Consider the following 71,535-nt stretch of genomic DNA (forward strand, 5'->3'; position numbering starts at 1 on the left):
TCCTAGACTGCCAGTCTGACCCTCCATGTTAAGGACCCTCCATAACCATGCTCTCCTTCCTTGGTGTAGTGGCCATGAGAATGGGCTTGGGAATCAGACTGTCTGGGTTCAAATCCCAGGTCTATCGCTAACCAGCTATGGGAACTTAGGCAGCTTATTTAACCTTTCTGGGCCACCACTAACTCATCAATATTTGGGGATAATAGTGGGACGCACCTCAAAGCTTTGTTATAAGAATTAAATGTATTAAATGGCTCAGCATAGGGCTTGCCACCCAGTAAGCACTCTTGTCTTGGCTCCTTTGGAAAATCACCTTCCATTGCCTTTTCAAGATGGGGCTTCTGATCTATCTTTTACAGGCCGTCTTTTCTCTCTGTCCAGCACCTTCCTCCACAGTGACACTGTCCCTTGTCATATTGGTTTTCTCCTGACTTCCTGGTCACATAGTAGCTTATGTAAGCTCATGGGACAAGCTAGCCACCATTCATCCTTCTTGGAAACCCTCAGTTCTTCACCTGCCTGGGCTTGAGATCCTTCTCTATGAATCTGTGTCCCTCTCATCTTTTATAAGCTCGAAATTCATGACTTTCATAAAACATGGCATAGTGTTTCAGAGAAGCATAACCTCTGGGCTGAGACAAACGAGCTTAACTTATTATCAGCTGTGTGACCTTGGGCAGGTTACCTAACCTTCCTTAGTCTCAGTTTCCTGATATGTTAGATGACATAGGTACCCCTCCCTCACAGGGTGAAGGAGAGAATAATGTAAAATAACACACCCCCACTCCGAGGCCTGGGGCAGTGCTGGGGGCCTTCTCTCCTCTCCACCCTGCTCTGATAGCACCTTCTCTTTGTCCTCCAGCCCTCAACAATCTTTCCAGCCAAAATTAGCTTACTCTGTGCATGTTCCTGGGGATTTATCATGTGGTGGTTACTCTTTCGTTCATTCAAAATTTATTGGGCATTTACTATTTGTCCTACACTGTGTAGGCTCTAGAGATGACTATGACCTAACTCCTGTCCTGGAGAACTCACGGAAAATTGAGAGGCTCAATATATGTGCAGCTAATCTTGTGGGAAGTATTACATGGGGGCCTGTATACAAGGTACTCTAGATCACAGCCTATGGAGTGACTAACACTGATTTCAGCAGTCAAGGGCTTAAACCCAATTCGGCAAGCATTGACTAAGCCCATGCTGTGTGCCAGGCACAGTACTAGTCACCAGGGATTCAGGATGAAGAAGACAATGTCTCTATCCTCAGGGAATATAGGGTCCAGTGGGAAAGTCGGACAAGAAGATGTAAGGATTATATCATATGAAAAGTACCTGTGTGCCCAGGGTGCTATTATGTAAGAGGGGGACAACTAAGTTATGTAGCAAGGAAGACTTCCTGGATGAGGTGACATCAAGATTTGAAGGACAAGTAGGAATCTGCTAAACAAAGGAAAGATAGGAAGGTCTGCCCAGAGGGAGGGAAACAGCCTATACAAAGTCCAGGAGGAGTGAGGCCAGGTAAAGGGTTCAGAAACTTCGAAAGTGTTCTGTAATTCTGGATGCATATGCATGAGGCTCTGAGCTTCTGGCAAGCTCTTCTTTCTCTTTCTCTCTCCAACATCCTATCTCTGGTCAAATCCTTAAACCCCAGCTCCAGCTCCACTGTTTCCCAGAGGCTTCAGCCCCTCTGGTGCCCTAGTTTGGAGTCATGCAATCCAAACTCCTAGGAAGCTGCCAAAGGAATAAGGGGGAGACCCATGGTGGGTGCTTAGGCTGAGCTGGAAAGGGAAAAACTTCCCACCCCCTGCTCCCTATGAAAGGACACTGACCAATGGCCAGGGTTAGCCTTGGGTTGTGGTCAGTCCATGGTAACAGCTGCTAGATAGCAGGAAAAAACCTGCTTCCTCAGTCGAAGCCTCCCCACCCCCAAGCCCTCGGCCTCCCTGCTCTATGTTTGGTCCCCTAGGGCTCCGCTCCTGCCAAATCATTTCCTGCTAATTTGGTCAAGGTGAAGGTCCCCTCACCTTCCTGGAGTTTTACCATGCAGCCAGCAGGCTGCAGAGACTCCCAGCATACCCCACACCTGCTGTTGGGGCACAGTCACCGCATACACACGCTCACATATGTGCACACACTCCTCTCCCACATGCAGACTCACAGAACTCACAGTCACACACAGCCTCTCACCCCCCTTAGCCATGCATCTGCTCATAGACACACACACACACACACACACACACACACACACACACACACACACACTCGAGCACTAGGAGGGCACAGCTTGCCTCTGTTCTGTGAGTCCCCCGTGGGGAGGATCAGCCCCTCAGAAGGTTTTGGGCCTCCAGCCGAGGGACGGACATCAAGCCCTACTCCAGAAAGCCCCAGGATCTCTCACTGAAAAGGTACCAAAGGGTTAAGAAAGAACATTTCCAGGGAGTTTGCCTCTTAATCAACACAGTTAATTCTTTTCCTTTTACAAACATAAATTCTTGGCAGTCACTAACCAAGAAAGAAAGGGGTAAGAAAAAAAAACCTTAACCCAACATTAGTCAAATCTTTGCCTCTTCCCATTTTTTTTTTTTCAAGTTAAAACCCAGGGGAATTCAAAGCAATGAGAGAAATCCCAACCCAGATGGAATGTTTTTGCTAATATACGTCTGCAAGTTATTTAAATGTATGTTTAAGTGTGCATGCGTGGATGTGGGGGGGAGGGTGTAGGGAATGTGAGAGCGAGCAAGTATGGCTGAGTGGGTGTGTGTGCATGCGCACGTGTGACTGGAGCAGACCCTGGCTGTCCTCCGGCCCCAGCTCTCCCGTCTAGACCTGAAGCGGGACAAGGCCATTGTCCAGGACTGTCCTTGTCCTGCCACCTAGGGTCTCCTGGGACCACAGCCCCTGTACCTGCCGCCCCCACCCCAGCCCCAGGATGGCCTGGGGGACATCTTCTGCCAACAGTAACCCAACCACCATACACTTTCTTGCCCTTCTTTCCTGCATAGTCAGAAGAGCTAGGGCGGGAAAGGGACATTTTAGAGGACCAAGCGCTCACCACAGAGCTGCCCCCACAGTGGCCCTGCTTGGACTGGAGGTCCGACTTGGGCTCTGTTCCTGACCTCTTGCTACCCCCTCTCAGAGCTCTCGTATGATCTTCAGACCCCTGTCATAGTCCTTGTCTACTTTTTCCCTCACCCCCTCGGAACCCCCCCAGATGACAGGCCTGACCCTCCCATACACCCCACCCCAGCAAGGGTCCCCACCTCCTCCCCAGAAGCCCCTCCCAGCTGGGCTGAGGGTGCAGGGGCTTCACGGACCACCCCCTCAGCCCCTACCTGCCCCAGGCGCCCTCTCTTCTACTCCCCCCCATGAGCCAACTTTAATTCTGTTAATCTTTTTTCTGAAATTGCTCCTCTGGCCCCCTAATCAGCTGTGTGGGTTCCAACTTCCTGATTTCCAGGGGAAGATTAAGCAGCTTTCTCCATCTAAAGGCTTTTTGGATGCCTGGGCCACCCCACAGGCTGGCTAGACCCCCTCGGTGAGAGGCCTGCCCTCACTCTTCTGAGCCTCGGCCCACCCTGAGTCCTGGGCCTTCCATGAGGAACTTCCCATGCCCCTACCCTGCCCTGGCCCCCCAGAGACTCCAGCCCTCCTGTCATTTCCCCTCCACACAAAGGCCTCTCAGCTCCTTCTGCCTGGGCCCAAGGCCTGGAGCCCACCACCTACTCTCACCAGCTCTTGGGAAAGGAGTACAGCAGCAGGGGTGGGGGGCAGTGCTCAGGGGCTGGAATTTGCAGAGACTCCTCACTCAGTAGCTCCCCTCCTCCACCCAGTTTCTCCTCTGGCTTCTCTGCTCTTCCCACCCACTCTTGCCCTCGGAGGCCCTTTTTCTGAGAACGTGGCCATCCATGGTCTCCTATGGCTGAGGAGGGGACAAGATGTACCAGCTCTCAGCTCTGCACATGAGTCACCTACACTGCTCATCTCCTTGAGCCATGTCAGGATCTGGTGCTCATCTGAGTCCCGGCAAAACGGAGTCGGGATCACAGACTGAGTGAGGAAGGGCCATTGGGAGGGGAGATGGAGAGAGAGACAGAGTCCAAGGGAAAGTAGCAATGAGTTTTGGACTATGTGTCATCGGAGCTTGTCTGACATGTAGCTAGGGGATAGTGTAGCTTATATCTGACTTTTGACATGGAAGAAATAGTTGCCTGGAGAGGAATCTCTGAGACAGAAAGAGGAAAAGAAGACATTGGTAGAAAGTGTCCAAGAATGCCCCCTAATCAGGGCTACAGCTTCCTTCTGAAATGGGTGGGGTCTTAGGACCTCCACCCCTGGAACTGGCTTCCTAAGGCCTGAAGATGTCAGGACTCTTCAGCCAGTCTTCAGAGAGTCCATGAATCCCCTGACACCATGCAACATCTTTGTGAATATGGGCATTATTATAAGAACCTCCATGACCTTAACCATGTTCTCAAAAGGATTCCTCACTCCATGAGGCTAACAACCCATGAACTAGAGATTAACATGAAGGTGACACTTGAAGCTGGCCAGGGTGACCCAAAGAACTGGGCCAGAGTGGCTGAACCAAGTGGACTGGATCAGGCTCAGGCGGTAATGTGAGTCTGAGGAGCTGACCTTTGCTTCTAGGTGAGTGCCTGGGGACAGGGCTCAGGGGGTCCCCAGAGATGAGCTGGGTTCATGGAGACCGCATAAAAAAGCTGATCTCTGCCAGGTGAAATCCTGGGGTGCACGTGACGCGCTTTCCCTGGGCTGAGCTAGTTTTTGGCTTTGTCTACTGCAGCCCTAACAAGTATTGCTCGTACTAAAGCAAGCCCTTAGGTCTTCCTGGGGCTTCAGTGAAAAGTGCACAGGAGGGTCTGCACACAGAACTTTCACAACATGTACAAAGTTCATCTGTCTCAGAATAAAAGCAGCATCCACTCAGGGTGCCTGGGTGACTCAGTCGGTTAAGCGTCCGACTCTTGATTTTGGCTCAGGTCATGACCTCACCGTTGGTGAGTCTGAGGCCCGTGTCAGGCTCTGTGCTGACAGTGCAGAGCCTGCTTGGGATTCTCTCTCTCTGTCTCTCTCTCTCTCTCTCTCAAAATAAATAAAATAAACTTAAAACAAATAGTGTCCTGTCTTCCAAGAGCTGTGAGCACACGTGTTCAGCACTGATGTGGGTGAGTCAGAGCCATTACAGAAAAAGAGAGGGGAAGGTCATCAATACCAAGGGACTGTTTGGAGGAAATGATAGCTGCTTGGCAAAAGGCCCCTTGCCTACCTCTGCGCTGACCAAGCTGTAGGACCTTTCTGGGTCACAGCTCCCTCTCCCGGAAATGACGATGTGGGGCGGTTGGGTCTTTGAGCACGCCTTCAGCGCTGCCATCTTGGAAATTTAAGTACCCTCTCCTGTCCCCTTACTGGAGCTCTTGTGTGGGGCAAGTGGAGATTATCTAAGAGCCACAGGGCGCCTTCCCAGCCTTCTCCCATGTGCCTCAAGACCACCCACCCAGGGTCCACACACAGCCCTCTTCTCTTACAAAGTCAATTTCCCTACAAAACGGGCTGTGGGAACAAGGTTTTCCTCTTTCTTTTTTGACCTGGCCACTCTTTTGCTTGCTTTCATGCTCAGATTGAGCACATTCAAACAAAGGACAGAGCTGCAGAGCCAGGCTCAGACAGGTGCAGAAGGAGCATTCTGGCACCAGGGGTACTGGCCGCCACAGAGGACAGCTGGGAGGTGGGGGGCGTGAACTTTCCCCTGGCCCTCTGATGAAGCGATAACCTTCCTCTGTTCTAGGACTGTGTGCTGCTGTCCTAGATAACCTCCCAATCTGGCTGGAGCCTGATGGATCCAGAATGCACGCTAGCCCATGCGTGCCTGTGTGGTTTAGATCCGTATGTGTCTATAGCTATGTGTATAAATATAGATAGGTGGGTACAAACCAAGGGTTTACGAGGTGGCAGCGATGCTTTCTGCCAGGCTGCTGCCAGTGCCTCTAAGAGAGGAGCTCCGGTGTCTCTCCCCGCAGGTCTTTCCTGTCACTTCCGCCCGTGACTCCTTTCCCCATTTCCCCACCTCAAGCTGTCACACCACCATCTCCTCCCTCGCTTTTCCTCCCCGAAGCCAGGCTCCTGCTATATCTTCACTTTTTCCTCCACAGCAACTCCAAAATCTGTTCCTTTCTTGGTCTCCGCCCCCACCCCCCATTGGCATCCCCCTCCTTGTCTCTCCTGTCTCCCCTGCCTCCCCCATCTCTCCTCTCTTGTCTCTGCTTCTCCTTGGTTGTCACCCTCCCTGATTCTGTGCCACCTCTGTCTGCTCTTTGTCCATCTGTCTGTCCCTCTCTGTGCCTGTTTTACACGCAGCTCTGTCTCCCAGCCCCTCCGAGTCCCTGTCTGCCTCTCTGTTTTGTGCGTCTCTCCATCTCTCAACAAGGAACTCAGCCAGGAACTCCTCTGGGAAGCAGTGTTTCTAGCCTCCTCCTTCTAACCTCGCCGTCAAGCTGACTTTTCATCTGGCCTGGGCTGGGAGCAGAGCAGAGGCTGCCCAGAGTGGGATGGACCTCTTTGGCCTGTGAGAACCAGTGGGCCATGGGAAGAACAGCTGGGCTGGGGACCAGTGATGCAGGCCTGCCTGGTTACTAAAACGAGTGGCAGCTCTGGCTCATTTGCATGTCAGGACTCTTTTACATAAATCTGCATGTCAAGCTAGAGGCCCTGGAGCCAGGTAATGCAAAATGATGCAAAATAAATTAATCAGTGTGCCCTGCTGCAGGTGTAAGCCAGCCCTGTCTTCCAACTGCCAGCGCAAATCCCTTTGGGCTGATTTCCTTACAGGGTAGGGGGTGGAGAGTGGGGCATGGGCAGGGTGCTGGCCCACAGTGGGCAGGCAGTGTTTCCCCAGGCTGTGGAAGGCCCCAGGGGCCGCCTGTTGTCCAGCCTGGTTCCAGAATGGCCCTGAGAGAGGATGGACCCTGACGGCTGGAGATGGCTGTGAAGCCAGCCAGCCTGGACCACGGCCTCATCCAGGCCCTGGATACTCAGACTCCAGAGCTGGGGAAAAGGTGGGTGCAGGCTATACCTCATCCAGGGGGAAAATTGAGGTGCAGGGAGTGGAGGAGGGATTATTCCAAGGCTGCCCGGCTCCTCGTGGTGGGTCTGGCTCAGAAGCTTGCACTTCAAGCCCTCAGTAAGCAGCCTCCCTGCTCCTCACCACTGGCCAGAAGTGGGTGAATTTTACTGCTCCATTTGAGGGCTCAGAGGTGACAGTCTGACCTTCTTCTCCAGCCCAGCCTTTGGGAGCACTGCCCTGTTCTAACCACCTCGGGAGACCCCTCAGGCCTCCCTGACCCAGACATGGAGTCCTGCTCCTCCTTTAGGAAGAGGCAGCACGTGAAAGAGATGGTGGCCATTCTCCCTCTGTGTTCTCCAGCCTCTGGGAAGCGTGACTTCTTGGCTCCCCTCTGGACTGGGAAATGACACAGAAGCCCCAAGGCTTCTGAGAGGAGACCCCTTCATATGAAAGGGGGATGAAGGGCAGGGTCACTAGCACCAGAGCCTGACCCATCCTCAGCTCTGTTTCTCCTCCAAAGGCCAAGGTGAACTAGCCTTGGGAGCCCCAACACTCCCAGAGACCTCGCACCCTCTCCAGACACAACCTGCAGGTTGGTCAAAGGAGAGCCACGGCAAATCATATGTGTACCAACTATGGCTGCTCTCCTTCTCCTCTGCTGCAGGAATCTGGCCAATAGGGCTCCATCCCACCATTGGAGAGTGCAGACCAACTGCGCCATGACGGCCACCTCAGGGGGCAGGGCATCCAGTGGTTAAAAGCAGGATCTTTGGAATGAGCCACATCTCTGTCTGTGTTCTGCTGCTACGATTACCAGCTGTGTGACCCAGGGCAAGGCACCTGGCCTTTCTGAGCCTAGTTTTCTCATCTGTAAAATACGGGTGGTTTTACTTCCTACCTCATAGGGTTATTAGGAGGCTTAAAGGAGACAAAGCGTGCACAGCACCTGGGGCAGAGTAAGCATCTACCTATAAATGCTGGCCATTACTACCACAGGCAAATACAAGCAGTCCAGTCTAGGGCAGAGGAAAGGGGAGGGGAAGCAGAAGAAAGTCCACCTGGAGCCCTTTGTCTGCCTTGGCTTTCCCTGTGCTCTCCCTTCAATTTATTCTCCACATTTGCACCAGAGGCAACATTCTGAGACACAAATGCTGTCATGCCACTTCCTGGCGTTAGACCTTTTCTGACTCCCTATTGCTTTTCGGATAGAGCCCAAGTTCCCTGACTTGGTTTTACAAGGCTTCTGCTTATCTCTGTGTCTCACATCTCACCTTCTTGTAACCTAAAGTCAGGCCTGTGGTTACTCAGACACACACATCTGTGCTCACCTTCAGGCCTCTGCACGGCTGGTCCTGACTCCAGCTACTCACCTCTTCTCTTAGCTTAGAAGTTGCCTTCTCCAGAACACTCCCACCCTCTGGCTAAGGTTGGAAAGAGGAATATAAGGGGCTCCTCGCCCCTGGGGGATTTCCCCTGAGAGGTCTAAGCAGTAAGGTTGTCCAAGATCATCTAGTGACTTCGCCTTTGGCAGAGGAGAAACCTGGGTTCCCAGAGGGAAGGGGCTTCCCACCCACCCCTCTGCATACTTGGGCAAATCAGTGACCCTCCAATCAGTGACTCCTCCTCTGACACCAAGGGCCTCTCATTCTAATTCATCTGCATTTAATCATTTAATCACTTCTACAAAGGGAGAATGAATAAACAGAAAAGACTTGGGGACCCAAGGGAATGAATTCCAAGCCCCAGTAGAGACCATGAGGGATTATGTATTTGGGGGCAACGGCTATTTTATAGCACCCCTCAAGTATCCCCATGGGGGCGTTCATCTCCTTTTACCTTTTCGTAGAATTCTGGTCTGCGTCATCTGCCCAGTGAGCAGGGCCTGTGACCAGATGAGACCCAGTCAAGGCCACCATGGGAGCATGAAAAGCACCCAGGATCAGGAATCAGAAGACTTGAGTTCAAGTTCCACCTGCTAGCTGTGCAAATGGGCAAATCACATAACCTCTGCACCACAGTCTCCTCAACTGTAAAAAGGGTTAGTAACAGGTCTCACCAGGCTGTGGTGGAGGCTCATGTGAGGTGATGGATGTGAAAGTGCCTTCTAAACAGTTCGACATTCAACATGCTTTTTTAATGAGACGGGACAAGCCCAGGAAGGTTCTGATCAGAAACCAGGCTTTAATGTCCACAGTCGATTGCTAACCCACCCTGTGCTCCTGTTCACATTCTGTGCCTAATCTGTTAGGGACTGAAAGGTGCTGGGCTTATAAATATTTGTTCCTTATGGCCAGACTTTCCTGGGTTTTATCAGCCTGGCTGATAAGATAATCCTGCCCTGTGGGGTGAGCTCTGGCACCTGGCGTTCTGCATTGCAGGTGACCTCTCAGACCTAACTTTTTAATACCTAGCAAGGCAGTACATCGGCTCTCAAATTACAGGCTGGAGGTGGAGGGGCTGTCTAAAGGGGCCTCTGAAATTAATTCTCTTTGTTTCTGAATCTGATGTCTAGAGCTGACCAGAGACTCCAAATTAACACCTTTCATGCCAGATGGTGACTGGGTCTCCACTGGCTCCACTAAGCTCAGAACCAAAATGGTTTTGAAAAGACTTGAAGTGAGCACCCTTCTCCTTTAATTAAGTGCGAAATCTCCGTATCTGTTTCAGCCTTTGAAAAGTGAAACCCAGGAAGGCAGCTTCCCCAGGCAGAGAGGAGAGGTGTGCAGAATTAATATTCCATCTCGATTTTTCCTGTGTAATTTAATAAGTTGACTAAGCTTATCAGGGGGACCCAGGCTGCATTTAGCCACTGGGTGAACCAGACTCCTGCCGCCTCACTTTCCCAGTCAACAAAGCTCACATTAGAGCAGTTGACTGGTCAGGCGAGGTGAGTCAGGGTTAAGGTGAAGAGCTGGGACCAGGCTCACCTTGCTCAGTCACATGTTACCATTTGGCAACCCGTCCCTCCTCCCTCAAACATGCTAGCCGGATCCTTGATCCTCACGGAATCCTGGGTGCAGCCTGAACCACACCTGTCCTCCCAGGCGTTGTCCCTCCGGTCCCAGATGGGCCCACTGCCTTCCGCCACCCCAGCCTCAGGTGAGACTGATCGGAGCAAGGTATGGACTTGCTACGTATTAAAAAACAAACAAAAAAAGAACTACTTGGGGACTGCCCCAGCCCTGTACCTCCAGGAAGAAAGACAATTGCCTGGCCTAGCTGAGACTTGACCTCCAGCAGGCCCTGCTCCCCACCCTCCCTCCCACCCCCTTTCTCTCCCTCTTCTGCAGGGCTGGAGGGCAACCCCAGGGCTGCTTCTCTCTGGAGTTTCTCTCTCCCTCAAGGAATCTGATTCACAAAAGTAAAATTCTCACAGAAAACTCCAGAATCCCTAGAAAGAAATCCTTGGAACCCTGTGTGGGAAATATTACTCCCTCTGGGTATTTGTCTCTTTTTGAACACCTTCTGAGCGTCTGCTCATCTCCACAAGAAGTACATGGAGGTGGGAAGGGGGGAGATACCAATATAGCATGTTCTCCCCGTAATACTAGAACTCTAGAGCTAGAAGAGATTTCAGAGATCAACTAATGCAACCCCTCTTTTTTACAGGATAGTCTGAGGTTCAAGGAGGAAAACTGGTCTGTCCAGTGAGTTCTAATAACTAAGGCAGGGCCGGGGGGTATTTAGTTCTGGATGCCCCAGTAGGGTAGTCTATCACGTTCCAGGGGTTTAAAGCAGGGGCTCTGGACTTGGATGGACCTGAGTTCAAAGTCTGGCTCAGCTTGAGATTGGCAAGTATTTAAAGCTTCTGTTGGCCTCAGTTTCATCATTTGTAGAATGGGGATAATAGTGATCACCTCACAGGATCAATACATGAGATAATGTGTGTCAGTGTCTGACATGCATTACATTAGCACATAAGCTCCCTGAAGGCAAAGGCTTGGTTTCACCTACTGCTGTAACCTCAGAGCCTAGAACATGCCCTGCCCAGAGCAGCAGTCAATAAATACCTATTGAGTGGATGAATGCAGCATATGGTTCTTACATTATTGCCCAGAGTATTTTCTTATGCAGCTTCAATCCCCGTTTCTTCTCTTCTCCTGGACACCTTTCTCTGCCTACTCTTTGTAGCAGTGTGGATTGTACATGAACATTCCTGCACACACACCCACACCTGCACATCCCTGTGCCGCTCTGCTGCTGTCTGTCCTGTGTCTCTTCTCACCTGTAGGGGGAGAAGGGAACCATGAGGCTGAATCCAATCCTTACTTTCCTACCCAACACCCCCCGCCCCACCCCCACCACTGCCATCCCATTGGGTGATCACATTCTTGCCCCTATGTACCTGAAATCCTGCCCCCCCCCCATAATAACCTTGGTGTCGCCTAGCAAGCCAGGGGTGGTTTAAAAAAAAAATCACCACCAGTTTTTGCTTTCCAAGGAGGGCTGCCCACTTATTTTTGTTTTGTCTGATTCAAAACTGACTGACCCAATTCCCCTGTGCTCTGACAAATAGGGACCCTCACCAAAGAAGGAAACAGAGCCAGAGTGAGAAGAGAGCAGGTCGGAGGCTTTCTGGAGACTTCTACGGTTCCCATTAGAGCACAGACAGCTGGACAGTTCTCTCCTGGGTTCAGGCCTGGAGTTTCAGGAAAACACAAAGACTCAGAGACGTGCCTTCATTTGAGTCATTTGGGTGGAGTTGCTGTTTTTATCTGTGTTATCTTCCCCATTTCCCTCTGCTTCCGAGCTGGAAGCAGTGAGCAGAGAGTGGGAATACCGATCTGCTTTCTCCTGCCTTTGGAGTCTAGGACACTGAGGCAAGATACAGAGAAAACGCTACAGTTCCTCTCAAATCCTGCTTTGTCCCCTTTCCACCCCCTGCCCCCGCCCCCTGCATTTAGGGATTTCATTCATTTTGAATTAGTGATCATCTTGAGGAGGAAAATGCAGGAAACTGATAGATTATAATACAGTGTAAATAACTCAACCCTGCAAATTAACATAGGCCCACAAACCTGGACCTGAAAGAAGCAGACCACAAGCATGGAAGAATGTGTCTAATAGTAGCAAATAACCATAACAACAAATAAGGTCTATGGTCTGCCAGGGACTGGATTGGTGTGACCAAAAGACAAATGGTAAAGTCTGTAGGGGTTGGGTGTTTGTTTGTGCGCTCCCTTGATGTGTATGACCAAAGAACAGATTCCATTTGCTTTCACCTTCTTTTTAATAACTGAACAAGGGTCTCCGTTTATTAAATTAATGGAAATGTTGGCTCTGTGCAGGTAAGTAGTTTCCATCCTTTTGAGGTTGGCCTCCCCCTGCTTGAACTTAGATCTTACTAGGCACAGTGCCTGATGCCAGTAAGTGTCCCGTACCCCTGCCACTGCCCACCAGCCAAGCAGAGAGGCCAGGCAGGGTGGTCCACCCAGTGGGGCTCCAGTGGGCTAAAGCAGGGGGCAAGGAACAACTCTTACCACAATTATGGGCGCTGGATGTACCTACCCCATTGAGAATGCGCCATGCACATCAAGTTCAACAAACTGATGCAGAGGTCTATTATGAACTAAATTCCATGCCCTGCCCACCCCTAATTTGTAGGTTGAAATCCAATCCCTAATATGATGGTATCAGGAGGTGGGGCCTTTGGAAGGTGAATGGGTCATGAGGATGGAGCCCTCATGAATGGGATTAGTGCCCTCAGAAAAAAGACCTTGGAGAGCTCTCTCACCCCTCTGCCACATGAAGACACAGGGAGAAGACAGCCATCTTCAAAACAGGAAATGGGACCTCACCAGACACTGAATCAGCTGGTCCTTTGGTTTTGGATTTCCCAGCCTCCAGAACTGTGAGGAGTAACGGTTGCTTAAGCTACCTAGTCTATGGTGGTGTTGTTAGAGCAGCTCCAATGGACTAAGACAGAGTCTCAGAGCATTACAGGAGCGAGAAAGAGTCTGAGGTGGTTGTGAGGGCTGGAGTGCATAGCAGGGAGTCACAGAGCTGGGGAGGTTCTCCCCTAGCCTGGGACTTAACCCCAAGAAGCTTGCTTCTGCTTGGGCCACAGGAGCCACATAAAAACCCTGCTTGCTCATTAGTTCAGGGTCTACAGCTCGGTTCTGCCCCAGACATTGGTTCCCACTTGGTCCTGTTAGATATGAGCCCATCAGCCCACTCAAATGAGGGACGCGGAAACTCAGCACAGTGAAGTGAGGCTTTAATCAATGTGTTGCAAGAGCAGGTGTCTGATGGACAAGCACACTCAGGGCAGTTACAGCAGATAATTTATCTCCTACCATGAAAGTCCCTCCCCTGGTTCCTCATTGGCTGAGAACTACAGAGGTTACAGCCGTACCTGGAAGCCGTCTATGCCCATATAAGGCAAAAAGTAGTTTGATTGGAACAAGTGTACATTCCCTGAGGTGACCCAGGGATTTTCAGTCCCTCCTCCCTTTGTTCTTTTGCATACGCTCATTGCAAATCCTGCAAAAATAAGCCCACGAAATGGAGAGGGGAAGAAGAACCAGGAAGTGAAGTGTCTAAAGGTTGGGGGCTCCATTTTGGTGGGGGGGGGGGGGAGTTGTACATTCTTCCAATAGGTTGTAAACCTACTGTTAACTAGACAGCACGGCTTCTATTTGGTATTTCTGAAAATGAATCATCTCCCTTACTTCTCACAGTCCCAGGCTGTCTCTCAGTTCAGCTTTCCAGGCTTGCCGTACCTGGGACTTGGCAGCCTGGTTCCATTTCTGCTTCATGACTGTCTTGGAAATCCCATAACCTCAGTCACCAACAATTACCCTCTAAGCACCAAAATCTACCTCAGACCCTACATCCAACTCAAGTGTCTGGGATGCCACAACATGCCAGACTCCTAGTGGGGGTAGGGAGGGGGCTTGTGGGGAAGAAGGAGTGGATCAAGATGGGCAAGGAGGAGAATGGTTTGGGTGAATATTAGGAAGAGAGTTAAAAATACACTCCTGTGCCATGTGGCATGAGTGGGTTGGGTTCTTTAAAGGGCTACTGGAGTGAGATTGAAACATTAAATTGATTTCCAACACCCTTTGGCATAAGCAGAGAGTCCCTGCTGTGAACCCCAATGATGTGGCCTCCATCTGATTCTTTTGGCTTTTAGGTGTGACCTCCAAGGAATGACAGAAGGGAATGATTTTTGAGCTGAGAAGAATGTATTCAAACTCCATGCAGTGTTGCGAAAGGTCTTTTTTTGTTAGCTCTGTTTTTGCTCTGAGAAGGTCTTTTTTTTTTTTTTTTTTTTTTTTCTTTTTACTTCTGGAGGTCTTGATGCTTACAGCAATCACCTGGCTTTTTCTGGTCTGGAAGTCGTATCTGTCTCCTCACCAAGGGCCTTGCTTCCACTTCATAACATCCTCCATTTCAACTCTCCATACTTGTCAGCAGAGGATACACACGTAGGAAACAATCAGATCTATGAACCAAGCTATCAATATTTGCCTTCCTGCCCCGTCATGGATCATAGGCTCTGACGCAGAAGTGATGCTGTAAGAGTCTGCCTGGTTACCCCACTCACCTCCCCAGAAAGTGCACGCTGGTCATTCATGTTGATCCAAACAGAAAACAGCCCTTTGACGTCACCCTAGCTTTGCCTCCTCTTTCTCCACAAGCCCAACCTTGGAAAATTTCCTATTCGGCTTTAAAAAAAAATGAATGATAACCTGAATGGAAACAGAGATAGCCTATTTATCAGAATTTCATACGATACAAAATGGAATCACTAAAAATAGGGTAAAGAAGTAAGGTTCCAAGTCAACCTTGACAGGAATCGACTTTAACAAGATGACATTTACTAGTGGTCAGTGAAAAGTGCCCCCCAAATAGCACAGCTATATAATTTCAGAGTTTGAAAGATAGAACTAACAGAGCTACACATTGACCTGCAAGCTCAGTAGGAGTCAAGGGCACAACGTGACTCTCAAAAAACCTAAAGCAAGTTTAGGCTGCATCATCAGAAATGTCAAGAACAAGAGAAGGAGGTGATGATCCCGTTCTTCTCGGCTCTGCTGGGCCACACCTGACGTGTTGTGTTTCCCTTCTGACACCACTCCAGGATGAACACTGACAAAAACTATCTTGCATTAGAGGAGTGGAAACAGGAAGACAAAGAATCTGGAAACTATAACAAGCGAGGACCATGAAAGAACGAAGGAAGTTTAATGCCAAAGAGGAAAAAGATTTAAGGGGGCCTGAAAGCTGTTTTTCAAGTATGTTAACGACTAACCTGTACACAAGAGATAAAGCTTCCCTGTCCCCAACTCTAGAGGACAAAGTAGGTCCTCTGAATTGGGGAGCTAAATTTCAGTCTGGCCTGAAGAAGAATTTTCATTCCCAACTGTGAGAATTGTCCAAAGCTAGGATGGTCTGCCGGATGGGGTAATGATTCCCCATTACTTGAGGTATTCAGGCAAAAGCTGGAGGTTCACATATGAGGGATGCTAAAGAGAGAATTGTCGTATTCGTCCGAGGAGTAGTTCTGATCCTTTCAATTCACAGCCACTCTGACTCTAGGGATTGTTATTATAATTTATTATACTGTCCCCTACATGAAAGTATCAAATTCCCTTTGTTAATGCAATAAAGCTGATGAATTTCGGAAAGGTTTCCCAGTTCTTTTTAGACTCAGTTTTAAAATTTCAGACAAAGAGGGCGCCTGGGTGACTCAGTGGGTTAAGTGTCCAACTTTCGCTTGGGTCATGATCTCACGGTTCATGGGTTCGAGCCCAGCCATTGGTCTCTGTGCTGACAGCTCAGAGCCTGGACCCTGCTTTGGATTCTGTGTCTCCCTCTCTCTCTGTCCCTCCCCCACTCACACTCTGTCTCTCTCTCTCTCAAAAATAAATAAACATTAAAACATTTTTTAATAAAAAAATTAAAAAAATAAAATTTCAGATAAAGAGCACAGACTCTGGAGATGACTGCCTGGGTTCAAATCTGGCTCTGTTACTTATTAGCTGTGTGACCTTGGACAAGTCACTTAACTTCTCTGGGCCTCAATTTCATCATCTATGAAATAGGGATAATAATAGTACCTGTCCCAGAGGGACATGACAGGGATTAAATAAAGTAGTATTTGAAAAGCACTCAGAACACTGCCGGCATATAGTAAGGACTGTGTTTGTTTAAAAAAATAATGTAAAATGGCTGAAAACAAAGAACAGGAATGGTCTCAAATTTAACAAACAGTTCACGGATGTCTTCCTCCTTTACCGACCATCACTAGCAGCTCTAGCTGTAAAATAGCCAAGAGCCCAGAGGTGGCAAAAAAAAAAAAAAAAAAAAAAAAAAAAAGAATAGAAAAATCACAGTCTCCCTAAGCTCTCAGGGGGGAAGCAAAAGCTTCCTGCTATTGGCTTAAGGTAACCTCTGAAAAGGCCTGTGTGTTTAATGACGCCAGCTTATCCCTACCTCCCCCACCCCTCCTCTCCCTTGGAGTTGCTAGGAGGCCAGGGGTGTGCTGCATTGTAATAAAGCAGTGCCTGGGGACGGCGGGGGCCAGAGCATGTTAGATATACAGGGTCTGTCCGCAGGAGCTTAATATCCTCTTACTGGAATAACTATTGTCCCAGCTTCTCGACAAATACCAACCATCATTAATAAAAGGACTAATAAAAGCATTTATTGCGCGCAGGCAATGGCCTTGCTTTTTCTAGCTCCAGGGCCTTGGCAGAGGCAGCTGTTGAGGATGAGGGCTGGAAAAGCGAGACTCCCACTGCAGCCAGGGGATCAGCCCCCGCTCCCAGCCCCGACCCAGCACCCTTCCCAAGGGGTGGGCAGCCAGAACAGTGAGAGACTGGAACATGAAGATAATGCCTCATGAAGGCATCAGACTCCTGGGTCCTTTTTGGTGGCAAATATGGGGTGGTGATGCCTAAAGAAAAAATTCTTATTATGACATACTTTCAAGACGCTTAAAGCACACCATCTTGCAAGATTATTAACCCCATCTTACTGAGAGGAAAACGAGGTACAGAGGGATTTAGGGGCTCACACAGCCTCACGGTGTATGGCATCCTTGCCAGAACTAAAACTGGGCTGCAATATTCTTGACTCCCAAATCCAGGACCGTTCTGAAATTGAAAGAGGGCGAGGCCATATCTATCTGTGTCCACCTCCGAAGGGGGATCAGTGAATGCTGGGCACATCATCACTGCTTCTCTAAATTATTATTGTTGTTATTATAATAACTAGTGGGTAGAGTTGAGTGGGTGGTGGATACCAGATAATTACCAAGACCCCAAAATTAAAGTGTGGAGTCTTTACTTTTCCACGGCTGCTCAAAGATGAAAATGAAAGCTGGCCTCCAGGGATCCCTGGGAAGAGCCCTAATCTTGAGATAGAGTGAGTCCAGAAGAGGCAGGCAATGGAGAAAGGCCAGGCCCAAAGGCTTAGGAAGCCAGCCGTGGAGACCCTGGGATTATTGAGTGTGGGGGGCACAGTTGCACGGGAGGCCGAGGAGGCACAGTCAACAACCTGGGTTCAAATTCTGACCCTGCCACTCTTTTGCTGCTCGACCATGGGAGCTCTGTGAACTTCAGGTTCTTTCCCCTTCTGGGCCTAGAGCTTTGCCGGTGTCTTTTTCTCAGGTCTACCCTGGAGAACAACTCTGGCTTCAGTTTCCCCCTATTGGAGACAGGACAATAAAACCCCTGCCCTCAGCTCCTCCCTGCCCCCCAGGGTTGTCAGATGGATGGAGGAGATACCACCCTGGGAGCAAAGGTGGGAGTTAATAATAGCACCCTGGATCTCTGTTATTATTGTCATTATTCGGCCTCTGTCCAGTAAGCAGCGGGGACCCGGGTGACTCACTGTCTGCACGCTGCAGCCCTCGTCAGCCTGTTGGGACTTGCCTGCCTGCCAGGATGCCTTCACCCAAGAGGCCTCCACCTCTTTCCCAGCTCCTGTTGGCAGTTCATGGTCTTCCATCGCTGGATGGGAAGGGAGCATGGGGGGGTGACCTTTGGGAATCGAGTACCCAGCTCCCGTCCCATTAGCTGCAGCGCTGCCTGACATCAACAGCCACAAGATGAGCCTAGGGTAGGGTGGGGTGGTAGGAGCAGGAGCGTCTAAATGTTGCAAGGTTCAAACCATCAACTCCTGGAGAGATCTCCTGATTCCTGTGCAGTAGCCCTGAGGAGGGCAGGGACCAGGGAGAGAGGGGTTCAAGAGAGAGGGCGCCCAGGCCTCAGTCTGACCCTGTGACGACCCTCCCAGGTGGGGTGGGGTGGGGTGGAGACATGATATGAGGGGCAAGTCCCTGCCCACCTCCAGGGGACGTGCTCTGTGTGTGTGGCAAAGTTCTGGCATAAGGAGCTGCCTAGAAACTACGGGTCCATCAAGGATGGTTCTTAAATGCTGTAACCCAAATACCGGGGTTCTAAACTCTCAACAACTGCTGGAGTAGAGAAAGAGAACTGGGGTGCTTCTGACAGCTACACAACAACCCCCCACTTGCAAGCACTCTATAAATGTGAACTGAACATCTGTGACTCGCCCGCACACACCCCTGCAGTTTCGTGGCGAGGACACAGCTAATCATAGCTGGTGTTTGGGGGAGAAAGAGGGATTTTGCCACAAGCTCCATGACAGACTGTCTCCCTCCCTCTCCAGAATGTTAAAGAAAGTATGACTGGCTGGGAGGTGGATGAGAGGGAGTTTCTGTCTCCCTGAGGATTGGCGTTGCCTGGGAGAAGAGCACACCTCCCAGAAGGCCATGAAGGTCAGGGCCGATCCCCTGGTTCCTGCTCAGCAATCACAGCAGGAAGACCAGAGCTGGAATCCCTATGCTCTATCAGTGATATGTGCTTTGGTTTCGTTTAGGTTTCTTTTAAAGCTGGAAGGGACCCAATTATAGGACATCTAGTTATATCCCTCACTCTTTACATGAGAAAACTGAAGTCTGGAAAGGCTGAAATGACTTGTCCGAAGTCGTTTGGGGTCTTAGACACACAGCTGTAGCCCTGACTCCACAGCCAGTATGCTTTCTATGGACTCCTCTAAATCCATGTTGAGTCCCTGGAAAACCACAGCAACAGCCACCCGTCAGTGAACGTCTAATATGTGCCAGCTACTAGATTAGCTGGTTTTGTGTATATAGTTCGAGACAGAAAGTAGAGGGGTGAAGGGGAGGATGGAAAATGATGCTACACAGGTAATTCGAGGCCCGCCTGAGGAAGGTCTTACTGCCAGGCTAAGGAGGGCACCGCTCGAGAGTTTTAGCTTTGGATGTCTGCTTTGGAAGGACTCTGCGATTCTCATTCCTAGCTTATTGATACATATTCTACCTCTGATTTGGCCTGACTCCCCCACCCTCCCCCCAACTCTCCACATTGGCCTGGGCACCCGTGAATGTGTTTGTCCACCTGCAGTTCTAATTAGGCCCTCCGGGGAGTCTCACACCAACCACCAGCTGTGGTCACAACCTCCAGCTCTTCACCTCTGCACAGGAACTTTCTCGGCACTCCTCTGGTGTTCCCCTCGTTACTGGATGTTAATGGAGTCTTTACCCCTTGGCATTCGGCTTGGTCAGGCTTGGTCAGATGGCCCCTTCAGTGGGACGTGTGTGGAATCCCCCGCTGGGCCGTGGAACCACAACAACCCCTTTCCTGTCCCTGTTCCGGTCCCAGCTCTTGGCCCACCTCAGGCCAAGCTCTGCCCCCATCAAAACTAAAACTACCCAGCCCCAACTCCCACCCTAGGACGTTTTCAATCTTCCTTTTAGAGCAACATGCCTTCTCTGCTTTCTTCCTGGTTGGCTTTTCAGTTCACCCTACTCTGGGGGTGCCTGGAATACAGTGGCATGCTTAGTTCTTCCAAAGTTGAGAGGAGATCCTTGCCCCCATGTATATTTTCATTTTCAACTCAGATAATCATCCCCAAGGAAGCTTCCTGAAAGAAAAGACAGATGATTCATTTTGGAGCCTGACAGTTTTGAACACTGGCTGTGTGACCTTTGGCAAATTGTTTCCCTTCTCTGAGCTCCTGTTTCCTCATCTGTAAAATGGGGACACCAGCCCTCACTGCACAGGGATTAAAAGATGTCACACGCAAGACGCCAATCAAGGAATGGCTAAGTTCAGCTGAGAGCCTCAAGCAGGAAGGGACACATTCCTGTGCTTCCTCTTAGAACCGGTACCTTTAGCTTCTAGGACCTAGGGGGAAAAAACATAAACAAAATAGAATGCATTCGACCAGGGCTTTGAGCTGTTGCAAATGACTCAGTAATGAAATGGGACGGAGCCCACCCTTTGAAAGGTTCCCCAGGCCTCTGCCACCCAGAGGAAGATGTGGCCTTCCTGCTCCAAAGGGAATGAAGAACTCCAGCCAAAAGCCAAAGCCATCCTCCACAGCCAGGCAGACAGGTGGCTCTCGGGCTGACCTTTGCCAGGCCCGGTAAGCAACATAGTTTCATTGTTCCACCCGGCTGCAGAGCTGGTTGGTGGAGTTGGCTTAGAGAAGGATATTTTGTATTTGGCTTTTGGAATGACTAATGAATGAGCTGTCTCCACTGCGGGAGAATTATGCCACTTAAGCAAAACCCAGCCCGGCTGGTCGGCTCAGAGATAGCTAATAGGAAATGCCTGTCAGAACACTGACGCTTCAAAGCCAAATATATTCTCACTGTGTTCTCTGTTTGCTAAGTTTACTTTATGCAAAATATAACTCAGCTGAAAATATGTCGATGGCAGAAAGCTTGCGCCTTCCCTCGGTAAGAAATTGTGACGACAAAGAGGAGAGCGGCTCCTTGTTAACCCTACTGGTCCTGTCAGGCTGAAGAATAGTCAGACTGTTGGCGTGGCCAAAGAGCACATACCTCCACTCGACAGAAAGTCTGCACCAGTAATGGGCCCATAGCAACGAGAGTCCTCAAAATAGAGGCAAGTGTCCTCCCACGAGGCTTCCAGACAACGAGAACAGAGGGAGTGTGGGCAACATGAGCACAAACCGCCATTTTGTCAAGCTGCAAGGGCCAAAAAGGACCCACAGGGCACATTTGAATTTTTGCCCTTAAGTGGTCTTACCTGCCAATGCCCACTCCCCAGAGGTGAGGTGCAAAGTCCTCCAACCAAGAAGCAACCGAGGAAAATCAACAAACTCCAGAACCCCAAACTGGGTGGCAGTGCTTTGGGAACGGAGTTGATGCTGAAGCAACCAATCTGTGGGAAGAGGATGGGATGGGGAGTCAAGGCGTTTCTACTTCTTCTCCCTATGTGACCTTGCAGGACACACTTCCTTTCTTCTGGCCTTGGCTTCACCATCTATACATGGAGAGACTGGACCAGCTCAGCAATTCCTAGGGTCACACTGACTTCACACTGTCTATGGTACAGGATAGAAGAGAGGCAGGAGGGGTGCCTGGGTGGCTCAGTTGGTTAAGCATTCAACTTCAGCTCAGGTCATGATCTCACGATTCGTGGGTTTGAGCCCCGCATCGGACTCTGTGCTGAGAGCTCAGAGCCTGGAGCCTGCTTCAGATTCTGTGTCCCCCTGTCTCTCTGACCCTCCGCCTCTCACACTCTGTCTCTCTCTGTCTCTCAAAAATGAATAAATATTAAAACAAACAAACACACAAAAAGACAAGAGGCAGGAGTGAGGTAACAGGACCCACTTCTCCATGCTCCAACCCTCTCCCTCTCTCAAGGATTGCCATGGGTTGCCATGAGGAATCGCGTATAAAGACAGGATCATCCTTATAGTTAGAGATAGCTAGGATTTCTCAACACCTGAAGTGGGAAAGATTCTTTGAAGCCACGACCAGAGACATTAGTATACGGAGAGGCCTTGCTGAGGAGGAGCAAAGACATAGGGGCTCCTACAGCCTCTGACCTGGAAACACCCTACTCCTAGAGGGCCACAGCCACCAAGCCACTCGGTGGCAGCTCGGTTTCCCTTCCCAAACATCCTCCCCAGATAAGAGGTCTGGCCCTGCCTCATGAAAGGCGTTGTATTTACTCCTTTGGGATCAAAGTGAGAACGGAGCCTAAGGAAATTTGGGCTTCCCAGAAGGACCTGGAGAAAGCATAGCATGGAGCACCTATAGCGTGCCAGGCAGTGGGGATGCGGATAGGAGTCAGACACAGCTTTGCTTTCAAACAGCTCGGTTTCGGGGCAAGACGGGTCCCCATTTGGGGAAACAAAGAATGCTGTGGGGTCAGTCACATGACTCAGACATCAAGCACATTAGAGGCTCAGAGAGGCAAAGCCCTTGGGCAAGCTGCTGAAAGTCTCTCTGCCTTGGTCCTCATCTGTAAAATGGGGACAATGGTGACCTACCTTAGAGGACCAGAGGCAATATAAATGCCTACCCTACCACCTGCCACATTTTAAACGCTCGATAAAAAGGAGTTACTATTTTTATTGCCACGGCTTAGAGGTGAGCTTCTCAACAGAATGGGTTCCAGGTGAGCAGGGACTCATCCATCCCTGTAGCCGCTGGAGCCAAGCCTGAGGTGTCTGGACCTCCCAGCTAGCTTTTCCTGGGCTGCCAGCCATTCCTCCATGTACCCCAATTTGCCACACAAACAGTGTCCTTTTCTTTGTGTGCAAAGAACCCTGGAAAGCCCTGCCTCATATCCTCAGAGAAAGCTCCAGAGCATATGAGGCCTTTGGTGAGGTGGGGAGAGGGGAGGGGGGTCTGCTGTAGTGGAATCCAGTAGAACAGCAAAAAACCTGGCACAAAGGGTACGTGGCAGTGAGTCTGGGAGCAGGAGGCAGCTGGAGGTCTCAGTGCCCCATACAATGTCTTGCATATGGGCCGCCGGCACAAATTATTAGTTGAGTGATTGATTCTGCTCTAAGTGGAGCAGAGTCCAAGTTGGAAGATGTTGAGAAAAAAAGGCTGGATAATGTCCCATCAAGGGCGGCAGGAGAAGTGACTGGACAGGGGTCATGAGGCAGGACCCAGGCCTGCGGGGACACGCTGAGGCTTTGGGGCATGTGCTCCTTGGGGACAGAGGGAGACAGGGGGCAGGAGTCAATGCACACACACTCAGGCAGGCATCAAATGGCAGACAGGGCAGAATCAGCATTGAGCAGGTCAGCAGGGAGCTGGGACCCAGCAAGGAGCGTAAGCCAATGCCAAGAAAGCCCTGAGCCAGGCTCGGCCAAGAATAGGGACTGACCTGAGAATTTGGGGGTCCCAGGGCCACAGGGAAAGGTTGTCACTGGTGGATAGAAGCAGGGCAGCTATATGATGCCCAGGAAGCCAAACAGAAGAGTTTGGACTCACTCGAGCCACCTTAGAAAGCCATGAAGTGCACAAGCAGGTTATCGTAGCCCATCAAGCTTGTGGGGAGATGGTGGGTGGTGAGAATCACACAGGGACCTCCACACACACAGGTGAGGGCAGAGTTTGGGCTATGGAGGAAGCTAGGCCAAAGCGACTGACATGACTTCCAGGTTGGCCAGCAGCACCAAGCACCGTGCCCAGAGGGGCAAGCGGACGTAGCTCACTTGGAGTTGAGCTGGTATGATGGTCCATTAGGCAGGTGGGGTAGACAGCATGAGTCCAGAGGCTGAAAGGCAGGGGCAAGCTGGTTTGGGGGCAGCTGGACCTCAGTGAGGAGAGGGAAGCAGTGTCAGCCGGCTCGTGCAAGAGCAGTGAAGCACATGCGCTCTGGGCTCAGACAACCCTGCTTTGCATCCCAGCTCCCTCACCTGAGTGGACATATGATCGGAGGCAGTATCCACATCTCTCAGGGTCCTTGTCTGCCCTTCACAGGCGTGAAGATCAAATAAGGTCATTTGTGGGGCTTCTGGCACGTGTAGATGCTCACAAACTTGTACCTGTTCTAACTATGATTATTCGCCCCTGAGGTTGTCAGCTTCCCAGGAAATGAAGAGGGATTTAGAGTTTTGATGGGTAGAATGTGGCATCAGCCCAGCCCCTGGGAGGAAGGGCAGCGAAGGGAAAATCACAAAGCCTCCAATCTCGGATGAACCCTGTTCAGATCCTCCCTCCCCCCAACCATCTGTGAATCCTGTAGCAAGTGATGTAATCTCTTCAAGCCTCAGTTTCCTCAAGTGTAACACAGATGTACTAATATCTGTCTTTTGAAGTTTTTATGACAATTAAATGTGATAATGTACGTGAAGCGCCTGACCCAGTGGGTGCTTAATAAATGGCTACCCTATCGACGAGCCTGATATGTGAGGGAGGTAAGAAAGGACGGGACCCGGGGGCATATTGGGGCCCAGGACTCACCCCCTGCACCCTGGGGCTTGGATCTGTCACAGCAGAAAGATTTTTTTTCCTTGCAGATGCAGAAGCATCCAGAACTAGAGGGGAGCTCCACAGGAATGGACCCTGCCAATGCACTCTGATGCTCTGACAGGATTCCACCTGCCTGGACAGGATTGGCTCAGGAACCTGGGAAGCCATGTCTGACGGCGGAGGGTAGCGGTGGCTCCAGCTGGGAAGGACCCAAAAATGAGAGAATAAGGGAGGGACTGGTAGAGGAAAGAGGTATTTTCTATTAGCATTCTGGGTCTTCAGTTCCCTTCTCTGTAAGATGAGAATAATCGTACCTGCCCCGCAGGGTCTGTGGTGACTCTTAAATTAGGTGACTGACACACAGAAATCCTGGCTGTCAGTAAATGTTCAATAAATGGGGCTGTTGTTAATAAGAACATTAATAACAAGGTGAATCTGGGAAATACTTTGCAGGAATAAATGACAAGACTTGGCGTCAGGGCGTGGGAAATAGCTTAGCTCACACGTGAACAAGTGTAATGTGATCGAGTATCTTCAGGGGTCAGAATTGGAATTCCCTGCTGGGAAAGAAGGCTTGGACTGGAGTGGGATGGGGCATCCAGTCCCAGCAAAGGAGAATGCTGAAGTCACCTCAAGCCAGGATATACAGTGCCGTTTAGGAAAAAAGCACTTGAGTTCGTTCAGTCTCTGGGTTAAATGTTTCCACCTTTATTTTCTCCTAGATTCCCTCAGACAGCAGTTGGAAGGAATCCCCCAGGACCCCAGAGCCAGAGCCAGCATTGGACCCCAGGTAGTCCTTGGTCCCACACTCTGGGAGAAAGATCCTGGACCCAAAGAGTAGAACACAGAAAAATGGCTGCTCAGTGAACATCTTCCCTTTCCTATACTGAACAAAAACCTCAGTAGACACCTTACCTTTTCCCCTTTTAAGTGGCAGCCCCATTGTAAGCAAGGGGCTTGACAGGACACGACCCCAGATAGGAACAAAGGAAACCCTCCCACCAGCTCTCTTGCCAGGAATGAGCTGAAATTCTTGGAGAAGTCTCTGAGCCAAAATTCTCAGGGAGAAGACCCAGAAGACTGCCCATCAGGTAAGAAAACGTAGGCAAACTGTAATGTGCAAAATCACGAACCAGAAAATCATCCAGCAAGCCCGCATCCAGCTATGTCTTAATGAGGCAAACTCCAAAGAAGTTTTTCCTTTAATCTGGCATTTGAAACGAAATGCTGCTAAGAAGCCCCCACCTCACTCGCCCCACCCTTATATGTTGCCATGACTACCCAAGTTCTTAGAACATGAAAGAACTACCTCAGCATTTCCCTCCAAAACAAAAGAAAATTATTCCAGGTTTCTGGGCAGAGAACTCCAAGGAATGGGACCTGTTACTGGATAGCAGGTTCTTCAGAGTTACCAGTGATGAAATTTGAGCCTCCGGGGACGGGGCCTTCAGAAAAGCTGGGGAAGGAAACTGGGGATGACGGGACCCCAGCGTTCGCCCCTGCTTGCAAAGCTGTACTCTGCCGTCATTGCTGGCTCCCTCCCCTCAGCTGGGCCTCATTTGCCCCTGCAATGAAGCGCATTAAAAGAAAACACATCCTCTCTCCAGATGGGAAGGGCAGGAGTTTGGAGGGGAGCAGGTCCTGGCTCAGTAGACCCCAGGGTTGCAGCAAAAAATGCTCTCTATGCCAGTTTGTTCCTGGAACAGGTGAAGTGAGGCCAACCTGTGGCATGATGAGGAAGCCCCTGCAAATCCCCCTTGAAAGCCCGAGGTCCTGCTAGTGAGGGCCAATCGAAGCCTTCCCGTGGATCCAGAAAGCCAAGCCAAGGAGGAGACAGCTGGACAGCCAAACTGCCCCCTCCCATGCCTGAGCTTCAGGTGAAAACCCAGGGCATTGTCCTGACACCTCCCTCTTTCTCAACCACGACATCCGATTCTTCATCACATTTTGAGTCTACTGCCTAAAAGTTTCTAAAATCCATCCACTTCTTTTTTCCCCAGTGCCCCTGACTTGGTTCAGGCCTCACTGTCTCTAGTCCAAAGAGATGCCTTCAAATCATCTGCACACCAGAGTCAGAGTGGCCATTTAAAAACGCAATTGTAATCACATCACCTCCCGCCCAAATTCTTCAGGGATCCCCTTGCCTTTGGGTTAAATTTCCAAACTCCTCAGAAGGGCACGGAAGGCCATTCGTGATGGCCCCCTTACTCCCTGCCCTAGCTTTAAAGAGTGTATTTTCCCAACTGGCGGTCTGCCCCGCTCCGGGACTTCACAAACAGTTCTCTACTTGGCGATGCCTTCCCTAACTCAGTACGGCCCCGTGTCTTCTGTTTGCTTCTCAGATGCACTCTCTGCCCCGCTCAGTGCCCCCAGAGACTGCCCTGCAGGATCACATCAACAAACCCCAGTGCCCTCTGGCTTCTGGTTGGGTTTGGCCAATAGGGAGCACCAGCAGAGATTCAAGGTTAGAAAAGAGTGAGGATAGGGCATTTAATGCCTCCCTGTAAGGTCGTATTAGGCTGGCTGGTCCCAGATGGAAGGTCACTCCTTCTTCCAAGGTGGCCTATACTACACTGCGTCTTCTCAGAGTACAGTAGGCCCCCTCCCCACTTCTTCTGGACTAAAGGTGGTGATAACTCTGCTGCTGCTCCCCCTGGGTTTCTGTGCTACCTGTGACGTTCCCCATCCCCTACCTACACCCTTGCAAATAACCCCTTTGTACACAAACCTTTCTCAAATTATCCCAACTAAGTGTGTTGGGATCCTAATATGGTCATCCTTTGTCTTTGCTAAATCATAACCTTTCCTCAGGACTAAACACAGTCAACACCTCCTCCAGGAAGGCTTCCCTTTTCTCCCCAGTCTGGGTCAGACCTGGGTTCCCAGAGCCTCTGTATAGTCCTTTGTCACAACTCTGTCCACACTTTATTGCAAAAGTCAGTCCTCTGTCCTAAATCTGAGCCTCTGGAGGGTGAGCACCATGTGTTGTTTGTTCATTCCTGCACCCCAGTAGCTGGCACAAAGCAAGAGCTCAGAAAATATTTGCTGAATGAAGAAATAAAGAAGCACAGAGTGAGACCCTGCCAAAGATCCATAAGAAACACAGAGCAGGGGCGCCTGGGTGGCTCAGTCGGTTAAGCAACCGACTTGCTCAGGTCAAGATCTCATGGTCCCTGAGTTTGAGCCCTGCATCAGGCTCCATGCTGACAGTGTAGAGCCTGCTTGGGATTCTCTCTCTCCCTCTCCCTCTGCCCCTCCCCCACTTGTGTGCACGTTCCTTCTCTCTCTCTCTCTCAAAATAAATAAATAAACTTTAAAAAAAATGAAAAGAAACAGCATCCCTTTGCGGGTTGCCCATGCTGTAGGAGCTGGCATCCCTGAGCCAGAGTCAGATCACAGACCAAAGGGCCCAAAGAAAGGCTGTTATTTAAAAACACCCACTTCCAGGGCCTGGAGCCCATGTCAATGACTATGGGGAAAGAGTGGAAAGATGCGCTGGTTCCTATTTCAACAGCTGTGTTTCCTGGGCCGGGGGTTGAGGGGGCGGTGGGGGGAGAGTGACCAGCCTTCCTCAGCCCTGGGGAGACAGTGGAAGTGTCCACCCTTGAGCTGTCTGTCCTTGAGTGCCAACCCCTGGATAACTCATATCAACTTACTGAAATAAGTTATTAAAAGTCCAGGGGCTGTTCCAAAGGACCCCGCATCACTCTCCCCAAAATACCACCAAATCACTCACTCATTCATTCCCTCAACAAAGTTCATTAGCGGTCTGCTTTATGCAAAACACCCTTTGATTTACTCTGTAGAGATTCTACCAAAAAGGGAAAAGACATTTTTTCTTCCAGTCTGTGTCCCAAGCCCTGTAAGAGGCTTGGCAGGGTCAGAGGATGGACTTCCAGGTAGAAAGGCCTCAGTCACCTGGACAAATCAAGGCGAACGGGGCAGACACAGTGGGTGGAAGGCAGAATAGTGAACTGGAATAGTGAGAGGGCTCTAGAATATGTGTAACCTTGGACAAGTTACCTCACGTCTCTGTGCCTTAGTTTCCTCCCGTGCAACATGGTGGTCATAACACGAACAAACTCATAGAACTATTGTGAAAGTTAGATAAAACAAAATACCCTCCAGGAGGCTGCCTAGAGCAGAGGGGCCCAATCCTAGCTGACCTGATGCTCCCTTTTATAGCAAATATTTTATAGCAAATAAGACCATCTTTACTATGTTGAAATGAAATTTAGAGATAATATAACCCACCTACACACATAGTTTTTAAAAGAATAAATATACTGCTATAACTATAGGATAAAGAATGAAAAGGAAATAATTCAGAATAAGATAATATGCATTTTAATCTGTAAATGTTTGAGTATAACTACACTAGAAGATATAAGACGATTATACCCACTTATAATGAATAAGTTTGAACTTAAGTAAAAAACATTGACTGGAACATTATGGGTACTTCTTTGTAATTGAGGTTCTGAAAAAAAACTAAATAAGTGCTATATATTCATGCAGATATGTATGAATACAGATATGTTATTTTGGCAACTCAAATACCATGAGCATTTTGCTACTGGTATTGTGGTTTCCTGACCTGGTGAACAACTCCTGGGCAGCATAAAACACAGCATTCTCTGGATTTATATGATGTTAGCATTTATGAAAAATTCAGTGTATATTAAAACTACAAAAAGTACTTTGTGTCTACATACAAAATGGAATGACATTCTAAGCTCAGACCAATGTAGAGATTTTCTACCTATATGAATATCTGGTGGGGCATTCAAAAGTCATATGAAGGGCAGGACAATCTTCATTGTACAAAACTGCCCCACCTAAGGCAAGAAGTCTGCTTCCCTCTGCCTTCCCCAAGACGTGCATGGTCGGCAAATGTTAACAAACATAAACACACCACACATGTATAAAGTGCCTCTAGGCGGCAGCACTGACTCCACTGAGGATCACTGGGCCAGAGTTTATGGGGTTATCCAAATGATAAGGACCAAAGAATGATAGCCACACAACTTCCAGGAACACAAATGAGACAGACAGCATTAGGTAGCCTATCAGAACATCACACTCTGACCCCAGTGTTTTGTTGTATCCCGCTACATTTGTGTTTCGTTGGGGCGGTAGGCTAACGCCATTCCCCAATGGGGGGTGAGGTCTCTCTTGAGTGTGAAGAAGAAATCAACACCAAAATAGGCAGAGCTCTGTCACCCATAAATACCAGGTAGACTGGTAGACTACCCGATAGAGAAAAAGTCTCAGCAAACTGCTAAGACACTTGTATTTTTCTCCCCCTACACAACTGTTGGAATCTCTTTGAAAAGTGTATCATCAGCACTCTATAAATAACCATTGGCGTGCTCACCTATGTCTCTATCGTGAATCAACACCACAGAGTATTTCACAATGTTGTGACATTATGCCTCTCGACTGAATGTATCTTAAGAAAGAAAAAAACAACAACAGTATTGTCTTTGGTGGCTATAAACCACCCTCCTAGCAGTCAAGGCAGTTAGGTGAGTTGGTGTGTGCCCACTCCATTCCTTCCCGAGTGCAGCCTTGATGATCAGTAAAACCTTACTTAAATCCAAGGTCCCATTTCCCACAAAAAGAGGCAATCATGTCAATTCTCCCAGGAAGAGGCAGCTCCTCAGACAGGAAACTAAATTCAGACAGTGGCACCCGACAGAAGGGGAACTCTCATCTCCTTCTTGGCTTCATTCTTTTAGTGGATCCATCTGAACATTCAAGAGGGCAGCTGTCCAGGCTTCTGCCCCACAACCAGGGCTGCTGTGATGGTACTGACCACACAGGGGCATCCCTCTCACTAGGAGAAGGCAGGCCCTGAGCCCTCATGATCAAGTCCTGTCTTGTAAATGAGATTATATGAAGTCATGTTACTCTGTTTCTCTTTTGTTATCCCCAACTTGCAATAAAGGCTGGTCTGAAGGATCCAGTCTATGGATCCTATGTGTGTGTGTATGTGTAGTGGAGGGTGGGGACACTGACTAGTGTCCATGATGAGTGAGAAACCCCAGGGGAAAATTCCAGTCACCTCTCTCCACAGAGATTCTTCCTTCACGGCTAAGGTTGAAGGAGTTGGTTTTAATTCATTAGGAAAGGTGGTGACTCTTCCCCTTGGGCCTGGTGGAAGCAGGTGAGAGATCTAGAAGGGGACTCAAGCCCATAGGCTAAGCCCACAGTCAGGTTATCAAAACTGGAGAATGAGATGAAGACTGATCTTGTAGCAAAAAGACATGATGTTAGGATGTCCTGTGGGCTGTATTGAGCACACTTGTATCTATTTCACCAGGTAGCAAAGTAGGTCCACCAATAGTTGGTGGGGGTGAGTCTGCCTTTGGGAGAAAGTGGATTCATCCATGGATAGAATGGATCCACTGAGGGATGCCTGGGTGGCTTAGCCGGTTGAGCGTCTGACTCTTGATTTCAGCTCAGGTCATGGTCCCAGGGTCTTGGGATCAAGCCCTGAATTGGGCTCTGCACTGTGCATGGAGCCTGCTGAAGATTCTCTCTCTTCCCCTCTGCCATGCCCCCTGCTCACTCTTTCTCTCTCTCTCTCTCTCTAAAAAGAAAGAAAGAAGAAAGAAAGAAAGAAAGAAAGAAAGAAAGAAAGAAAGAAAGAAAAAGAAAGAACAGAAAAGAGAATGGATCCACTGAAGCTGGGAACCAAGCAGGCTTGACATGTATCACCTACATGTGTTTTGGACTGAGAAGGGCTCAAGAGGAAAAGAGAACACATAAGCAAATAAACAAAATAGAAATAAATCTACAGGTATTTTCTCAAAGTTTGTTTCTCATCACCTCCACTCTCCTCAGGAGTCAAAACCAGTGTGGTCCCAGGAAGCCCCTCGAAGCAGGAGGCATGAGGGAAGGGACTGGGATAGCTCTATTTTTTTTTTTTTTTTTTTGAAGAAAAATTGCCAACACCATTTCCAAACGTCCCAGAGGAATGTGACTTTCAGGGCTACAGAGACCTGAGAATTGGAGCTGCTCTACTCAGCCAGCAACAGCCTCTGGAACATCCTTGACATCTCCGCCATCTAGCCTTCTGCTCTATAGTGACCCCCAACCCCCAACTTTATGCACATTTTGGGGAAGAGCCAGAATGGAAGACCACTGAGTGTGAATACAGATCTCACAAAGCCAGTGCACTCAGCCAATGGTTCTCAGTCCTGCTCACAAGTTAGAATCACCTGCAGAGTTTCGTTTTTTTTTTTTTTTTAAACACACCCAAGCCCGGGCCCCACCACCAGAGATGCTGATTTAATTGGTCTGGGGTAGAACCCAGGCGTGGATATGGTTTAAAAACTCTCCAGGTGATTCTAATGTGCAAGCAGACTTGTGAACCACTACATTATACAACAGGAGAGGCCCTCAGGCCCTCACTCAGATCCCAGTTACTCTTAATTTATATACACTTCTAATAATCCAGTTGTCTGGTTTCCTAGCTGGTATAAGATTAAAAGCAGCGTATTTAGAAGGGGAGAGAAAGGCTGTTAATGAAAAAACACTAAAAGCAGCAAGACATAACAAATGAGAGTCTGATCACAAGTGTAAAGATAGAAAACCTATAAAAAGCACACACAGCACTTAACCCCTCCCCTCTCCAGCATATCCTATTTACAGTAAGGGCTGCGGGAGATCATGAGACGGTTGCAGCGTGAAGGGCAAATGATGTATGTTGACCGTGATAGGTAAGGCATATGTCGACTGTTGCTACAAACGTTACTTCATCTAATTCTCATCACGGCCCTGTAAGATAAGTATTATTACCCCATTTTACAGATGAAGAAACCAAGACTCAAGGAGGAGTATGAGCTTGCTCAAAGTTGCACAAGCATGGAGATGTGATGCTGGATTTGAATGTCAAATGTTGGTTAGTTTGACTCAAAAGCCCACATATGTTGGTAAGTGCCATATCTGCCTGTTTAGTATGATAACTGATATTTCCAATGATGACCCAAAATCTAGAGCTGGACTACCCTCAGTATCCAGCTGTTCAAGATGTTCATTTTAGGAATAGTTACACACACACACACACACACACACACACACACACACACACACACACACATATGCCTTTTAACAGTGATGAAAGGACAGGGTATCCATTTGGGAAATAAATAAATAAAGAATACAAGTTATTTCCCAGCTCACACCATTTATCAAAATTAATACCAGATGGGTAAAGATGGAAATGAAACCATAAAGGTACTAGAAGAAAATAATAAGTGAATATTTTATAATCTTAGGATGGGGAAGAACTTTCTAAATATGTCAACAAAAGCAGAAACCATAGAGGAAAAGATTGATAGATTTGACTACATAAAAAATTAAAAACTTCTGTACATCAAAAACTGCCATAAATTGAAAAAATATTCAACCTCACTAGCATTCAAAGAAAGCAAATTAAAACAGCAATGAGAGCCCTTTTTTTCCCTTTTTTGCTGATCAGATTGGCAATGATTAAAAAGAATGATAATACTGAGAGTTGGCATGGGTGAGGGGAAATCAACACTTGTACATCGTTGGAGGGAGTGTAAATTGGTACAATCTTTCTAGAAGGCATTTTGGCAACATGTATGAAAAAAGTCTAAGAAGGCACATACCTTTTGGCCAGTAATTCCATGTATAAAATTTATCCAAGGGAAAGGATTGATCCACTAAACACAAATACACAAATTAAAACATTATTTTTTTAAATTACTAGAAAAACAATAGAACCCCTTTATAATCTTAGAGTAGTGAAGACCTTTTTAATTGATTAAAAATCCAGAAATCATGAAATAAAATACTGATTAATATAGCAATATAAAAATCTTAAAACTCCTGTATGATAAAAGCACCATAGTTAAAAAAAAAAAAAAGTAAATGACTAACTGGAGGGAAAAAAATCACAACTCGTTCCACAAAGGGTCAATCACTATAATACATACTTTATTTCGTAAATCAAGGAGAGACCAACAACCCAACAGAAAAAATATGTCTCCAGGAAAAAAAAAAAAAACAGATGGCTTTTAAGCACATGAAAGAACATTCAACTTCATTAATAATAAGAAGAGTGCAAATTATAGTTGCAATGATATACCCATTTTTCATGTAGCATATCTGTTCATATCCAAAATACACTTGATTGGAGGAAGTTGTAGGAAAATAGGCCTTCTCGTACAATGTTGGTAGGAATACAAAATGGTATACCCCTATGTAGGCCAATTTGGCATTTTCTATTAATATTATTAATATATTTACCCCTTGACTCATCAATCTCACTTTGAGAATTTTTCCTGCAAATATATTAGCACACATACAGAAATTACTTTTGCATGTATTATAGCATTCTTCGTGATACTGAAAATTTGGGGATAGCCAAAATGCCCAATTATACAAAATTGCTTAGATATTATGGTCCATCTACACCATGATATACCAGGAAACTCTCTACGTACTGATAAGGAAAAGTCTATGTTACACACTATTAAGTTCTGTTTTAAGTAAGGAGTGTGCAACTTCTGTATAAGAAAGGGCATGGCATACATAATTACATTTGCTTGTATTTTCAAAAGGGAACATTGTAACTATTAAAAGCAATGACCTATGGGAGGGGAAATCAGAAAAACAGATGAAATAGGGGATGGGGATTAAGGAGTGCACTTGTCGTGATGAACACCGGGTGATGTATGGAATTGTTGAATCACTATATTGTACACCTGAAACTAATAAAACCCTGTGTTGTTTTTTTTTTAAAAAAAGAAAGAAAGAAAACCAGGTGAAGTAAGACATGCATGGAAGCAAGAATTCTCAATGTTGTTTTTATGTTGTTTTTATTTTTTTTTTTAGTTTATTATTTATTTTGAGAGAGAGAAAGAGAGCAGGGGAGGGTCAGAGAGAGAGAGAGAGAGAGAGAGAGAGAGAATTTCTGCTGACAGCACAGAGCCAGACTCTGGGCTCTAGCTCATGAACTGTGAGATCATGACCTGAGCCAAAACTGGATGCTTAATCAACTGAGCCACCCAGGCACCCTATATTACTTTGATTTTTGAACTATGTGAAGGTATTGTCTATTTTATTTTCTTATTTATAAAAGGTTTTTTTTTGTTGTTGTTGTTAAGTAATCTCTATGCCCAAGGTGGGCCTCGAACTCAGCACCCTGAGATCAAGAGTCACATGCTTCTACTGACTGATATATATATATATATATGGAAACAGGAAAATCTAGAAAGATAGATTATAAGATATTAGCAGTGGTTACCTTCAGTTGGGGGATTTAGGATTATTTAGTTTTAATTTTTTTCTTTTTATCTACATTTTTAAATTTTTGTACAATGACCATGTTTTATTTCCATAATCACAAAATAAAAGGAAAAAGACTTGCCTTAGACAAGCCTCAAGGAAAAATAATAACCCAGGAAAAATTTGTAAAATGCCAAAAATTTTAATATCCTTAATATTTAAAGAATTCTCTCAAAAATATAATAAAAAAGAATACTCCAGAAAAAAATTCAAATAAAAAACAAAAGAACAAATACACACATATATATAATTATACAATGCATTATTGGAAAGCAATAAAATAATATTGAACACTGTTAAGTGGCAAGGATAATCATTATATATTAAGAAGGAAAAGCAGGCTGGCAAATAGTGTTATTTTAATAAAAATATATTTATACCAGACTTACAGACTTTACTGGGTGCATATATTTGGGTACACATATAAATATATGCATAGAATAAAATCTGTAAGGACAGGCTCTGAAAGATAAATAGGTATGATGTCTGAATGGTAGGAATACAGGTGCTTACTTTTTTTCTTGTCTCAACTTCCATTTTTCTGCAATGAAATGGTAATTTGTATAATATAAAATAAAATACAATGTGTGTTTTTTTATGTTTATTTTTGAGAGAGAGAGAGAGAAAGAGGGAGGAGCAGAGGGGGAGGGAGGAGCAGAGAGAGGGAGACAGGGATCTGAAGCAGGCTCCACACCATCAGCACAGAGCCCCATGCAGGTCTCGAACTCACAAATGGTGAGATCACGATCTGAGTCAAAGTCAGACGCTTAATCGACTGAGCCACCCAGGCGCCCCAGTAAATACTATTTGTAATATTGCCTTGTGAAAAGATTTAGCCACAAGTAAGTTCATCGCATTGTATTTAATAAAGAAAAACTGAAAACAACCTAAGTATGTAACAATAGGCTTTAAAGGCAACAGGGAGTCTGTGGACTCCACAAATAATTGTTCTAGAAAAATATTTATTAGTGTGAAAGATGCACAGTTTGTAAAGAAGTATGTATTATATGTACATATAGCAGCATATGCTATAACTCCATTAAAAAATGTATATGCTTAGAAAAATTGGGAGAGGATACACACCAAGGTATTTGTTAACTGTGGTTACCCCTGGGTGGCGGAATTATAAGTGTTTTTTGTTTTATTCTTTTGGATGTTCAGGGGTTTTTCGATGCTCTACAATAAACAAACACTTCTAAAATGAGAAAAAATATAAAGCACCAAGAAATGTTTGAATGCTTTAAAAAAAGAATTCTTTAAGAGACAAATTCTAGGGGCGCCTGGGTGGCTCAGTCGGTTAAGTGCCAGACTTCTGCTCAGGTCATGATCTCATGGTTTGTGGGTTCGAGCCCCGGGTCAGGCTCTGTGCTGACAGCTTGGAGCCTGGAGCCTGTTTCAGATTCTGTGTCCCATTCTCTCTCTGCCCCTCCCCCACTTGTGCTCTGTCTCTCTCTGTCTCTGAAAAATAAATTTAAAAAATAATAAAGAAAGAGACAAATTCTAAACTATCTAAAAAATGTCACCCCTCCAAAAGGAGAGACTGGCTAACTAAGGTGTGGGCTACCTCTAGCTACTGATGATAGGGAGAAGTAAAGCTTGGCCTTGGTCCTAAACCGAGATGCCATATTCTCTCCATCCTCCCTTTGAGTCTCTCTGGACCACTGGGTGTTGGCCACCACATTGGCACAAAGGCCCTGCCCACCAGTAGAGGAGGCAGGACCTACCTGCCCCCACCCCTACCAGAAAATCATTGGTCCAACCACTTGCCTTCCGGCAGTTAAGAGGTAAACCTGCTGGGCTGGAAGGTGATTGGCAGGCAGTGTGCCAGTGAAGTGACCAGGGCACGAAGGTCCTCTGTGCAGAATCATTCCTGGCCCAGGCCCTCCTTTGGCTGCTTCTGCTACCACCTCCCCGGCCATCCTAGAGTAATCACTCAAGAGGAAAGAGCGGCTTGTGGGGAGGTGTGTTGTAGGGGGTGGGCATTCCCCTCAGACGGTCCCCTCCAGAAAGGCCAATGCAAAGAGGTGGGCTCTGAGGCCCAGGTAGCCCCCTAGGCCCTTCATGCCTTCTCAGAGTTCATTACAACATTCTCTTCACTGGACTCCTGCCCTCAGTCCCTGCCCTGTCCGATCCATCTTCCAAGCCCCTGTCGCCCTTCTTAAAATACAGCTAATCATTTTATTGCTCGGATCAAAACATTTCATCCAAAGGCAGTACTTCTCAAACTCCCCTCCCCGCCCCGCTCCCCCCCCCCAAGTGCACCAAGAGCAGACAAAAGAAATGCCTTCAGGTCCCCCAGGGGACCACGTCGCCTGAAGTTCCTGCCAGCACACCCAAGCGCTCTTTGAAGGCTTCTGTTTTCTCTTAAAAATTCATGAGAATTTTACATACTATTCCATGATATATCTGAATCTCTCTTATTATGAAGATGTTTAAATTTATTCACCTCAAGGAAAGCCCATGCTCCTGAAAGAAATACTGTGTGTACCTGGAGGCTCAAGTATCCTCCCTGGAGAAGTACCTACAACCTAAAATCCAAATGCCCGAAGGGCGAGGCTCTTTACAATTTGGCCCTCACAAACCTCTCAGCCTCCTTCCCACTGCTCCTCCGCACACCCCCCAGTCACTGGGCCACCTGGACTGCTGTCATTTCCTCATATGCCAGGTCCCCCCCCCCCCCCGCCTCTGTGTTCCTGCTCAGACTCCTCCTTCTGGAGTGCACCCCACTCTACCTGCTGACAACCCACTCTCCTCAAAGGCCTCAAGGGGAATCAAACACCACCTTCCCCATGAAACTCCTCTGATGGCTCTTGACAGACGCAGCATGAGAGATCGCATGACGCCGCCCGTGAGAACAGCCTGGGTTTTGGAATCACAAGACGGGGTTTCAAATCTTGCCTCCAACTCTCGACACCAGGCAAACTGCCTGATCGCCTCTTAGATCCCGTTTGTACAATGGGGGATAATCACGCTTCTCTCGCAGGGCCGTTACAGGGATTGAAGCACATTCAAACAACAACGTAGTGCCCAGCACATGCTCCCTTCCCCTCCCGCCAACTCCTATAGCATGTTATTTACGCTACTCATGTGAAGAACGTAAGTTTACACATTCTTTTTTTTTTTTTTTATAATGGCTTCTTTCCCCCAAACAGATCCGTGGCTCCCTATGACCCAAAGAAGCTTCTTGCATTACCCCCACGATCTCATGGCTTGAAAGATTTTGGTTATTAAATCAAACACATTTATGCAATAGCAGCCTGCTCTTCGAAGTTCTCTATCCTATTAAGCTTTTTTGAAGACTGAGAGCGGTCCCAGCCTTTCCTCTCCTGCCTAACTTCAGGGACTGGGACTTGGGAGCCACCCATGGAGACCATAAACACCTTGAGACCACGGCTCCGTCTTCACACTTCTCATGGCACCTTGCTCCGAGCCTTGCACTTAGAACACACCTAGTAACTGCTTGTGGCATAAACAAGAAGTTTCACACAGATGACAGGGGGGAAAAGCCCTCTCGAAATTAGCCAGTTGGTGAGCAGAAAGGGGTCATTGTTATGGGAGGCAGAGCTGGAGGCAAGCCCTTCTCCCCCCACCCACCCGCAGCAGCACCCCCAATTATACCAGCTGGCCTCCAACTTCAGCGTGTGAGCCGATTAAAAAGCGCCCTCTCTTCAGTGTCTGGAAACTCCTGCAAGGAAAGTTTGCTGCCCAAAGTTGGCTTTTGACTAGAGTCTTAATAAGAGGCCTCAGCAGGCTACGGCTAGAGAGACAATGTCACTTAGAGGAGCAGCTTGAAGCGGCAGTTAGGAGAAGAATTATTTTAATGAATACATTTCCTTTCAATTGTATGGGAATATCAAGATCCCATTAGAATAGGGAAGCAATTAGAACTAATAAAGACGAATGCACAGTGCTCCGTGCGTGCGGAATAACAAGCAGCCAACAAAGGGACTCCGGAGAGCCTGCTCTAATCCAAATGAACTGGCGGCCAGCGGAGGGGAAACGGCTTCGTTCAGCTGCTCAAAGCCCGTGGGTCCCGCGCATTCTGATCACGGCCAGCGAATGGCGCGAGTTGGACCTCGGAGGTGGGGGTTGAGGGCCCCCGCCTTGGTCCTGGCCTGGCCTCTCGGGGATAGAGATGGGCCGTTGGCAGCCCCTTGGCGACGGCCATTCAGACTGGGGCCCTGGCTCGCAGCCAGCCTCACGCCTGCCCCTCGCACTGGGCCTCATTGTGTCCAGGTGGCAAATGCCTTCTCGCCAACTCTCCTTCGAGGTTTAGAGAGGGGGTGGGACAGCGGAGGAGGGAGAAGGGGGCCCTGTGCCCCCCTCTCCTGCATGTCTCCCCTCCCCGGCTGGCCCTAGTCTGCTCCTCCTCTGGGGTGGGTGTTATGTTACAGATACTGGTGGGTCACAGGCAGCCTAACACAGAAGCACTGTTGCTTACACAATTGCTCTTCAAACAGTAACAAACAATTTTCATTACCCAAGTCAGATCGAATCATCCGCCTAGCCATCCTGCCTCAATCCCAGCCGCTCACACAGGACCCATGGCTCTGCCCATTCTGCTGGGACAAAACTGGGCTCCTTTCTCCCCCTGGCCCGGGGACAGAGGACAAAGCTCTTCCTCTGATCCCGTCTTTGAGCCGGATCAGCGGGACGGCTGTCAAAACTGTCAGGAGAAATAGTGAAGACACAAGCACCTGTGCAGACTGGGACTCACTCAAATCTGGGGTGACATGTTACTCAGCATCTCTGTGAAGAAGGCACTCAAGAGTTTGGAGGACTCTATTGCCAAGTTTAGAAGGAATCCAGAGAGATAACCCTGGCTGTCCACCAAAGCATTCACTGGCCTTAGAAGGAGTGTCAGGACTTGACATTTCTTTACTTAATCTTTTTTGGCCAGACAGTTTTTTCAACCAGGAATGTGTAAACTCGTTCCAAAATGTCTGCATGAGAGACGAGTCACACTCATTACAGAGATTTTTCTACCACTTCTCTTACAAAGAAAAAAAAAAAAGTCTGTAACATTTTTTAATGATAGAGCACTTTAAAAGTATGTTTACATTTATAATCTTACCCTCAAAATAACTCTGTGGACAGGCAAAGCATGGGTTGTCGGGCCTAAAGATGAGGAAACAGTAGCCCAGAGAGGTTAAGTGTCCTGTGTGTTGTCACAGACAGGCTACTGTTTCCTCATCTTTAGTGGGCTACATCTGGGCTACTGTTTCCTCATCTTTAGTGGTGTCAAGGGACACCAGAACTCAGGTCTTCTGATCTAGTTCAGCGCTTGGTTCTGGGACACACCTTTCCTACACCCACAGAGTGTTAGACATTTCCAGGGTAATTCATCCTGCAATTCTGCTTTTCCCGTGTAACTCCCTTATCCCTTTCCACATACTAAACAGTAGCCTAGACTACTCGAGGTTACAAAAGATCATCCCTCATGAAGGTTTCAAGGTAGTAGTCACCAAAGTATTTGTTTTGCTGCCCACCCCCCAACCAAATATGTATACATTTCCTCCCTTTTAATAGCTTAGGTAAGGATTGCTTTAAAAGTCTGCCTGTCCAATATAAGATAGGCACAATCAAAACTGTAAAAATGACTGCCTAGGTCCCTTCCAGTAGAACATTGTAGCATCCAGGGATTGGCAAATGATTAAACAAAGCCATTCACTTTTTATACCGCTCCCCGCCCCCCACCTCTTATACCCAAAGGCCTATTTGTTTGGTATTTTAAAAATATTTTTAAAAATAATTTTGGGGTATAATTTATTTTTTGTGAGATGCAAAGAAATTAAGGGTACAGTTTGGTAAGTTTTGACAAATACACCCAAATCAAGACAGAACATTTCCATCACTCCCAGAAAGTTCCTGCATACCACTTTCCAGCCAACCCCACTCCAGACCTCCACTGTTCCAATTTCTATTGCCATAGATTAGGTTAACCTGTCTTGAACATCCAATTAACTGGAATCATATTGCATGTAATCTTTTGTCTCTTTCTTCTTTCACTCAACATAATGTCTGCCAGACTCATCCATGTTGCTTCAGTGGTTCCTCCTTTTTTTGATGGGTAGCATTACATTATTCACTCAGTTTTTAAAACCCAGTCATATTACTGCTAATTTGTCCCGCAAAATTCTTTCCATTCAGTGTAATTCCTGTATGCTCCTTTCCATGCATACATCTCCTGCCTATCTCCTTGGCAATTCTTGAATTGAAAGAAATATGGAAATGGCCTCTTGGATCTCTAGCACTGTCCTTCCAGGTGGGAGTGGTTCTCTCTACCTTCAGGAGAAACAGATAACCAGGCAGTCTAGCATGAGTACATGAAAACAGTCAGGAGTACAGTCTTCAGAATAGAGAGATCTAGGTGGTTGTGGCTGGTCCAGCTCTTCACAGACAGTTGGTTAGCACTATTTTCCCATTTGTAAAATGAGGATAATAATATCTTCTTAGTAGGGATTTGTGAGGACTAAATTATATTGTACACAAAATGTTTGGCACAATGGAAACTCATAAGAAACAGCCTCAAGCTAGGCTGTAATAAACATCCTTCTCTTCATTCACACACTTTCCATTTTTATCATATAGTATTAGTGGATATATATTTTCAGAAGTCTTTAAAACGAAGAGCTCATGATTATATCTAGAAAAACCAAACAGATATTTACTTAAAGTAAACGTTATTTCCTATGGAAACAAGTAAAGCCTTCTGTCACTTATTCAGTGACAATTACGTAGTGAATGCTGATTCTGAGGGGTTCTTCAAGGGTTAAAGACATAGCCCTAGCTTTTAAGATGTTTGGTTTTAAAAGGTAACAAGGTAAACACAAAAATAATAATAATACAAAGCACAGTATGGTCAACAATAATTAACATCGATTAATATGGTGGCTAAGAGCATGGTCTTTAGAGTCATACTCCATGGTTCAGATCTCAGTCATGGGATGTTGGGGAGTTACTTAACATCTTTGTGTGCTACTTCGTTCATAAAATGGGAATGATAATACCATTTCTGTGGCAGGGCTGTCATGACTAGATGAGTTAATACATGTGAATACTTAGCACAGTATCACACACTAAAATATGCAATAAGTAATAGCTAATAGTTCCACTTATGGAACACTCAATATGTGTAGAGCACTGCATTAAATATACGCATCACTTCACATCATCTCCATAATACCGTTACGGCTATTATATCCATTTTACTGGTAAGGTAACTGAGGGGCAGGGTGTTTAGGTAACTTGCCCAACATTACATAGGTAGTAAATAGCAAATGCCAGAGGAGAGACAGATCTATAAAATGGGGATGATGATAACAATAGTACTTACCTTAATAAGAATTAAACTAATATTTTAAAACTGGTTAGAATAGAGCCTAGTACATAATAAGGTCTATATAAGTGGATGTTAAATAAATGTAAATTGCTATGGTGATTGAGAGATGGCAGTAAATAACTTCCACACATGGAGATTAAGGAAGGCTTTGGAAAGGTGACATTTAAGCTGAGCCCTGAAATAGAAAGAAGGAAGGAACGAACGAACGAACGAAGAAACGAAAGAAGGAAGGAAGGAAAAGTGAGAGAGAGGAGAAAGAACTGGGAGTATGTCAGGGCACCTGGGTGGCTCAGTTGGTTGAGTGTGGGACTCTTGATTTCAGCTCAGGTCATGACCTCAAGATTGTGGGGTCAGACTCCATGCTGAGTGTGGAACCTGCTTGGGATTCTCTCTCTCCCTCTCCAGCTCTGCACCACCCCCCCACCCTCCCATGCGTGCTCTTTCTGTTTCTCAAATAAAATTTGAAAAAGGAAAAAACTGGGGATAAAAAGAGAACAAGTAATGGGACTAGCTAAGTTTGATGAGGTCAAAGAATCTCCCCATTCCTCCAGTCAGTGGCTAATTCTGCCAGCTGTACTTCATTATATCTCTTATCATTTTTCTTTCATCCCTGTATAATATGCTATCCTCACTCCGTCATTATCCATTTTACAATATTTATGGAGAGCCTCTAGGTGCCGGGCACTGTTCTGGGCACTGGTAATACACCAATGAACAAGACAGGCCAAGTCTCAGTTCCTATTCTGCACTATAATAATACTCCAAACTGGATTCTCAGCTTTCGGTGTCCCTACTCCAATCCATCCTGCAAACTGCCACCGGGCAAACTGCAAAGATATAGATCTGGCCCCAACACTCCCTTGCTTAAACTCCCTGTAGTGTTTCCCATCGTGTTTAGAATACATTTCAATATCCCTAGTGTCCTCTTCAAAGTTCTTCACTAATTGGCCCCCACAGCCTCATCTCCCAGCCTTCACCTCCCTGCACTATGCACTTGAACCAGTAAAATCGCTGAAAATCCTTGATACACACACTTATAAATAAGCACTTGCTGAAAAGACGTGGTTAGTACTCCATCCCTATTTCAACCTTGTCCATGGAAACATTTCCCATTCTGCGTGCTTTGGACGAAAAAGCCCTAGTTAGCCCCTCCGGCTCTGGAGCCTAAAAGACAGCGCAGAACGCACACTTCCCACCTCCCTTGCACGCAAATCCAAACCCAGAGGGAGCCGGAAGGGGAGGGGCTTCGCGCGGCCCCGCGGCCTCCATCTTGGCTGAGCTGGCCGGAAGTGGCCGGGCGAACGGGAGCGCGGGCGCGCATTGAGCCTGCGCCGGGGCCGCGCCGTAGGTGTTCTGTGCCGCGGCGTTGCGGCGACCGTCCCGAGTCCTCTGCTGTGCCGCCCAGCAGCCCGAAAGCCCCCTCTGACCTTTCTCCTAGTCCTCCTCCCGCCGCCTCAGCCATTGTCCCACCCCTCCGCCGGGGTTTGCGCAGCGGCTTGCACACCCCTCGGCCCGTGTACGCGCTCTGCACCTGCATTCCCGAAAACATGTTGCAGAAACCCGAGAGCGGGGCTCTCCCCATCCCTCAGGCCGAGGGGAAGGATGGCGGCCGTGACGGTGAGACCCAGGCCCTGACCGCCTCTCAGGAGGAGGCCCCGAGTCCCCTCCTGCAGGAGAGCTCCAAGGAGGATCTTGGCGCCGGGAGGGAGGAGGGGGCTGCGGAGCCCGCCCTCACCCCAAAAGGCGCGAGGACCTTGGCAGCCAAAGCTTTGGCCCGGCGCAGGGCCTACCGCCGTCTGGATCGGACGGTGGCCGAGCTGGTGCAGTTTCTGCTGGTGAAGGACAAGAAGAAGAGTCCCATCACTCGCTTCGAGATGGTGAAATACGTTATCGGAGACTTGAAGGATCTGTTCCCTGAGATCATCGCAAGGGCCGCAGAACATCTGCGGTATGTCTTTGGTTTCGAGCTAAAACAGCTTGGCCGCAAGCACCACACTTACATCCTGATCAACAAACTAAAACCTCTGGAGGAGGAGGAGGAGGAGGATCTGGGAGGAGATGGCCCCAGATTGGGTCTCTTAATAATGATCTTGGGCCTTATCTACATGAAAGGTAATAGTGCCAGGGAGACACAGGTCTGGGAGATGCTGCGTCGGTTGGGGATGCGTCCGTCAAAGTATCACTTCCTCTTTGGGTACCCGAAGAGGCTTATTCTGGAAGATTTCGTGCAGCAGCGATACCTCAATTACAGGCAGGTGCCTCACACCAATCCGCCGGAATGTGAATTCTCTTGGGGTCCCCGGAGCAACCTGGAAATCAGCAAGATGAAAGTCCTGGGGTTCGTGGCCAAACTCCATAAGAAAGAACCCCACCACTGGCCAGTGCAGTACCGTGAGGCCCTGGCAGACGAAGCCGACAGGGCCAGGGCCAAGGCCAGAGCTGAGGCCAGTATGAGGGCTAGGGCTAGAGCCAATCAAAGGGCTGGTATCCACCCTTGGTGAGGGCTGGTGGATAGGTGGCCAGCAGGGTCCTCCTGGTTATGAAAGCTACTGTCCGAGTCATAAGTAGTATCATTGGGTGTAGGCCGTTAATTAGAAGTTGAATTTGTGTAACTAGGTTTTGTATCTTGCTATGTTTTGTTACATTTTACATACCGTTACACTGATGTTTATAAATGAGATTGTTCTACTTTTTCCTGTAGGATTTTGTTGTAGAGTTTTGCTGGTTTTGTAAAATGGATTGAAAACTTTACATCTTATTGTGTGATCTTGGACAAATTACACAGCATTGTAATGCTGTATGTTAATGATTTGAAGGAACTCGGCAGTATAGCTGATTGGTATCTAGCTTCCCGATGCTTTTTGTCTATATTGTATAAAGAAAAAAGACTAGCATGTACCAATATTTGCTTAGCTATTATAGTACCTAGAGAAAAATGAAAATGCAGTAAATTAGAAGTCTGTCCTGGTACACTTAATAAATTAAACATTTGCTGAGCATCTGCTTCTGTGTGGTGTTTGGGGCATTTGGGGATAGCATGCTAAACAAGATAAAGGTCCTCCTTTTCAGAACTGGAAAGGAAGTAAATAAACCAGAAGTTACAGTGCAGTGAGTTGAAGGCTACAGAGGGACCCCTAACCCAGCTGGGTGATTGGGCTTGCCTGAAATTACCTGTAGTCAGACTTTAGGGGTACAGGGGAAAGATAGGGCATGTGGAGGGGAGGGAAAGGAAAAGAGGAAGAAGTTGGGAGTGGGAAATGGACTGCTTAAAAGAACTGAAAGTCACAGATATTCCTCAATAACATGGGAAGAAAACTTGATACGTAGCAGAGCTGAAGAACACCCTACCTTCCACAGTGCTCTTGTTCCAGGGCAACTCATTACAGTGCACAAACAGTGATGGTGACTATTAGCATTTTGGTCCTCTCCATCTCCCTTCTCTCAACCTCTACAAGGTCCCCTCTTCTACCAAAGCTGTCAGAGATCAAATACTGTAACAATTCTAGAATAATATGTCATGTGGGTGGAGGGTTCATGTGATATCCCCTACTACCCCAAGAAGTTCCACTTCAAGATTTCTCCCCTGGCACTAGGAAGCCTAGGGCCCTCATCCCTGTTTCCACCTGCTGCTTTCCACCTGCCACCTCCCATTTGGAGGAGACTTGTAAAGCATTGCTCACATTCTTTTTTTTTTTTTAATGTTTATTTTTGAGAGAGATAGAGCTCGAGTGCAAATGGGGGAGGAGGGAGCACAGAGAGAGGGAGACACCAGAATTGGAAGCAGGCTCCAGGCTCTGAGCTGTCAGCCCAGAGCCCTATAGGGTTCAAACTCATGAACCATGAGATCATGACCTGAGCCGAAATCAGAAGCTTAACTGCTTAACCGACTGAGCACCCAGGCACCCCAGCATTGCTCACATTGTTAACTAGCCATGAAGGGTCATCTACATAAGCAGCTGGGGGCCTCTGCAATGCCTGCCACCTTCATTCTGGGGGTAAGTCCTGTAGAAAAGATACATAGAGTAACAGGGAGAGTAGAAACCAAACCAGAGATGGGTGTAGAGGGGACTGTGAAACCAGCCCCCCTGCAGCTGCCATAGAAGAGCTGCTTTTCTTCTCGTTACTGCCCATTTTCCCTGCTTTCAGCTGTGTTCAGATAACATTTCTGAGTATGTTAAGGTCGGTGTGGAATACAAATAACTTTGGGACACAGGCCCAGAGATCCAGCAAACCAGATGGAGACCAAAAGCTCTAAGGTTATGGACAAAAAAAAGTGTACAAGTGAATAAAAAGATGACTTCTGGACAGTTCATAATTCATTAAACAGAACTATTGAGTGCCCACTGTATGCTGAGGACTTTGCCGGGTTACAAGATTCATTTGGGAAGACTGGCTTGGCCCTCAAGGAACAGTGACAGTGATAATTTCTCACATTTGCATTTTCTCACCAGCAGTGTGTGCACCTGAGGGTCAGATCACTTGCTGATTTGCCTCAGGTCTCTAGGTCAGCCAAAGGCAGCACCAAGACTAAAACCCCAAGCCCTCGGTCCCCCAATCTAGTGTGTTTCACTTTAGCACATTGTTCTCCATTCCTGGCTTCCAGTATGTTGTGCATGGTTTTAGTTATCACAATTCCAAAACACAAGCGGGGCCTGTATAATTATCTCCAGTCGCCATGGTAGTCTTTATGGCAGTGACCTAGCATAGGGACACTCCCCCATTTTACCTGTAGCAGATGTGACTGCCGAAACTCAGACATGTAACACCTAGCAAAGACAGTACTAATAACAGTACCATTTATTAAACATCTAATATAGGCTAAAGGCATTTCCCCCTTGCTTTTCACAACCATACTGCAAAGTAGGTATTACTAAATACCTCCATTTTATAGACGGTTAAGATGGTAATTCTTGCCATTTATCCTTGCCATTATTTACCTAAGAGAAGCCTGCTTTTTAATGCTTTTAACAATTAATGGCAACTTTACAGGGTAGATACCTGTTCCATTTTGCACGAAGCAAAGAGAGTTAGAGAAGCTAGAAAGTTCTCACAGTGTATAACAAGGATTGCCACTGAAGTCCGAGTCAAAAGCTTGCACTGTTCACTATTTTACATTTCCTTCTTTTTTGGGAGTCTTTCCAGGCTTGGGTCATCTGTCTCTGGACTCATGTTCTTTAAACACTGCTGTCTCTCTGGAGATACAAACAAGGATTATGTAGCCAGGCTAATTATGACAAGACACTGGCCTGCAGGAGGGTAGAAAGGAAGCTAAAATAAAGTTGAGGAATTATCTGTTAACACTGATTGTAGCTCTGCTCACTCTCTCCCCGGTGTGCTGAGCGTCGACTACGTGTAGAACGTGTCTCTGTGCTCAAACTCAGCATGTTTTGCCCTTTATAGGCCATGTTACCTCAGTCTTGTTTAGTCTGTTCTCTCCACTACACCTCAAATTAAGACATTCATGCCATGGAACAAGCAAGTAACCTTTGTGGACCTGCAAATATGATTCCCAGCATTGCTCCCACATGGTACAAAGGGCTGCCCGAACTCGTACCCTTGCCTCAGCGTGAAAGATCTCCCATGTCACAAATGTCATCATCAGCTTCTCAGAAGTACTGAAAGTATGGCCTCTGGGCGCATGTGTATAGCAGACATTGGCCATAGTGAGGGCAAGAGACGACGTCTCTTGTTGCTTACGGTCATTCACATGAAGGGGAAAAATGGTCTGGATCCCCCTCTCCCCCTTCAGGCACAAGCAGAACTAATGTTTGCTGGGCGAAACGGTGGCTGAAGAAGCAGGGCATTGCTGTGGGGGGAGTGGTGGCCATTGGATTATTCCAAACCATACGTATCACGCTGCAACTCGGAAGCAAAACCAGTGAAGGAAATTTCCTTGAAAACTGTGAATCATGTCTTGAACAATGGGAAGCTCTCAGTTCAACCACGGCCTCTGCAGAGATCCTAGCACTCGCCAGAGTGGGGACTTTTGACCCACTGGAACTTGGAGAATGGGTGTTTGGAAACAGGCTCAGGTTGATTATAGCCCCAACATGTAGGAGGCACATAGTGCCCCAGAGGTGGCAGGCAGCGCATCTAGAGCCCCTGTAAATCAGGCCTCAATTCACAGGCTCAATCACAGTTTCCACTTGAGATAATTATGCTCCTTGCCTTGGTCATGGTGGCAATTGCTGCTTGTACAAATTATTCCTCAAATTGTGCAGCCCAGCAGAGATGGTAACAATCATCTCCCAGCAGAAACAGAGTGTACTAAGGTTAGGTATTCTGAAAAGTGTCCTAATCAAGGCCTTTTAAAAATCATGACTATGTGCCTTTGAACAAGGAATTCCAAACTCAGAAGACTGAAACTCTAGGAAAAAGTTTAGTGGGTGATGGGAGTAGTGGTCAGCTACAATCGACACCCCACACCACATTCTACCAACTGAATGCAGACCCTGCCCAGTTCCCAAGCCAGTCGTGATCGACAATGATAACGGCCAGCATTTATTAAGCCTTATGGATCAGGCATGGTGCTAAGGATGAAAACTGCTTTGTCTCACGCATCTGCACAACAGCCTCAATATTACAATGCTATAAGGGAAACCACAAGGGAGGAATAATTCCTTCTATTCTGTCAATGCACAAGTTAAATGACTTGCCCAAGCTCATGACATCGCTAGTGAGCAGCAGATCTAGAACTTGAACTTAAACGTTCTGGGTTCTTGTGGGCATTCTACCCTTCTGGTCTTCGGAAGGCTCTTGGGGAGCAACGAACCCCCCTTTGGGAAAATGGAAAGAAAAGCTCTCATCCTGCTCAGTTATACCATAACCTAGAGCACGCAGGCTAGGGAGTAAAGTGATGAGGGAGAGGGGCAAGGGGACTTCTCTGGTTGTAGGGTTATGGGCCTTTGGTCACAAGAAGGGAGAGGAATTCTTGAGGAATGACCCCCCGAAGCACCAGTTCTGTGCTTCCCACAGTGGGGGAGTTAGTGCAAGGGAAGCAGCAGCCTCAGCCTGAAAGTATTCAGGAGCCCTCCTGGGTGTCGAGCACAGCGAGCGGTGGCCGCATCCCCGGGACCCATGGGGACAGAGGTGACCTGAGATGGAAAGCTCCCGGCCCCTGAAGCAGACGGACCTGCATTCCAGTCCCACTCTCTGCCACCTGAGCTACCTAACCTCTCTGAGTTTTGGCTTCCTACCTCAAAATCTCTGAAAACTGAATGAGGGAATTACCAAGCACCTGCCACAGTATCTGGCACATGGTAACAACTGTTATCATGAAAGGTATTGACTCATTCAACAAATATTTTGTGAGCATCTTCTCTACATGTTAGGCACGTTAGACACAGATGCTAAGGAGTGAGATTACAGCAAAGAACAAAAGGGACAAAAATCCTGTGCTCACAGAGCTTACATACTAGTATTAGGAGACAGATAATAAGGTAAAGAAGTATAGCACACAGCATGTCAGATGGAGATCTATGTCCTAGGGAGAAATGAAATAGGACCAGGGAACAGGTACTAGAAGGGTGTGCAATTTCAAATTGCCTGGTTAGGGGCTCCTGGATGGCTCGGTCAATTAAGCAGCCCACTCGATTTCTACTCAGGTCATGATCTCACAGTTCATGGGATCAAGCCCCACATCGGGCTCTGCACTGACAGTGCAAAGTCTGCTTGGGACTCTCTCTCCCTCTCTCGCTCCCTCTGCCCATCCCCTGCTTGCGCTCTCTTTCTCTCTCCCAAAATAAATGAACTTTTTAAAAAATAAAAGAATAATTACAATAAAATAGCCTGACTAGGGAAAGCCTCTCTGGGAAATGATATCTGAGTCAAAACTGTAGGTGATAAGCAGGAAGCCCACAAGCTCTCTGGGGGGACTGTGGAATGGAGGTGCTGGCAGATGGCATAGCAAGTGTGAGGGCTCAGGTGGGAGCAGACCAGGCAGGTTCAGAGAAGCAGCTCCCAAAGCAGAGTGAGCCGAGAGGGAGGGGTCAAGTAGAAGGTCATGCGGGTTCCTTTGGCACAAGTGCCTGAAACAATGAATGAAGATGGATCTGTACCCAAGCGTCACCATAGAAGTTCACCAGGGGAAGAGACCACCGTGACCTTAGGCTGTGCCGAGGTGTCCTTTGGGCCCAGAAGGAGAAGGAAAGAGAAAATATTCTCCCTCCATAGCTTTTGTTTCTCTAATTACAAATGCTTATAGTTGAAAACTTGGAAAGTTCCATAAGAATATAAAGAAGAAAACACATTCTCAGGAATACTGGCACCCAGGGGGCACCTGTGGTTAATGGGGTGGCATGGTTTTACGTCCATCACCACGGTATTTGGTTTTCACCTGCCAAGGGTATAAATGATTTGTTGCTATTTTAACAATGAGTTACAATGACAGCACGCCTTACTCTTTGCAACATTTCCTTCAAATATTTTCGGGAGCTCCCAGTGTCTTCTCTGATGATGTCACAAATCATCTGTCCACAGCAGTCACCATGCCGGGCTCATGGAGGCTCATGAAAGGAGCCTCTGCTGGAGATGCTCCTTCTGGTGTCCCCCCCGCATCAATGGCTGCTGCCTCCTGTGATGCCCCCAGGATTCTGGAGAGCTGCTGCGTCTAGACAGAGGTGGACAGAGCATCTTTCTCCCCCACTCTTAGCTAAGGTGTGTCACCCAGGTCCCAAAGCAACAGTGCCAGGCCCTCTCCAACCTCCTCCGGAAGCCTGCTTGTCTCTGCCTGCGATCTCTTGCAAGTAACTCTCTAAACTTGAGCTGAAAATAGCCAAGTCACCTACACAGGGACCAGTCTAGGCTTCCCCCTCCTCCACAATTCCTCCCCTCAAACCTTAGGAGAAAAAGGAATGTAAAGGCGCTCCCTCTCTCCCTAGGGATGGCTATTTACATTGCTGAACCAGAACATTCAGGCTGATAATGACCACATGGTTTCAGGTTCACGCTGCTTTTCCCCAAAGAAAAGGCTACCCCAAAGGTAAACTAAATTCTCTACCTCTAGCAAACTGCTAACAACTCTAGCTCCCTCCTCCCCTCTTCTCCCACCTGCTCAGCATGTTTTCAAAACCAGGAGTGTTATATGGTGTGAGAGATGGCTAGGGTTTAGGTAAAACTTTGGGATGGGGAAAAGGATTCCAGGCACGGGAAACCATCCCAGCAAAGGTACGGTTGCAGGAGTGTGCACAGCGTCCTGGGAACTGAGAGGGGACCGGAAGGTTGGAGCAGAGTCTGTGGAAGAGAGGAGAGGGAGCTGTGGCTGAAGGGAGCAACAAAGAGGGGTGGGGGGTGCCTGAGGGGGGCAATGAGCACATGGCAGTACTCTAGGAAGGTGAACTGGCTGGTCAGGAGGGGGTAGCTGGAGGCAGAGAGGACAAAGGGGAGACTCTGGCAATAGTCCAAGTAGGAGCTGATAACAGCCTGATTGGCTGGGGGACTAACTTGAAATGATTTGATAACTGATTAGCTGTGGGAAATGAAACAGAGGGACATGCGAGGCACGACTCAGCAATTTCAAGCTGGCGTGATTGGAAGAAACCGGAGTTGTTCACCAGAACAGCTGGATGCCCAGAGGGAGCTGGCCAGGGGTCAGGAGACAGATGTGGCTTCAGGTACATTGAGTCTCGATTGCTCAGCTGGACATCCAATGGACACTTAACGATGGAGCAGAGGAGGGACACTGAGGCTGCAGGTAGGCGCTCTGAGTCAGCCTCTCAGAGCACATAGCCCAAACCAGACTTTCTGCGTGGGGAAGTGTCTAGCCCAGAAACCTGACCCACCTCTCCCCCGGTCATGGGCGAGAAAGCGAGGATCTTGGAAGCCCCAACAGATCACACAGAAATGCAGTCCTGCCCCCACAGATGGCTTTGGGGCCTGCTTCTGGATCCATCTTCTAGATTCACTTCTACAAATGATCCGCGGGCTCAGATGAAGGTCTCCGCGTGGCCAGGAAGTCATGAAGCTGGGGAAAGAGAAGCTGCAGTTTCTCGTAGCTGGGTGTCAACGAAGGGGCGGCCACAATGCTTTGTGGACACTAGAAACAGAACTTCAAACAACAGAGTCACAGTGCAACTGGAAAGACTCATGACAGACCCAAGCCAAGGCTTAAACAGCCAAAGCATTGGGACTCCAGACTTAGTGGCCTTTCTCTCCCTGCCTTATAGCAGGCCTTCTTGCTTAGAAAGGAACTTTCCAGGCAACACCATCACCTTTAATCAGACCTGAGACATCTCCACAGCACAAGATATACTCTGAGGGACAGGGGTTCTCACTCAAGGAGAACCCACATGTTCAGACCTCACCCAGACACAAACATGAACTTGGCACACACATGTAAATATATCTCCTCCTACTCCATAGAAGAAATGAAGAAAAAATACCATTTGGCATCCGTCATATACCATGTACTTTGCCTAGAGCCCTCCAAGTATTTTTGCATTAAGTCTCACAATTATGAGACAGAGATTGTTTTCCCATTTTATAGAAAACTGAGGGTCAGAAAAATTAAGTATTTTGCCCAGGATCACATACTTGGAAAATGGCAGATGGGGGCGTCCGAGTGGCTCAGTCAGTTAAGCGGTTAAGCGTCCGACTTCGGCTCAGGTCATGATCTCACAGTCTGTGAGTTTGAGCCCCGCATCGGGCTCTGCACTGACAGCTCAGAGCCTGGAGCCTGCTTTGGATTCTGTGTCTCCCTCTCTCTCTGCCCCTGCCTGTTTGTGCTCTCTCTTTCTCTCAAAAATAAACATTTTTTTTTAATTGAAAAAAGAAGATGGCAGATGGTTCCTGACCCACGTCTGCCTGTCCACTCATGTGTTATTCTTCTTCCTTCTTCAGAGAGGTAGACACAGCAGGATCATACACACAAACACACCCACCCCCTCTACACTACAAAATCCCCATAGAATGTAAGCCCCTTGGAGGCAGGATCTTCATTCTGCTCACTGATATATCCCAGGCATCTGGGACCGTGTCTGGCACATAGTACACACTCAGGAAATATTTTGTGGCTGTTGTCAAATGAATTACATGAATATATGCATATATAACACTCACCTATGCACATCTACACACACACACACACACACACCTTCACATACACTTATAGACACATTAAATTCACCACCTGAAAGGAGATCCCAAGTAAGCGGGACCCAGCGCTCAGAGCTGCCTGGCAGGCCTGCTCCTGGAGGGGTGACCTCAGCCTCACGAGCCCACAGCTCATCTCCCCAGTCTCCTCCCCGGAGCAGGCAACTGGTGTTAGCACGGCCCACGTCCTTCTCTCCCTAGCTCAGTCAAAACAAAGAATTTTCCTAAAAGATCTCTACTAAGAGAGAAAGCAGAGAACAATAAATCAAGAAACTGCAAGGTCCTGAGTGGAGGAGTCGACAGAGCCAGATTCTTATCCTCAGCCATGCCCTCCAGTCTGGCCTCCGCCCGGCTTGGCTGCTAAGGCAGTCGGCTCGCGGAGCCTGGGCCCTGCTCGGATGCCAACAACTCAGATGCCCGGCCTGGGGGAGGAGGGAGTTGGCACAGATGCTCGATCTGGGGGATTCTCTCTTCCTCCAGATACTGCTTCTTCTGCTGTCGGGGCACAGACCCTTCTGCCACGCTGGCCCTGGGCGAACTGCAATTTTACACCCTCCTTGCCATCTGCTGTGCCCTGGGTTTGTAAACCAGGCTGGTCCAACCCAAGTTACTCGGTAGGCCTGTGTAAATCCCTTGATTAAAACCCGAACAACCTTAATTCCTTAGAGTCTCAGGGCTCTGCCTGGGAAGGCTCCTGACTACCTCTCGGCCTCATCCCACTCCACCCCTTCATCTGGTCTCCAGCAACATTTACAAAGCTGTTCTGATTGATGTACCAGAGCCCAAGATTCCAAGGATCGATTTATCCAGATACCTCAAATGACTCCAGATCAGACCTCAGACTAGTGCATCAGCATCACCAGGCCTCTGAATTAAAATGTGAATTCTGAGCCTGCCCAACACCAGCTGAATCAGAATCTCTGCAGGTGAGGCCCAGAATCCAGCACTTTGAACAAGCTCCCCAGGCAATTCTCACACTCCAGAGTCCAAGAAGCACCACTCCAAATCTCCTACATTCCGTACCTATCCTCACGTATATGTAATAATAGCTAAAACATTTATTGAGCACCTACCATACGCCAGGAGGCATTTTCACATATCAACTCAGTTAACCTTCACAACAGTGCTGTGAGGGAAGTGTGTCACCCTTCCCACTAACCTGCGCAAGGGCGCACAGCCATGGGTGGGAAAGCCAAGAATCGAGCCCCGGTCCCGTGACCTGGGTGCCTGCGCGTAACCGACACACTCTCTCCAGTACACGCGAGTTTACTCCCACACCCCCACCGACTCCCACACCGACCACACACAGGATCCTCACCCCTGAGAGCCGGCGGCAAGAGGAGACCGGGGCCAGGGTATTTTCAAAGGCTCCCGGTCTCTTTCCCACCCCAAGTCTGGAGTACACAGACCTGAGCCGAGACGGCCAGCAGCCACAGCCAGCAGGGCCAGGGCGTTGGCGAACCGCGGCTCCAGGGCTCTGGCAGCACCCATAGGCCCTGAGGCTCAGCCCCGCCTGCTGCAATGTGTGTGCCTACTACAGGCCTCAACTGCTGGGGCCCCGCACCCTGAGCGCCAGCCTCCACTGCCCAGAGTGTCCTGGCTCCCCGAGACCTGAGCCCCTGACAGGGCCCTCCTGGAATGCTGCAGCTAGAGAGCAGATGTGCTCACAGCTCTCTCCAAAAACTAGTCTTCCTAGGAATCCTGCCACGGGGGAAAGGCAGGGGGGTGGGGGAGGGATTGGAAAAACAACCGAAATACCATAACACAGAAAAGCGATCCAAATAAAAAGCAGCAACTGTGTATCTGGAAGGAATAAACTGAGGAGGAGAGGCGCAGAGTCGAGCAGCGTGGCCACGAGGCTGCCAACCTTGGAGGCCGGGCGGGGGGGGGGGGGGGGGGTGGGGGTTGCTGGGGGCTGGGCGGCAGCCACCGACTGGCCACAGGGCTGCTCTGGCCGGGGACTGGGGTGCGGGAAGAACAGAGTCTGGGCTGACTCATGGGCATGAAGAGTGGATCTCAACCAGCATCCTCCTTCCCAGAGCTCCAGGCACTGTGTTCTTTAGTTCCCAAAGCCCCAGCATTCAAGACATATCTAGAGTGTTCTTCTCACTGTTCTCTGCTTAGGCCCACAGAAAGAGCCAGACCAGCCTCACTGGTATTCTGTGCAGGGGGAGAGAGGACTTTCTCAGAAGACGGCTGGGATGCTCTGACAGTGAAGGAAGCAAGGTGGGAGAGATTTAGTTTGAGGCCACAGAACACAGAACTAAAACACATCCCCACCCACTTGTCTCCCGATGAGTAGTGCAAACTTGGGCAACTCACTTATGTGCATGGAGCCCAAACTTCCTCACCGTAAAATGGGCTAATACAAGCTCTCTCTGCACAGCTCAGGATCAAAAAGACTGATGGGATGGACAGGGTATCAAGGTTTGTTTCGAGCACAGAAAGCAAGATGGTGGTTGGTCACCACATGTGGAGTCGGAGAATCACCTACTTACTAGCCAGGAGACCTTGGAGTAGACAGCTAAACCATCTGTGCTTAAGAGAACCAAAGCCTAGGTGAAAAGCTGTTGAAAAGCTTTTTTTTTTTTTTTTTTTTTTTTTTTTTTTAATTTGAGAGAGAGAAAGCATGTGAAAGTCAGGGAGAGGGGGTGAGAGAGACAGAATCTTGTCTGCAAGACAGGCTCCATGCTCAGCATGGGCTCAATCCCATGACCCTGGGATCATGACAGGAGCTGAAATCAAGAGTCAGATGCTCAATTGAGTGAGCCACCCAGGAGCCTAAAACGCTTTTATAAGCAGTAACTGCTACCAACTCTCACTCCTAAGCCATGTATCAGGTACAGAAATGAGCATTTTCACATACTTGTCCATATATTTCTGTGAGGTGTTATTCCCATTTTACCGATGGGAAAACAAGGCTCAGGAAAGTTAAGGAACTTCTGAAAGCTGGCAGATGCAGGACTTGAACTATATCTGTCTGTGGAACCCATGCCCTCTCTCCTACTGCAACTTAGTGGGCAGGGATGGGCAGTGTCACAGTTGGGAAGCTGAGAGAGGAGACTGAGTCCTGGCAGAAGAGACCACTGGGGACATCTGGCAGCAGCGGGCTGGGGCTCTGGGTTTGGCCACTGCAGGAGGCTTGGTGGAGGGAGGTACCCAGACCTGGAGGAACTAAAGCCCCCAGTGTCCCCATGACAACCTGAGGCCAGGCGCCCAAGGTTTCAAAACTGATATAAGCCACCATGAGGGAGATAGCCAGACAGGGCCTGGGGAACAAAGCGGGGAGCATGAGAGCTGCTAAGTAGGTCAGCAGAGCATCAAACTGTTGAGCGAGACAGGTGAGAATCTGGGAACAAGCTGGATTATTAACAGATAAAAGGAGGCCCACATAGGTCACCAGGATGGTGCAGAAATAAACTCCATAGCCACTGGAGAGGCCTCCACTTATATCGCTTGCTCTGTGAGACTATGAGGGCTTTCAGATGGACACTTTATTAAGGCCTAGCCTCCAGCACAGAAAGCAAGATGGCGGTGTGTCACAGGATATGAAGCCAAAGAATCAGGTTTGAGACCTACTTACTACCTACTTACTACCCTGTAGTAGCCCCTTAACCTCTCTGTGCTTGAGAGAGCCAAAGACTAGAGAGAAGCAGAGCAAAGAGTTTCCCTCCGTGTCTGCTCTCCAGGCCCTCCTCCAAGCCCCTGCCCCTCACCCCCTCTGTAAAGCCTGCCATTCTGACAGTGATGAGCCACTCCCTTCCTGGTGCCTCGTAGCCCCTGCTCATGCCTCAGATGTGCCCACATTTTTGACCATTCAACTCTAACGACCAGCGACCAGCATGTGTATCTGTCACCCACCAGGACTGTGGGCTTCTCAAGGGCAGCCCATCGTGTGTCTGAGAGAGGGGCTGGTTAAGTGTTTGAGAAATGAAGGAGGGACTAAGTGAACAAAAATTCACCAAGGGAGTTTCCTAAAGCAGGTAGCGGTCGATCTGGGTCTTAAAGAGAGTTGCTGTATTTGGATAGTACCTTTTCTTCAAAGAAATCAAAGCCAAGCTCTTCTTGGCTCTTTGTACCTGAGTTAGTCAGCCATACCAGTCCCCGAGTGCTAGAAGAACTCTTTTAACAATGATTATTTATTTGGTCCATAAGCACTTAATGAGCATATACTACATGGAAGATTGCAAAGCAAAAGCTAAAAATATATGGGCCTTGTCCTCAGAAGTGTAACTGTGAAGTGACTGGGAATGGGGTATAGATAAACACATGGATAATTATAATCTGTGACCACCTAGAGGATTCCATGGCAGCATATTAAAGAGATAACCAATCCATGTAGGAGGGAGCAAGGAAACATAGGACTGTCATGTGTGGCTGTTCAGGTTGTGCACTGCACTGTACAAACCAGAGTGCTCCCTGGAGTTGAGCAATGCAGGGGCTCCATCCTTCTAGGCCAGCAGCATCTGAAGCCCTGCTGCCACCTTCAATCCCCAAATGCTAGTTCATCAATTTGGCCCCATTGGGTCTTTCTTCTCCTCCTCTGACTCCCCTCCTTTCTGAGAATTCCTTTCTCCAGTCTTCCAGAGAGGGTTTATTCGGGAAACTCCCCCCAGGAGCCCCTGCTATCCCTTTTCTCCTATTAGCTCTATAAAGCAAGCTGACTCCTTTCAGAGAATTACATTTTTGGGAAGTGTGATTCATGGGGAAAGAACTCTTTCCACGGCTTTCTAACCTTTGATGTGACCCCAAAAAAACCTGTGGCTAATACAGAGCGATCTAAATCTCACAAAGCTCATAAACACAAGAGCTGCGCTGCATTGGGCCGTGAAAAAAGGCCTCTGGCTAGCCAGCTCCTGCCACCAGCTGGAGGAATTTTCCCCATTCTCACCCTTCACCAACAGCCCTCCCTACAAATCCTCCACTCTCCTGTCAGCTCCTGCAGGGGCAGTGTCCCAGGACCCCAGTGGCTGGGAGAGGGGCTTGCCAAGGCCCCCATGGTCCACCGGTCTGTAGCTGGACCCAGAACTTCCACCCCCCAGTTCTGATAGGATAGGCCTCAGTTGTTGAGCAAGGGGAAAAAAAGAGGCCAGGGAAACATGTAATATACAGCCTCTTTGATGCGAAGAACAGGTGGGGCCAGAAGGGTGCCTGTGAATTGTAGATGACATATCTGTAGAGGTCGTACCCATTGTGGACACCAGCAGCCTGCCTGAGACTGAGGTTTCTGGAAGTTTCCTGAAAAGCGAAACAATATAAAGGAAGTCTATTTTTCCCATGAAAATAGGGACTAATAGATATAAAGACTAATCCACCAGCAACAAATTTAATGAACTAGAAACCGTATACCTGTTCCCGTATATCGCATACCTCTTTCTAAAGCAGGGTATTGCACAAACAGGACAAGGTGGTAACTAATGAGATAATATAAATGAAACGCCTCGCGGAGCGTCTGGCTTATGGTAGGTGATCAATAAACGGTAACTGTTATTATAATGCCTTATTTTATTATTGGAGAGGCACGAAGCAGAGCAGGGAGAGGGGCCATAAAGTTTCCAGGAACTAGTGAGAGGCCCTGCCTGCCTGCCGGCCCGGGAAGGGGCCCGGACCTCCGGGCTAGGGTTTCACATCGGGAAGCTGGCCGACTGCAGAGGACATTTGGGCTCCTGCTGCTCATGCTGAAAATAGTAGCACCACACAGCCGGCCACAAAGGCAGAGGACCGGGCAGTGGCCAAAGTGAAGTGACTGCTGGCCTCAGGACACTTCTCCCAGGTCTTCCTTTCCTCCCCGACACCCCCACCCCCCACCCCACCCCCCAGCAGCGCACAGCAATGTCGAAGTCCAGGACTCTTAAGGCAAGTGTTCGTCACTGGGTTTGGGCCTCACAGGTGGTGGGATCCTAGGCCACCACTGTCTGTCTGTCTGTCTGTCTGTCTCTCTCTCTCTCTCTCTCTTTCTGCAGGCGGGAAATGGGGCCTGGCGAGCTGCCAGCAGCCATCTCCCGGGCCTTAGCGAATCTGCCCCCATCCCTCACCTTCTAGCTGGTCGGTGACATGGCCGCTGACCCAGGCGCAGGACAACTGGAAGAAGGGGATCATTTCCTACCCCTCTGAGCACTGTGGGGGTCTTGCCCTCTGGGAGGGCTTTCCAGGGATTCTCGTCCCCCATGGCCAGGGGTGTACCAGAAAGGAGACTTTTGTTCTCTTCCAAGGATGTGGCTGCATTGTAGGAAGGACTTGGTCATGCGTGTCCTGGTGGGGCCGCCTCAGGTGTGGGGCCAGCTAACCCCCCCCTTGAAACACCACCCATGGCAGGGAGGCATCTACCTTCTCAGCTTGTTAATTTCACACCCAACACCTGGGGAAAATTACCTCCCCTCCCCCTCTGTTTTCCCCACCTCCACTTAAAACGGATTCACACTTTCTCTACTGAAGGGAGAACAGAAGGGATCTCCTTTCTGTGTGTGCAGGGAGTCAAAACAAAAGGAGAAACCCCAGGGACTTGTCACTGAGCACTGCCCCCACCCCACCTCCAACCTCCATTTACCCTGTTTACTGTCCAGGATTTTTGGTCAGGAGACATCACTTTATCACTTGCGTATTCTCACTGTTTACTCCTTTTGAGCCTCAGGGGCTCATTGGTGAAATGAAGATAACAATAGCACCCCACGAGGTTGTTTGAGAGGAGTAAGAGGAGGTATGAGAAAGTGCTTTGCAAACTGGAGTGCCACACGACAAATTGTTGTGATTAATATTACAGAACTGCAGGTACTATAAAAACAGCCACTGTCCCCCCCCCCCCCCCACAAAGCAGTACCCCCAAAGCCTGTGTATGTTTCTAGACTGGAGTGTCTGTGTCTTGCTGCCCAATCCCACAGTGGGGGGTGGCCAGGGTGAGCATGGGGGTGGTCAGGACGGGGCAGGGTGAGGACAGCCCTGCCACCATCATCATGCAACCTCCGGCAAGAGGACCGTGATTGTAACGCCCTAAAACTGAGTGAGGTTCTCTCCCCAGGGACTGCCTCACTCCTCCAGAGCCAAGTAGACATAAAGAAAGGGAGAAGCGGGGACTCAGTAACCATCCTTAAGTTATGCAACTTCCCCAAAGCCAGCCCCAAAGGCAGGGCCCTAAGAGCAAACCATCAAAAGGGGCTGATCCCTAAAATCAAATCCAAGGTGCTCCCCAAACCCCAAGAGCTCAGCTTGGGAGGGGCCAAGGTGACAGAAACCCCAACAACAGCTGTTGTTTGTTAAGCCTGTGCTAAGTGCCTGGTGTCCATTTTCTCTCATTTGACCCTAATCATAGCCCCACCAGACAGGGTGCCATTCTTCAGATGAGGCTCTGATCACATGTAATTTGCCTGAGATTGCTCATTTAGTTAGTGGCGAAACTGGTCAAGGTTTGAACAAGGTCTAATTGGGTACAAAGCTCAGAATCACTGTACTCACTGCCTGCTTGCCTGTGGGCTGGCCCCAAATGGCAGGGTGGGCTGGGCTAGCTTCCGGGCAGGGTCCCCGGGCACACCAGGGAGGGTGGGAGCCTAAGTGGAAAGGAAGGTTGTTCACTCTCAGTAACTGCACTTCTGGACACCGACCCACCCTGCACGCACCGGGCTCAGACCACGGGGTGGCCCTGCCCTTGTGCCTGACTGGCTTAAGTGTCAAGGGTGGCCTGCTCCAGCACTTGACTCCAAACGTAGGGGAGGCACTGGCGGGTTCCAGAAGGAGGTCTTCCCACTTCCCTTCCTGCAGAACAACAGGAATTAGATTATGGAGGCCAAAGGACCCTGCTCTCTGAGAGGAGGACACAGCCCTTCAGACTTCGACTCCCAGACAGGCTGTGGAAAAAAGTGCCCCAAGCCCTCATCCCAGGGAAGGTGCTGGCCAGCTCTCCAGGGTGCCCTGTTGAGTTCCCCCCAGCTCTGTTCTTGTCATCTCCCAGGAAGGGGTAGGGATGAGGTGGCCTGGGCTGAGCCAGAAGATGAAGGAATGCAGATCAAATCTTATGGTTTCTGTTGGGATGCGTCATCCCAAAGGAATTTTTCTTTCCATCTATTATAAAAGTCGTTTGGACATATTACAGAAAATTTGGCACATACAAGAACTATCTGTAATTTCACCACCACAACACAACCACTGGTAACATTTTCATGTGAGTCCTTCCCTGATCTCCCACTTCTTTTAAGACTTTTAATAATTGTAATTATGTCATTTCCAGAATGTGCATCTGGATTTTCCCACCACTTGTCACGATATTACAATCTTCTTTCCACGTCACCATGCAGGAGGCCTGCCCTCCTGTGCACGGCTGCCCGTGAGTCCATCGTGTGAGTGAAGACAAAGGCTTTCACCATCTGATTTAAGAGTGTTTGTATTTGCAGTCATACAAAAGTAGAGAACTTGAATCACATTTAGCCAAGCCTTTCAGAAACCACCTATTTTGAAAAGAATAAAATTATATGGACTCAGAGGTGGTCCAGAAAATCCAGGCAGCCCTTGATTGTGGCAGATTGGAGAGGGGTCCTTCTAGTAGGGGAGGCACAGCTGGGGTGGGGTTGGGCCACCTGCCAGCAACCCAGGAAGCACAAAAACCAGGCATCTGGGACTGCTGTCTTTTCCAGAGCCTTCCTGCACTCTTTCAGGGCCTGCCTGGGGTAGGTAGTCCTGAATGCTGTGGCCCACTGCTTGGAGCAGAGCACAGACCCCAGTCATCTCCAGGTGGGTCCCAGTCCACCAGTTTGCTCAGGGACACTCTCAAGCAGACACTTTGAGGGTTATTCAGTATTTATCAAGGGGTACTGAACGAATCATGAGTCCTGTTGCAAACAGGAAGAAACCATCCCTGCACCCAGAAGCTTATATTCTAGTTACTGAAGAATTTAAAATGAAGTCAGGGTACACAGGTGGCCAATGGCTCACAATCTGGAGTCAGACTTAGCTGGGTTGAGTGCATCCCCGTGGTTCCCCTCCACTTACTGAACAAGTAAGTTGCTTCAACCTTTCTAAGCCCCAGCTTCCTCATCTGCAGAATGGGGTTGATCTAATTTACCTCGCAGAGTTGTGGTAAGGATTAGAGACAATATATGTAAAGGGCCAGACATTTGGTGGGCTCCGGGAAATGTTGCTTATACTTAAAGTAGCACGAAACACATATAAGACGCTAAAAAGATGCCTCATAGACCAAGGGGGTCAGAGCATTGAAGGGTGATGAAGTGAAGAGTTCATCCAGGGCAGGGATCTTAACCCTGGCTACACATAACAATCACCTGGGGGAGCTTTGAAATTATATAGATGCCCAGCCAGGCCCCACTCAGACCAATAAAGCCTAAAATGAGGCCCAGGGCTGGGTATACTTTTAAAAAGCTGGCCAGGTGGATCTGTGTGCATCCGGAGTTGAGAACCACTGCTCCAGGGAGTGTTTGAAATGGGATTTGGAAAGGAAAGATAAGGTAACCGACATGCATGGAGTTAACTTGTATAAGCTAGGTGCTTGCACAGTTTGGCTAATTTAGGTTCTCCCAAGAATCATCTAAAGCAGGTACCTTTTTTTTAAAGTTTATTTATCTCTTTTTGAGAGACAGAGCACACATGCACACAAATGGGGGAGGGAGGGAGGGAGGGAGGGAGGGAGAGAGAGAGAGAGAAAGAGAGAGAGAATCCAAAGCAGGCTCCAGGCTCTGAGCTGTCAGCACAGAGCCCGACACGGGGCTTGAACTCACAAACTGTCAGATCATGACCTGAGCCGAAGTCAGACGCTTAACCGACTGAGCCACCCAGGTGCCCCTGAAGCAGGTACTTTTAATCCCATTTGAAACAAAGGGAAGCAGAGGTTTAGAAAGGTCACCGAAATCTGCCCACTACCCAGCACACTTTTTATGCATAGTAGCCACATTTTTTAAAAAAATTAAAAAGAAACAGGAGAAATTTTAATGAATTTTTTTTACTTAATTCAGTATATCCAAAATATTACTTCAACATGTAACCAAAATAAAAATTATTAAGGAGATATTTTACATTACTTTTTTTAGACTGAGTCTTCACAACCTGGTGTATATTTTATACTTCTAGCACATCTCAATCTGGATTAGCCACAAGTGTTCAACTTACCACATGTGGCTAGTGGCTACAGTATTGGACTGGTTAAAGGGACAGTTGACCTGGAATCCCCCTGGGCAGATAGTAAGAGGCAGTGGGAAAGACCTATGGGTGGGGGCTGAGGACTTTCGGGATTAGCCAAGAGGTTCTCAAGCAAGAGTGTGTCCTGGGACCTGGTGACTGAGATGACACTTGATGGCTGGGGAGTTTGGAGAAGACCCACAAGCCAGAACAAGAAGTCCCACCGGACAGCCACATGCAAAAGAATAAAATGGGACCTTTATGTTACATCATACACAAAAATCAACTCAGAATGGATTAAAGACTTAACCATAAGACCTGAATCTATAAAATTCCAGGAAGAAAACCTAAAGGAAAAGCTCCTTGACATTGGTCTTGGCAATTAGTTTTTGGATCGGACACCAACCTTGCAGGCAACAAAAGCAAAAACAAACAAATGAGATGACATCAAACTAAAGTTTCTGTACAGCAAAGGAAACAATGAATAAAATGAAAAGGCAACCTACAGAATAGGACAAAATATTTGAAAGTCCTACATCCAGAAAGGAGTCATATACACACACACACACACACACACACACACACACACACACACACACACACATATTTGTCTCACAAATCAATAGCAAAAAAAAAAAAAGAGTAACCCAATTAAAAATTGGGCAAAGGAGAGGCTCCTGGTGGCTCAGTCGGTTGAGAATCTGACTTCAGCTCAGGTCATGATCTCACAGTTCATGAGTTCCAGCCCTGCATTAGGCTATGTGCTCACAGCTCAGAGCCTGGATCCTGCTTCAGATTCTGTCTCCCTCTCTCTGCCCCTCCCCCCCTCCCTCTCTCTCTCTCTCAAAAATAAATAAATATGGGGCGCCTGGGTGGCGCAGTCGGTTAAGCCTCCGACTTCAGCCAGGTCACGATCTCGCGGTCCGTGAGTTCGAGCCCCGCGTCAGGCTCTGGGCCGATGGCTCGGAGCCTGGAGCCTGTTTCCGATTCTGTGTCTCCCTCTCTCTCTGCCCCTCCCCCGTTCATGCTCTGTCTCTCTCTGTCCCAAAAATAAATAAAAAACGTTGAAAAAAAAATTAAAAATAAATAAATATTAGAAAAAAATTTTAATTGGGCAAAGGACTTGGATATTTTTCCAAAGATATACAAATAACCAACAGTTATATGAAAACGTATTCAACCTCACTAAACATCCAAGAGACGTAAATCAAAACTGCAATGTGATACCATCTCACAACTGCTAGGGTTGTCTATTATCCAAGACAAGAGATAACAGGTGTTGTCAGGATGTGGCGAAAAGGGAATCCTTGTAGACTGTTGGTGGGAATGCACAACCCACATTGGTACAACCATCATGGAAAACAGTATGGATGTTCCCCCCAAAGTTAAAAACAGAACTACCATTTGATCCAGCAATCCCACTTCTGGGTATATATCTAAAGGCAATGAAATTACTACATCAAAGAGATCTCCACTTCCATGTTCACTGCCACATCATTCACAGTAGCCAAGGTATGGAAACAACCAAAGTGTCCATTGACAGATGAACGGATAAAGAACATGTGACACACACATATGTATACACACATACACAATGGAATATTATTCAGCCATTAAAAAAGAAGGAAATTATTTGCAACAACATGAATGAAAGTATAGGGCATTATACTAGGAGGAATAAGTCAAAGACAAATACTGATTGGTATCACTTATAGGTGGAATCTAAAAACAAAGTCAACCTCCTAGAAATAGTAGAATGATGGTTGCCAGGAGCTAGAAGGTAGAAGAAATAGGGAAGTGTTGATCAAAGGGTACAAACGTTTAGTTACGAGTACGTCCTGGGGATCTAACGTCCCAGGAATTTGCTAAGAAAGTAAATCTTAGCCCTTCTTACCCCACAAAAGGTGGGAAACTATGTGAGGTGATGGTTGTATTGTTGATTAACTTGATTGTAGTAATCATTTCACAACGTATACAGATATCAGATCCTCATATTGTACATTTTAAATACACACAATTTTATTTGTGAATCACATCTCAATAAAGCTGTGCTGCGGAAAAGTCCAAAGAAGAAGGAAACCTCAGCAGGCGGCTAGCCCCATAAATAGGACTGGGAACCTTGGCCCCTGCCCTCAAGGGCCTGGAGGAGACCCCAGGCAGGAGCTGCAAGTGTGAATTTACCGCTGTTTTACAGTTCTTTTGGTTTGGTTCCCCACTCACGGAAGCAGACTTACACCAGATCCTCCCCTCCTCCCCCGCAGCCCTGCAGCCCATAAAGGGTAATGGAGCTGAAGTTAAAATAGTTACATGAAACCCACCTCATTTGAAAGGGCACCTGCTTTAAAGGCCAAATTTCCTGAGCCCAGGTTTATACATTAAGCTACAGAAAGACCTAATTAATTCAGACCCCACTGACTCTGAATTTGGGATAAAGTCGGCCTCAGGCCGGTCTGAAGACTTTCGTCTTGCACTATCTATGAAGAAATGGTTTGCTAAGCAAATAAATAGTGCAGGCCAGATTACAGAGACAAGTCTGGTTTACTTAAAAGTGTTTTTAAGGACTGTAAGAATTGCTTTAGCAGCCTCATTCACAGAACGTTAATGAGATCATTACAGCTGGTCCTCATCTATTTATTTCAACATTTCAGTTTTCCAAGCACCTTCATACACATTATTTGACGTGACCCCTTGGGTGGAAATCCTGTTACTTTTCAGTCTCCAGGAACTGACTTAAGGGTTGGCACACAGTAGGCACTTAATGGTTGCTAGGTGAATGGAGGCAAATAATAGCAGTCCCATATTACAGGTGAGAAAAATGAGGCTCCATTTTTTTTATGTGTCTTGGGGTGTAAGTTACATTGTAGCAGGGTTAGTAAGTAAAACTGCGGTTTAAGCCATTCCTTGCTCTCTGGATCTTTCCACTCTATTATACAGTAGTCTGCAGAGGTTCCACTTCGAGACCCCCATGGATGTCTGAAACTGCAGATAGAACCAAAGCCTATAGATACTGTGTTTTTCCTGTATGTACATATTTATGATAAAGTTTAACTTCTAAATCAAGCACAACATTAATTTAGAGACATTAACAGCATTAGCTAATAATGAAACAGAACAATTATACTGTAAAAGTTATGTGAATGTGGTCTCTCTAAATATCTTAGTAGGCTGTACTCACCCTTCTTCCTGTGATGGTATGAGATGATAAAATGCCTACACGGTGAGATTAAGCAAGATGAACGGCATTTAGGCATTGTAGGCATTGTGACATAGTGTCAGGCTACGACTCACTTTCCGATGACAGTCAGGAGGGTCATCTGCTCTCAGACCAGGCACGCTGACCTCGGGCAACCGAAACTGCAGAGAGCAAAACCGTGAATAAGGGGTAGTCCCTGTACTGTCATCAGGATTATAACTTGACAGTGAAGTTTGAGGAGGAATCTGTTTTTAGGAACAACAACAAAAAGCCCAATTTTTCTTGTATAAATAGACTTTTCTCCAGGTAAGGGCAACAGTGAGTTCTGGAACCAGTGGCTCTCCACTACCCACCCCCAGTCCCCTTCTGTCTCGAGTATGGGAGGCCTTTCTGAGCAGGCCTGACTGGAACACAGGTCATCTACCAAGAGTGGCTGTTGGGATGTCAGGACCAGGGTAGGTGAGTTTCCTCCCTGTGGGGGGAAGAGCTGGAAGAAATGGGAACTGCTCCAAACGGATCCGGGCCAGGCCGCTCCAGGCATCACTTCCCAAGGCTCCAACCTCCCCGGAAAGGATGGTCTCTGTCCTCTGGGTCTCCCTTGCCCCAGAGCCAGGAAACAGCCTCTGTCCACTGGGTCTCCCCTGCCTCCGGACTGAGGGAAGGAGGTTGGTGAAGCGGGGAAGATGGTTGCTGTCTCTCCCTGCCCTTTGTGCTGGAGGCTCTGCTGGCTTGGAACACTGCACAGAGAAAATTCCCTGACCGTGAGATCTACAGGCTGCAGGGTCCCGGGGGAAGGCTGGGCCTGGGGCTCTTTCTTGCTGCAGCTGGAAAGAGGGGTTGGGTTTCAGTGAGCCGGGCTGGGGGAAGGCAGCCTGCCTTCCAGGCGGTGAGGGAGCTGGCCCTGCGAGTCAGTGGTGCCGACAGCTTCCTGTTGAGAGCTGGGGGTCCACGTGACTGCTCCCCACTCTGTGGATTAGGGGGTGAAAGGCCCAAGGGGAGGGAGAACAGGAGGGGCACCCAGGCGCTCTCCGGCCTGGCTGGAGGAGTGAGGCAAAGCCTCAAATCCTTTTTCCCCTAAATGAATTCTGCTGCCTCCTTGTCACATGGTCCAGCCAGCCACCTCTGTCTGGGGAGGGGGGAGGGGTGCAGTGAGCCTTGGCACTGATTGGAGCCGTGGGCTTCCCCCCAACACCTGGCCACACACACATCCACACCGTGCTCAACAGGGAGGGAATGTAGTAGCCTCAGACCTACTCGGTGAAGAGGAGACAGGCTTTGACTGTGACAGGGGACAGACGGGTGACTGGGCTGGGTGACTGGGCTGAGGGCAGTGCACAGGGCTCCGACCTCCCCGGCCTCTCAGCCAACTGCTCCCTCCAGGCCAAGGTCCCATGAATCAGGCCTAGTCTAGAGATGCCCTTGTTCTGTTCAACAAGCATTTACTGAGCACCTACTGTGTATGGCAGTGAGCACAGAGCCAAGTCAAATACAGACTTGCCTTAAGGAGAAAGACTTGAGATGATAAGGTGTGAGTGTGACAGGGTGCAGTGGGGCACAGAAGAGGGCACCCAGCTGGGCCTTGGGGCTCAGAGTGAGCTTCTGGAATAGATGGTGATTCTGAGGAGGGAGAGAGAGGCTATTGGAGGGGAGGACAGTTCAGAAGGAGTCCCCTGAGGACCCAGCTTGGTGGTGGATTTCCAGGGGCAGCATCAGACCCACCTGTGCGCAATCACCTTTCCCTCTCCATCCCTGTTCTGGCCACTGCCACTGCTCAAGAGATGGCCTAGAACCAGGGATGCACCTGACAGCTTCCCCACTGGCCCGGGGTTGGCCAGGGTTTCTGGGTCAACTAAGTTCACTTCTCTTCCCCTGCCCACATCTTTGTGAAGGATGCATTGGAGGGCAGGGCGAGAGAAGGGGCCACCACTCGGGCCACCAGGCCTCCACCACCCTTCCTCCGCACGCCCGGGGCAAAAGCCCACACCACCGGGCACCTCACCAACGTCTGAGTGTGTGTGCTGGTAAATGCCACCGCGGAACCTTGGAGCCTCTGCCGCCTCCGCTTTGGGATTTCTGGTGTGGCTCTGTCTGCCCTGTGGGTAATTTTCGCTCCAAGTTCCAGGTGCGTTGTTCACACAGCTCAGCCTTCCATGGAGTTAGGACAACAGGCTTTCCTTCCCACCAAAGGCGCTATGAAAAACACCCGGTCTGAGGGGAGAGGCGGGTGGTTGGAAAGGCCACGTGTGCTGTCGGGCACCTCATTCTGACGGTGCAGAATACCTGTCTGTGATGCCTTCCTCAGAGCTGGCTCAGCCCCAGTGCTGGGATTTCCATTTCCTGGAAGTGGCCTGGGACTCTGAGGGAGCCCATGTTCTGGAACCTTTACTGGGGGTTCTGGCTCTAAGAATGAAGTATCCCTGCATGGGGTCCTACAGGCCTAGGATCCACCAAAAGGGGAGGTGATGGGAATGTATCCCCCTCCAACCCAGCTATCAGCTGCCACCTTCCTGAGGACCCTGGGGAGGACGAAGGAAGCTGATGCTGGATGTCCCACAGGTAGGATGTTGGCAGATTATGGGTAGGGGATGGTGTGGGTGGAGAAGAGGAGAAAGGCCATCTGCTCACTTTGAGGAGGGTCTGGAAACTTCTCCCTCAGGGGAAAAGCATGTTCTGCCTCTGGGTATTCTCTTCAGCACCTTTATTTCCCTCTCTACCGGAAAGATCTGGCTTCCCTCTTGCTTTATGTAAGAACTATCTAGATGCAGGGAGCAGAGGTCTGGATGCTTGAGGACTCTGGCAGTTATTCCTCAGGGTCTCATCCTGATGTCCCCGGAGAACCTGGCTCAATGCTCTCCACCCTCCAACGAATCTCCCTGCTGCTTTTTTTTTTTTTTCCTGCTTTCTCCTAGCCTTCTGCCCTCCAGCCCCTATCCCTCCAACACACTCTCCCTCTGGGTCTAAGTCTTCTCCACTCACTCTACATGTTGCTTGTCCCTGGCCATCAGCCAACAAACACTAGAGCAAATCCTCTCCCTTCCCTGAGCCTCTGTTTCCTTGTCTATCAGGGAAGAGCAGGTAAAGGTGCTCTTACACTGTCCCGAGAATCCCTTAGAGGCCCTTCCCCTCTAAGATCTAAAACACCTATCTACTGACATTCTGGTGCCTGGGCAAGATTATGAAAAGAAAAAAAAGACTTCTCAGTATGTGCACCAGGCCACCTGACTCCTCCAGCCCTGGCCAGTTCAGGGCTGGGGAGCAACAGGTCGGACGACAGGCAGGGACAGAGATGACCCCGCACCAGTGGGGAAAGGGGGGCAGCAGGGAAAGGAGATGAGCCTTCTGTTCTGCCCTCTCCCTTGATGAGTTCAAATACTCTTGAGCTCTGACAAATTCCCAAATGTTTCTGAGCCAAGAACCCCCCAAACGAGTGGCTCAGTGTCTGGGGTTACAAGGACTTTGTTACTCCAGCAAAGCATACTACAAGCCATTTACTGGTTTAATTTAATTATTTACGATAACACTTCAGAGTAAAAACTACACTTGTCAAAATAAAGGGGACTTTGTGCTGCAATGACCCAAATTTTATTGTTGCATTACTTAATGCAGCGAAACCTGGTAATCGGCACCAGATCTCCCCGCAACTCGGGCAAATCAGCAACTTGGGCAAATCAGCACCGCATGAGGAGGACTGAAATGGATTACTGCTTCCTGGGGGAATTATTTTAAGCTATTTTAACAAAAAAGGCATTTGGAGCCCATTCTCCCACCCTAGTCACATCTTCTTTCCCCCAAATAAACTGGTTTCCAGACCCATTTGACTATTTGCCATTTCCTGTGTGCCCTTGGGTTGCCTGCCTTCCTTTGCACGTGCAGTCCCCTCTAGGATTCCTTCCCCACCAACCACTAGCCTGTCTGCACAACAGAACGCCCTGATGAATATTTAAAAGAATTCAGATTCCCAGGACCCACCCTGAAGAACTCCCACAGAGGGTAAAGGGCCCCTTCACCATGGCTCCATCCCTAACGTCCCCACCCTGTCAGGCATTTCCTCCTCCGTGGTTCACTAGCATTTTGCTCTTTTCCTATCTGTCTCCACTGCTTGACTGTCAGTTCCTTGGGGCCAGGGACTGTATCTTTTACCTCTTACCCTCAGCAGAGCAGAGTGTCTGCCCAAGGGGGAGATCGCTAAGGGGGACTGGCTGAGCGTAGAGCAGTACTTTGAGGAACTAAGAGATTGTGGGTTACACAGACCCAATGCAGGACTCCAACTCTTGTCCTCAGCCCACACTGGGCCCCTCTCTTTTCCATCTCATGCCTGTAGGACCACACTCTTCCTTTGGCAGAAATGGCTTTTTTGGCCAAATGACCTTTGAGGGAAACTCCTGGCTGTGCTGTGTCATGGGCTTTGGATGTTGTGGATTCACAGCAGAGTATAACGGGCATGTAATCTGGCTTTGCCATTCACAGCAAGTCTGTTAAGACTAGCTTTGGATACTTACTCCTTATTAACAGCCCTCTCCCTCGTCCCAAGGCTAACAGTTTCCCCTCAGTCTCTGCTCCTCCATTATTCACAGCAGTGACGGCGGAGATGGCAGTCCAAGTGACCCACAGTCAAGTCTACTGATAAGTGCCCCAAACAAGGATGGCTCCACCCATTCGTCCCATCTATCCATTCGTCCATCTATCTGTCAGTCATTTAGTGCCAAGTCAGGAGGAGGATATCAAAACAACAAACCAAACCAGGAGACCTGACCCTTGCATTTACGGGGCTTACAAGGTGGGAAGGCAGGGAGTGGTTATAATTCCAGGGCTCCAGTTTTGCTCTTTGTCCTCAACTATTTCCATCTGTAATGAGAATAACCTCCCAACTTGCTGATGCTTTACATATACGAACCACTTTCCGTGGGGCCTGGGCTTGCTCACACAGAGAAGAGGATTCCTCCAGCTTGCCATCTCTAAAACCAATTTGGACCAGTTCTGAGGTCCCTTTCTACTCCAGTCCAGTGCGGGTTTGTTCAGGAGGAACTCCTGGTGCAGGGACATCTGGGGGCTCACATTCTGCAAATTAATGGCTTCCTGGAGGTGGTTGCTAAGGAACAAGGAATTTTCAAGGAAAGCCTAATAAGCCATAGAGTCAGACCTTGGGAACCACC

The 71,535-nt window shown here is 48.3% G+C and overlaps 1 protein-coding gene and 1 long non-coding RNA gene across 4 annotated transcripts; one reads left to right on the plus strand and one right to left on the minus strand.

The window, feature by feature from the left end:
- Positions 1 to 16,738: 16,738 nt before the first annotated feature.
- Positions 16,739 to 39,769, minus strand: LOC122230528. Of its 3 annotated transcripts, XR_006207516.1 has the most exons (6): positions 39,718 to 39,750; positions 32,963 to 33,016; positions 19,545 to 19,996; positions 17,918 to 18,036; positions 17,061 to 17,178; positions 16,739 to 16,979 (listed from the first exon to the last, which is right to left on the minus strand). It is a non-coding gene; the product is annotated as an uncharacterized LOC122230528 (long non-coding RNA). The 3 variants fall into 3 exon arrangements; XR_006207515.1 differs by lacking the exon at positions 32,963 to 33,016 and having other exon boundaries at positions 39,718 to 39,769; XR_006207517.1 differs by lacking the exons at positions 32,963 to 33,016; positions 39,718 to 39,750 and adding an exon at positions 21,130 to 21,221.
- A 3,504-nt stretch (positions 39,770 to 43,273) lies between these two features.
- On the plus strand, positions 43,274 to 44,977 carry MAGEF1 (MAGE family member F1). The gene has a single exon (XM_007083609.3). The coding sequence runs from the start codon at positions 43,533 to 43,535 to the stop codon at positions 44,484 to 44,486; it is 954 nt and encodes a 317-aa protein (XP_007083671.2). The 5' UTR covers positions 43,274 to 43,532; the 3' UTR covers positions 44,487 to 44,977.
- The last annotated feature ends 26,558 nt before the right edge of the window (positions 44,978 to 71,535 follow it).

Source organism: Panthera tigris, chromosome C2, assembly GCF_018350195.1.
Source record: "Panthera tigris isolate Pti1 chromosome C2, P.tigris_Pti1_mat1.1, whole genome shotgun sequence".
In the NCBI taxonomy this organism is placed as follows: Eukaryota; Metazoa; Chordata; class Mammalia; order Carnivora; family Felidae; genus Panthera; species Panthera tigris.

Bases quoted from the DNA above. Each gene is read 5' to 3' on its own strand.
- MAGEF1 (XM_007083609.3), top strand. From the start codon at position 43,533: ATGTTGCAGAAACCCGAGAGCGGGGCTCTCCCCATCCCTCAGGCCGAG.